The 72,089-nt window shown below is 37.5% G+C and overlaps 5 protein-coding genes and 1 long non-coding RNA gene across 9 annotated transcripts; 3 read left to right on the plus strand and 3 right to left on the minus strand.

Moving 5' to 3' along the window:
• The first annotated feature begins 9,014 nt into the window (after window positions 1-9,014).
• Window positions 9,015-11,549, plus strand: LOC113336305 (glutamate decarboxylase-like). The gene is made up of 7 exons (XM_026582253.1): window positions 9,015-9,183; window positions 9,271-9,475; window positions 9,559-9,759; window positions 9,865-10,079; window positions 10,225-10,478; window positions 10,670-10,722; window positions 10,803-11,549. The coding sequence occupies exons 1-7, from the start codon at window positions 9,089-9,091 to the stop codon at window positions 11,316-11,318; spliced, it is 1,539 nt and encodes a 512-aa protein (XP_026438038.1). The 5' UTR covers window positions 9,015-9,088; the 3' UTR covers window positions 11,319-11,549.
• On the minus strand, window positions 11,472-12,253 carry LOC113336306 (olee1-like protein). Its single transcript, XM_026582254.1, has 2 exons — window positions 11,974-12,253; window positions 11,472-11,879 (listed from the first exon to the last, which is right to left on the minus strand). Exons 1-2 carry the CDS (start codon window positions 12,122-12,124, stop codon window positions 11,542-11,544), a joined length of 489 nt encoding a protein of 162 aa, XP_026438039.1. The 5' UTR covers window positions 12,125-12,253; the 3' UTR covers window positions 11,472-11,541.
• Window positions 12,254-18,733: 6,480 nt separating this feature from the next.
• On the plus strand, window positions 18,734-24,046 carry LOC113336289. Its single transcript, XM_026582239.1, has 7 exons — window positions 18,734-19,257; window positions 19,396-19,573; window positions 19,622-19,918; window positions 20,068-21,071; window positions 21,298-21,512; window positions 21,683-22,828; window positions 22,929-24,046. The coding sequence occupies exons 1-7, from the start codon at window positions 18,734-18,736 to the stop codon at window positions 24,044-24,046; spliced, it is 4,482 nt and encodes a 1,493-aa protein (XP_026438024.1).
• A 592-nt stretch (window positions 24,047-24,638) lies between these two features.
• LOC113336310 lies at window positions 24,639-31,213 on the minus strand. Of its 4 annotated transcripts, XR_003353686.1 has the most exons (4): window positions 29,910-31,213; window positions 27,900-28,221; window positions 27,620-27,762; window positions 24,639-27,133 (listed from the first exon to the last, which is right to left on the minus strand). It is a non-coding gene; the product is annotated as an uncharacterized LOC113336310 (long non-coding RNA). The 4 variants fall into 4 exon arrangements; XR_003353687.1 differs by having other exon boundaries at window positions 24,639-25,289; window positions 27,620-28,221; XR_003353685.1 differs by having other exon boundaries at window positions 24,639-26,507; window positions 27,620-28,221.
• A 438-nt stretch (window positions 31,214-31,651) lies between these two features.
• On the plus strand, window positions 31,652-32,381 carry LOC113336286 (protein NDR1-like). Its single transcript, XM_026582237.1, has one exon. The coding sequence runs from the start codon at window positions 31,735-31,737 to the stop codon at window positions 32,257-32,259; it is 525 nt and encodes a 174-aa protein (XP_026438022.1). The 5' UTR covers window positions 31,652-31,734; the 3' UTR covers window positions 32,260-32,381.
• A 71-nt stretch (window positions 32,382-32,452) lies between these two features.
• On the minus strand, window positions 32,453-36,018 carry LOC113336285 (14-3-3-like protein B). The gene is made up of 7 exons (XM_026582236.1): window positions 35,845-36,018; window positions 35,453-35,759; window positions 35,255-35,342; window positions 33,857-33,966; window positions 33,598-33,746; window positions 32,929-32,984; window positions 32,453-32,828 (listed from the first exon to the last, which is right to left on the minus strand). The coding sequence occupies exons 1-7, from the start codon at window positions 35,915-35,917 to the stop codon at window positions 32,826-32,828; spliced, it is 786 nt and encodes a 261-aa protein (XP_026438021.1). The 5' UTR covers window positions 35,918-36,018; the 3' UTR covers window positions 32,453-32,825.
• Window positions 36,019-72,089: the final 36,071 nt, after the last annotated feature.

Raw genomic sequence — 72,089 nt, forward strand, 5'->3', positions numbered from 1 at the left:
ATATTAATCATACACTCAAAATATTATTTCAAAGATCAAAGTATGATTAAAAGAGTCAAAAATTATAAAACATTGTTTCTGAGACTCACAGAAGGCGTCCAGAGAAGAACGACAAAAGATAACTGCAGCTAACTGCGACACCACAGTGATGCTGTTGACGCTGCTAAAAATAAGTCTGCTCTGGAGAGTCTATTCTTCGTGTTCTTGAAGCTCTTTAATGGCAGCAGCAGCAGCAGGTGAACATTGCTGTTTTTCCTTCTTCTTCGCTCCTCCTGGCTCTGGCTCGACCCCAAACTCTTGATCCCCTTTTCTTTGACCTATCCCGAGTCTATTTATATGTAACCTCATGGTTAAATCTCAAGGAAATATCTCTTTCTTTCTCTGCAGGTCACGGTCTTTATCTGGTATTTCTTTTCCTGTCAAACTCTCTTCTACGCGGCTGTTGGTTGTAAAACTCCCTAAGATAGAGAAGCAATCCAATACAAGATATTCTGGCCACGTAACTTCTATAGCTAAAATCAAACAGAACCCGTAATGACTCACGGCTCTGTTTTGCTCCACACGATCAATTCTGGTCCTTCAAATCACCCCTGTTAGCTTCCTATAAGTCCATAGAATAAGCCCAAACATTTCCAGCCCTTTAATCTCCTTAAAACTACCCAAACAATTATATCGAAAATCTTCCAGGCGTGAGAACTAGTTTCCCGCCAAATTTTACGTTTCAAATGTTGAAGATGGGTTACCCCCTAACCAGTCCTGGTGTCCCTTTAGCAGCTGCCTGGAAATGGGTCACCCGTTAGTAATTAGGTTACCCCTTATCCAAAATCAAGGGTCCGTATAGCAAGTGTCCTCTGGGGCATTTTCCGCACTTTTTTCGGGGTTCCTCCGGGGTATTTCTGGGGTACTTCCGGTACACTTCTGGGGCGCTTCCGGCACTCTATCAACGGAGGTCCAAACGCCGCATTTTCAGCCAATTTCGCCGCAAATCCTTATTCTTCTAAAAACACCTACAAATAAATAAAATAACCAAATAAGTATAGAATCGAGCACTAACACTATATACAATTGAGATATACTAGACACATAAATGCGTCTATCACCTCTTTTGAAAGAGTTGTTGTCTCCTGACGACGAGCAAGTGCACTAAAGGCGTTAACACTACCGAAACCCGGGTGGAAACAAGATGCAAATATTCAGAAACGAAATAAAAATCTACACGTTTTAGTTGAACCAGCAAAGAGGAAACACCTACCTGAATATTGAGGAGTTGAAAGACGCGGAAGTCGTCGGGTCTGTCAAAACCGACCGGAATCCACCAGCGCGGTTCTTCGTCCTCCATTCCTTCACCTGGGTACTGTCCACATTTGCAGGCAATTTTTGCTTAGTTGCCGGAGGATTTCTCAACATTGGATGCTTTTCCAAAACCTCAGGAGTGGGTCTACAACGGGCATTCGCCACCATATGGTTCACAAAACCACGGATAGTAAGGAACTCATCTTTCCAGAACTCACTATACTTGAAAGTCGTCGAAGGAACTCTTTCTGAATGCAAGAAGAGTAGACGCGTACCCGGTTCAAGAACGTTGGCATTAAGAGCAACAAGCAAAGAATTCTTAGGAACAACCGGCTGACGAGCAAAAGGGACCCCTTGGTCGAAACCCATGTGACGAACAACACGATCAATATTATAATAAGCTACTTGGAACGATCCCCTAAAGATAGACGGCATGTAACTAGGCATGCAACTCCGCATAAACAAATCTTCACCAGCACTCAGGTTATCTTCGGAAAGCAAATCCATATTCGGAGCGGAAGCAATAGTGTTAACCTGAACTACGGACGCATGCACCGAGGCCCACGGGCGAAAACCGGCTTCATGCAACTTATCAAGGAACCCAACCAAGTTCAAGCCAACTCTTGGGCGCCTGTTCACCCATCGGAGTATTCTGGAGCCACCCAAGCTTGCGGGAATCGAAGGTAACGGTTTTGGAGCATACTTCTCGAAATGCTCCCATAACCACGCTTGAAGGGAAGCAACATGGACATACGAGTCCACTTTAATAAAACCGTTCGAAACGCGCATATCCGCAACCAAGTGATCCAGATGCGTATACATAGAACCAAGGAACAGGCTGCCAATGGGAAGAACTTCACCTCTCGCTAACCTTACGACAATCGCCAGAAGCTCTTGTCTTATCTCTTTCTTACCGGAACCGTCATTGAAAATGTCCCTAGACAACCAGAGAGCCAAGAATGCCGCAACATGAAGTGTACTACTCTTTTGACTCGGTTCCAGCTCATCCGGGAACCATTGGGACACCCACCAGCCGTAGAAACACTTTTTGTTCTCTTTCCGAACGAAATCTTTCGACTTCGCAACAAGATCAGCTCGCATCTTTTCTTCATCTTCTGACAATTAGATATTAAGGTTTCCTGTTACGGGAAGATTCAGCAGAAGGTCCACGCTTTCTAGGGAGAAGGTCATTTCAACCCACCTGCATACGACTGTGTGAGTATCCGGGCACCATCTGGAGATAAAAGAAACTAAACCAGGGATGTCCTTCCTAATTTGAAGATTTGCGGAAGCCCTAACAGCGTCAATGATCTGTGCTCGAGTCAAATTAGCACTTATATGTTCCTGGATCACCATAAACTCAATCCATTTATCAAAGGAGCGTAACGGGCTTTGACACATTCTGAAATCAATATGGGAAGCAGAGTACACCCCTTTGTGAAGACAAAACCCTATTATTCTCTCTGGTCGGACTGAACGGGTCCTCCTTTCATCCTCCGAACCGGTCAAGAGAATTGGCACGAATTTGGATGATTTTTCCGGGCTGCGGCAAGGGGCTTTGTGAAGAAGTCATCATCCGTGTTTGGTTTGTAGTTACCAACGTATTTTGGTGAAGCAAGACTTTGTTCAGGTGACATCTTGTCAGAGTTTCTTATGGTGCTTTGGTAACAAGATATCTGCGCCAAAAGGGGAAGACGAGAAGAAATTATCACCCACACATAGCCAAAGGAAACCCTAAACAACTAGGTTTTCATAAACATATTGTTGCAGTATTCATGACGAAAAGTCTATGGGTTCATAAGAATCACACTTATGACTCGATTATACGAAGACATGGAAGAACGGTGTTTTCTATGGGTTCATACGAAACGCATATACAGCTAAGAGTTTTCGTACTGGCATACAAAAATATATAAAGAGTTAAAGAAGAAGCGTCGGAAGACATACCTGGAATGTTGACTCTCCTTATCACTCTGCCGCTAACGCGAAGGTACCGAAGAACAAAGGTGCAAGATAAAAGGAGAACACCCTTCTTATATATATAGGCGTGATAATTGAGGGGACTTCGAATAGGGAAAGGATTCCCTTTTCAAAGTCGTACGTGGAGAAAATCAGCCGGGCCCGCAATAGCAAGCTTGGTCACTTCCAAAAAAGCACGCACCCTCCTTGCTAACACCGGTCCCACCAAGCACTCCATCCGCGCCAGCTTCCCAATCCGCGCCAGCTTCCCAAATCCGCGTCAGCTGCCAATCCGCGCCATCTTCCCAATCTGCGCCAGCTTCCCAACCCGCGCCAGCTGCCAATCCGCGCCACACCATGTTTTCCAACACCATGCTTTCCAACGCCATGATCTGCCAAACGGCCATCGCCCGTTCCAGGCTCATTAATACTGACAAGTCCCTTTCACACCCAGTCTATGCTAGCAACTCCGCCTCGCGCTCCAAAGCCTGACCATAAAGACATATAAACGACTGGGATTTATACAAAGCTACCATATGCAATGATTGCGAATTTTACTTACATCTAAAAAAAGGTCAAACAAGTCTTCTTAGCCCTTTTTCATGACTTACTGTCTCAGTTGTATCCTCGTCTGTCACCATCTTATGCTTACCTTGCAACAAGGCCCTTGTTCCAAGCTAAGCAGGGGACTTAATGTTGATGGTGGTTTTTAGATAAGGGGTAAAATCATAAAACCTTACGCATAGCATGACGTCACCGGTGACGCTAAACACATTTATTAGAACATTTAATGCACTTATGTAAAAAATTACGAGGGTATCTTTTTTTTCAAATGCTAAACTAGGGTTTCGAGACACAAAACCCTAAGCAGCACAATCGTTGCGCATCATGGCAACTATGCCAAAATCAAAGCCGCACAATCGTTGCGCATCATGGCAACTATGCCAAAACCAAAGCCGCACAATCGCTGCGCATCATGGCAACTATGCCAAAACCAAAGCCGCAATCGTTGCGCATCATGACAACTATGCCAAAGCAAAAGCCGCACAATCGCTGCGCATCATGGCAACTATGCCAAAACCAAAGTCGCACAATCGTTGTGCATCATGGCAACCATGCCAAAACCAAGCCGCACGATCGCTGCGCATCATGGAAACCATGCCAAAACCAAGCCGCACAAACATTGCGCTTCACGGCAACCATGCCAAATTCGAGCTACACAATCATTGCGCTTCATGGCAACCGTGCCAAATTCGAGCTGCACAATCATTGCGCCACACGCGCCATTGGCACATGCCAAGCGACGCTTGCGACCTAGCATGCCAAGCCGTGCAAACCTAGGGCCAAGCCGCCACACGCGCCATTGGCACATGCCAAGCGACGCTCGCGACCTAGCATGCCAAGCCGTGCAAACCTAGGTCCAAGCCACCACACGCGCCATTGGCACATGCCAAGCGATGCTTGCGACCTGGCATGCCAATTCGTGCAAACCTAGGGCCAAGCCGCCACACGCGCCATTGGCACATGCCAAGCGACACTTGCGACCTAGCATGCCAACCCGTGCAAACCTAGAGCCAAGCCGCCACACGCGCTATTGGCACATGCCAAGAAACGCTGGCGACCTAGCATGCCAAGCCATGCAAACCTAGGACCAAGCCTCCATACGCGCCATTGGCACATGCCAACCGACGCTTGCGACCTAGCGTGCCTAGCCGTGCAAACCTAGGGCCAAGCCGCCACACGCGCCATTGGCACATGCCAAGCGACCCTTGCAACCTAGCATGCCAAGCCGTGCAATCCTAGGGCCAAACGCGCTACGCGCGCCGTTGACACATGCCATGCAACACTTGCATCCCGATGCTCAACCTACAACCAAGGCATTCCACACAAGCCATTGGCACATGCCATGCAACCTTTGCACTTTGGCATGCCGCGCCTACATCAAAGGCCACGATTCCTCTGGAGATGCAAAATCTCGACCGTCGAAGGTCGCCACTGAGCCGACACATCTCTCAAGATCAACTTATCAAACACCAGCGACATGTTACACGTTTTCCACGAAAACACTCGAGACATCAATACATGTCACAAACTGGGGGATGCTCTTTAGGGTTTTGGTTTGGCGGTTTACATCGCGCGGCATACACAAATGCCCGTTTCAAGATAGTGTATTAAGAATAAAACGGTTAGTAAATACAGGAAGTAATGGTGAAACACTCTTTCATTATGGAACATTAATTCCATCAAATTCCATCAATACCAGGCGTTACCACCTCTTCCCATTTAACTCATCCGTTTCTTTTTCTTACGAGGCCAGAGTACGTGTCACTTAGACTTGTATAAATAGGTCTTACCTATTTCCACCAAGATAACAAGTTTTTGGTTAGGAGAAATACAATACTCAGAAAGGCAACTTTGCTAGTTTTCCCAAAAGCTTTCACCTTCTGATACAAGTCAAATACCACTCTTCCAGAACTGTTCTGGTGTCAACACTCTCTTCGCTTCCCTCCCTAAACCAACCCTTCTCCTCCTCTTTGTGACCGAAGCAAATCTGGAACGGCGATTTCTTGGTTTAGGCCGGAGTTGTACAGATTGATCTCTCGAATCTAAAGTACTCTCGTGCAGTACATTTGTTTAGGGTTTAGATCTGTTTCTCACTCACCTACTGGAATTACCAAAATCGACAGAAACGATTTTCACCCATAAACAGGTATATCCAGATTAATTGGGATATACCTAATGAGACAAAATCTGGGTCAGTTTGAAGTAAAACAAAATACGCCTTGACCAGTTATTTTCAAAATGCCTAATCGATGCTTGTTTAATTAACAATAATAATCTGTTTACGTTAATTAATTTAGTTAGTTAATTAGTTAACTTAAAATTCTGAAATTAGGTTTTATTTAGATTGAACTCATGAATTATGTGTTATAGTTTTTGAGGATTTTTTTTTTTTAAGATTTTTTTTTAACGGAAATGAAACCACACTAGCCAAACACTTCTACAAAGGGGATTGGAAAATTGCTGAGTGATTTCATACTCAAAATTACAAAAGGAATCAATACTTTCAGTTCTGAAAATATGAAAAGTCGGCAAGGTCGACAAATTTGGAAGATAATGACCATTAGTAGCCGGTATGCTGATAATAAATCATAATGCTGACTATTGAATTTTTGACATACAGAGAAAGGTGTTACAAATGCATGATTAGTCGGCAAGGAATTAATTTCATAACCCGCCGACTAAATTATAGTCGTCAAGGTCGATAATTACAAACATCAACGACTAAAAATCATATAAACAGGGTCGTCACGGTTACAGATAAAACAACCATGCCAACTAAAAGCAAAGATGTACACAGAGAAACTGTCTTATGCATGACAGTTATTGGTCGACAAGGTTCAAATTTTCAAAACATGACGACCTTAACTACTACAACACTGGTCAGTTAGGTATAAGATGAATACCGTGACGACCCTGTAAATGTTAATTTCAGAGATAAAAAGTTGTCATTATACTCAATGTAAGAAGATAACGACTAATATTATTCATCAAGGTAGACTAAGAGAAACTCTGACGACTTTTCATAGCAATTTAGAATTATACGTGATATGAGATTGGGTACAAAATCATACCCAATCTCATATCCCGTAAAACCAAATTTCAGCTTTCTTTTTCTTTCCTTTTTTTTATCTCACCACATAAAGTTCGAGTACAAAAATCATAGTCAGGAAATTTGGTCGGAATAGTTGTTTGGGATCTGTTGACTGACTGAAATCATAGTAGTGCAATTTGATCTTTTTACATTTTTTAGATACCCCTTAGCATACTACCTTGGATGGGTTTAAATTTTGTATACCCCAATTTGACCAGGATAATTATATGATTACCTTGAAGTATTAACACTGAATACATGAAGAAATTGCAAATATGAAGGGAAGTATTGATCTATCATATCAACTCTCATCTTTTTTGAAGTTTAATTTAAAATTTTTGTTGAAATATACTTTTATTAGCCTCAAATGTCATTTTTGTGTCTCAAAAACGCGTCGTGTCGGGTATCTGACGCGCGTCCCGTGTTCAACGCATATCTAACGCGGACGCTAATCCAATACTAACATGTCGGTGCTTTACAAGTTCGAGAACAAGAATTACATTCGTTATAAATAAATATTGTTCGTCTAACTTGAGCAGCCATTCATGCACATTGATCGTAGTCTCCATCTGCATTTTAGATTTTTCGCTTGTTGTTTTCGACTCCACGTTTCACCTTTGTTTCAATGTCATCAAACAAGTCAATGTGCTTGTCAACACCTTGATTTCAAGTTTAAACAAATTAAAACATGTTTGGTCCAAGGAATTGAATTCTTGGTAATTTAATCCCGGGGGAATGCGGCAAATTTCTTGAACCAAACAACACAAATCAATTCTATGTAATTGAGAATTTTTATTCCTAGGAATCGAATTCCTTCCAAAATGATAGATTTCCATTACATTGGTTCAGTCGTGCAATGGAATTGAATTCTATGGTAAAAACAAACATAATTGAATTATCTCGACCAGACCCTTATTTTTTTTGATTTGAATTCAATTCCAAGAATTGGATTATCCCATATCTAGGAACCAATTCTTCCAATCAAACGAGGTGTAAAGGTGTTCTCATTGCCTCCACATTTTATGTCTTCTCAAGCTGTTGTCAATAGTATCCACACAACTGTGTGTTGAGTCCGTGAGTACAGTACATGACTCCTAATGCGGATAACGATTTACCAGAAAGGGTACAAAAATCAATATAAAACAAATTAAAAAATTCTCTGTCTTATATGAGTTGTGGTAAAGTATGACAAAGTCCTCCTCACCAGCCATTAGTAATTGGGCTGAGCCATACTAGTGAGGACTCGGCTGTACTAAACTTGCCAACATCGCTATGCTGCCTATTGATCAGCTAGCACTTCTTTTCATTTTTTTTATTTTTTATTTTTTGAATATTGCTGATGTATTTAATCCAATGCAAGGACATTTTAAAGGATTTTTTAATAAAATTGTGTTTTATTGGTTTTATTTATTTATTTATTTGTACAAAATCAATAAAAATGAAGGATATTTATAACATTCTCAATTGTCCTGGCATAAAGGACTTCCTCATGCTTGGAAAAAAATAAAGGACTTCCTTGAGTGGTCACGTCAGGTGTCAACTTCACTTTCTAGTCCTTATTGGCTTGAAATTTTCATGGTTCAGCTAATAATTAATCAATCAATTAACTCAAAGAACTCAATGTGGATTGCAACTTGGATCTTCATGTCAGCCTTAACTGAATGTTTGAACAAACAACTTGTGATACACTAGTGGCCTAAACTGTAGTGTCTTGGGATATCATCAACTAATGTAATAAGCAGACCTTTTCTGAATTTAAATATCAAATGTGCTCCCATAGGAATCTCTTTATGCCTCCGGTTGTACAATTCAAGTTATCCCAAGATCATGGACATGCCGTCATTCTAAAGAATAAGTGTACTTGTGTGCAGGATAATCCAACAGCGCCCTCCCAATAATTTAAGAATATATGCTTTGCCTTTGTTTATCAGCGTAACTGGGAAAATACTTTGCCTAAACGGCTAAACCCCAAAGTAAATCTAAAATCAGAAGTAAAGAACAATAGTATTAATTCTTTAGAAAAACCATTTTTTTCATCTGATCACCTATGGCGATACTTATATATAAACACACAAATAGTATATCGTACTTACTCGTCATTATTTTTTGTATAATTTTAAATAATACAATTCCAGTCTATCACGCTTGCATTCCCAAGTTTAAATTATCATCCTGTACACTATGGTTCTCTCCACTGTTCAACCTCCAGAACTTAGATCTTCAAGTACTCTTGATTCGATTTTCGCTTCACGATATGTTCAAGATCCACTGCCAAGGTATGTATAACCCCATTGTACGTGGTATTAATATGATAAGTCATTTTTTGGGTGATGATTAATAAGAAGACACTATTCAACTTTCAGATATAAGATGGCGGAGAGATCGATTCCGAAAGAGGCAGCTTATCAAATAATACACGATGAGCTTTTGTTAGATGGTAACCCAAGGCTAAATTTAGCTTCATTTGTTACAACATGGATGGAACCTGAATGCGATCAACTGATTATGGAAGGCATGAACAAAAATTATGTCGACATGGATGAGTACCCGATTACCACTGAATTGCAGGTTAAGTTCCAGAGCTGCAAGCACGATGTGAAATCAAAATTTACTTTGATAATTAACATTGGAAACATTTCATGAATTTTCAGAACCGGTGTGTAAATATCATAGCCCACCTATTCAACGCTCCTGTCGATGAAAATGAAGCAGCAGTTGGGGTGGGCACCGTGGGTTCATCAGAGGCTATTATGTTGGCTGGCTTGGCATTCAAGAAAAAATGGCAGAACAAGAGAAAGGCGGAGGGAAAATCATGTGACAAACCAAATATTGTTACTGGTTCCAACGTTCAGGTATTTGTTCAGGTTTTTCTAGTCTGATCTAAGAGACGCAGCGCGCCATATCAAACTATTAATCAGTGTGTCCAAAAACTCTAAAAACGTATAATTATATTTCAGGTGTGTTGGGAAAAATTTGCAAGATATTTTGAGGTGGAACTGAAAGAAGTTAAAGTGGTAGAAGGGTATTATGTGATGGATCCCATAAAAGCAGTGGAAATGGTGGATGAAAACACAATATGTGTTGCTGCAATTCTAGGGTCGACCTATAACGGTGAATTCGAAGATGTTAAGCTTTTGAATAATCTTCTTGAACAAAAAAACAAGACAACTGGGTAAATATAGACTTCATGACTTCTTCTTTTTTTTGTGACCGGTAAAGAATTTGGTATTGGCGAGTTTCGAACTCAAGTAGCTGGTATTTCCGTGAATTTAAGATTGCGGTTTATTTCTGTACTGATTTCATTTGGGTCTGTCTAGATGGGATACGCCGATTCATGTGGATGCAGCAAGTGGTGGGTTTGTAGCACCATTTCTATACCCAGAGTTGGTATGGGATTTTAGATTACCATTAGTGAAGAGTATTAATGTGAGCGGTCACAAGTATGGTCTTGTGTATGCTGGTGTTGGTTGGGTCATTTGGAGGAGCAAAGAAGATTTACCTGAAGAACTCATCTTCCATATAAACTACTTGGGTGCTGACCAACCTACCTTCACTTTAAACTTCTCTAAAGGTTTGATAATTACATCATCTAAAGTTTTTATACTCTCTCCGTTTCAAGAAAAGTGATACTTTTACTTTTCAATTTAACCTATTTTTAAGCAACAATGAAAAAGTGAGTATCACTTTTCCTGAAACATAGGTAATTTTTTTTCCCTTTCTTTGGCCGACCAAATTCTATATAATCCGAGTTTTTTATTACAGGATCTAGTCAGATCATTGCACAATATTATCAGTTCCTGCGGATGGGCTTCGAGGTAATAATGTGGTAGTATGCAACCTTAATATCTCTATTTCTTAACTAGCCATAGCTAAATATGGACTGTCTCATTTATAGGGGTACAAAAACGTAATGCAAAATTGCATGGAGAGTGCGAGACAACTACGACAAGGACTAGAAAAAACAGGTTGTTTTGATATTGTCTCCAAAGAAAAAGGGTTACCTCTGGTTGCCTTTGCATTCAAGGACAAGGCTAAACAAGCGTTAGCATACAAATTATCAAAGGCTTTAAGACACTACGGATGGATCATACCGGCGTACAATATGCCACCAAATGCTGAACATGTCATCATCCTTCGAGTTGTAGTTCGAGAAGATTTCGGGCGACAACTTGTTGAAAAATTGCTCTCTCACTTGAAAATTGTATTGAATGAGCTTGATGATGATGGCCCGCCTGTTCCAAAGATAACGTTTACTATCGACTTGAAACCAAACGTTATGAAAGGAGAAAATGGTGATGGTGGCGGTGTTTTGCATGTTCCCGGTGCTTCTGTTTATTGGAAGCAAGAAAAACCTGAAACTGTGCACAAGGAAATATTGTTGGTCGATGAGAAGACACAAGGCATTTGTTGAGCTTTATCACTCTGCCTGTTTCTCGTCTCTTGTTGGGCAACTGTTTCTACAAAAGTATTACTATCATTTTTTTTTTTCATTTTAGCCCATTTACTAAGATGATAATATTAATAATTATGAAGGGGGAAATGGAAAATGTGATTATACATAAAATTAGAGACAGACATAAAATCTTTATTTATTCATATAATTTGATTATACAATTTGACAAATGTCAGTAAATTTAGACCATGATGTCTTCAGGGGTAAGTCCCAATTCAGCAATAACTTGAGGACAAACATCAAGTGGCTCATCCTTGAGGTAACCAAGAGAGTTGACAAATCTAACTGGTTCTTGGATTCCGTTGTTAGCGGTGATGGCAACACGACCAACTGACCTTCCTGGGATTTTCCTGGTACAATCAGATCTAGGGCTTTCAGTGAGCACCACTTGACAAACCTCTTCTTCATGATCTCCATCAACCAAGATGGTGTACCCACCGGTCTCATCAGTCACACCGTTTCCTGTGTATGTCAGATGACCTCCTTCTCTGTCTCTACATTCTAAGGTCACATTTGCGCCTGATACACCACAACACACATAATTTGCATTCAGCCAAAAACATAACTATATAGCTAAACAATATGAAATCTATGTTGATTTTGTTTTTGTTACCTGAAATGTATTCGCTGACTCTGGTCTCGAATCCGGCGAGGCATGTGTCACAGTAAACCATTCCATGGACTTTGAAGTCTTCGCAGCTTACAGCTGAAACGAAGCAGAGAGCAGCAGCAAGGAAGAGAACTGAATGAGAGAACTTTGCCATCTCTTAATTATTTGGTTTTTTTTATAGTTTTATTGGGTGTCTGTATTTTATTTGTAAGAGATGGCAGGGAGATTCTCCTCACAAGAAGGTATGTATATTTATTTATTGAAGTGGTGCTGATAGATGAAACTGTGTAAGGTGGTTTATATAGGGATGGGATTTGTGTATTTTTGGACTAAGTTTGTTTTGTTGGTTGTTTTTAGGAAATCTGGCTTGCATTTTTGACCAAGAAAAATGGTGCTAAAATTAGTAAACAAACAATAACCACAAATTATTAATTTGTCTGTTTGTTTGTTGTCATTCAAAGTTGTTTTTCTGTTGTTGTATTTGTTTGAAATCAAGGATGGAATGTGCATGCAGTATACGGTGATGACGGGTTATACGAGAGCAATACAAGTGTACATACGCTGTTATTATTATTACGCGGAATAGGTCATCAGGTCATCAAGGACATCCATAGTTTCTAACGTTTTTGTGAATCTTCTATAACAAGAACGGGCCATATATATAAAGAAAAAGTGATGGTAACACTTTTGCAGAAATAAAAAGACTATTATTTTTGTTACTAATACACTCGACCAAAACAAACATAAAATAAAACTAATTAACACTTTGGTCATGACTGACAGTGCATAAGATGAAACAACCTTTAGTGGATATTAACCCACTATGTAGCGCCTTCATCTGGGGATACTTATTAGATTCAGGTTCAGCATTCAGGGCCGTCTCTACCATTTTAAAGGCAATAAAAGATGAAGGATAAATAATGGATCAACTAAGACTCAGGACGAACTTTCAAAAGTGGGCCTTTTTTTTCTAAAAGAATATGCGCATAAATGATTAATGATTAATTAATGCTTAATAAAATTACTTGAACAATCACAACCGATACGGATGATTGAAATTTTGATAAGATACCAAATAGTAGAGGCGAAAAGTCATGCGATAAGTCAGGCGGAGCTGACTTAGTCAAAATCAAAAAAAATCTTCAATCTTGCTATTGAATCTGTTTCTAATCTAAACTCTTTGATACAAATTTATGTAGTCATGCGATAAGTCAGGCGGAGCTGACTTAGTCAAAATCAAAAAAAATCTTCAATCTTGTTATTGAATATGTTTCTAATCTAAACTCTTTGATACAAATTCATGTTCTCCTTGTGATTCTGTTCAATATTATATGTTTAATTTACTCTATAGTTAATGTTTTTTAGAAATCAAGTTTTGTTTTTCTGACCTAGTTTTTTAGGTTTTCGATTGTTCTTCGTCTGCTAGTAGTTTCATACTTTCAATCATGATTTCCGAAATTTTGTTTTGATTGTCATCTCTCTTAGCTATTTGATTCTGCTTCTCCTTTGGGTTTTCTCTAATTTCTTCTTTTCTCGTGTTTTTATGCTAGGTCATGAGCTAATGGAGGTGCGGCCTTAGAGTCATCGATTCATCATCATGAGTTATATAATCAACCGTGATTTTTGGTTGTCAGACTTGGCTGCTGTGTTGGACTTGGCTCAAGAATTCGGGTTCTCTCTCAATCTCTCTGGTTATGATTAGAGCTGGAAAACGGGCGGGCCGGGGCTGGCTTGTTACGGGTTACACGGGTACGGGTTAACACGGGCGAAAGCTTGCGGGTTGTTATTCTTCACGGATAGTCATTTCTTCGACCCGTGCCCGTAGCGAGTAAAACTTAAGGGCTCACGGGTTAGCCCGGTTTAATTAATTAAAAATAAAAATAAAATTTAATTAAGTTAATTTGTGGTCCTGAGGTCCATAGCCAGCCATTATCTTCATCAGAAGACAAAAATTATCAAACCCTAACATCTCAATTCTCCTAGTTCTTTGATCACGAGCCATATAACTTCAGTTTCTCCATTGTTCTTCTCTCTTTCTCGAAAATCTTCATAATCAGATCAGGTGATTAAACAAAAATATCAAAAAACTAACACAAACCCAGAATCAAATACCAAAAGATAAACATAACCGAGGTATTAAAACCTCAGAGCTATTGAGGAACAAAGAAATTAAAAACCGAGTAGCATTTCTATCACCAGAGCCTTCACGACCACAACAACACTTTCTTCAACTTCAATTCATCATCCAACTACATCACCTTTTTCTTATTTAGAGCATCATAATCACAGTTCAACCACGAGCTCAAAATGGAGCCATCATCGCCAGCAAAAACTCATCAGCAATGTAGCAAACTTCATCGATTACAGCAGCTAACATCACAGACTAGAGATCCATTCAAACTCGAGACTCCAACCTCAATGGCAGCCGCAAACCACTCCGTCATTCACCACTGCATACCCTGTTAACTTTAGACCCTATCAAGCTTGAAACAACAGTTTATGTTCCATCCTCGTTAATCTGCCCGCATCACCGCTACACCCATAGTTCAAGTCCAAATCTCCAAGCAAATCTGTAAATATCACAAAATCTAAATCAATTAAGAAAATTAAATTTCAACAAAAAACCCGATTTGTAGAACTGATTCAATTAAGAAAATCTCTATTCAATTTAAACAAATCAATACCTTTGCCAGCAAATCTCTATTCCTTTAAATTCAAACTAAAACACCATTTCAAACAAAACCCCCAAGTTTAATCGTTGTTGTTGAGAGAATTGAAGCAATTGGCTTGAATCTCAATCCGAAAACACCACAGATCCCCTTTCAATTCACGACTTCTTCATCTTCTTTTTACTTAATTAACTTCAATAACACCATTACTATTACTAACACCAAATGAACATTTTACCTCAACTCTTTGTCCCAATCTCACCATTATCATCTCTAATTCTCCACCAGCCGAAGAACGCAGAAGAAAAGAAGGAGTAGAAGAAAAAAAAGAGAGAAGAAAGAGAACGATGTCTATTCATTCAGTTTTAGGTTTAGCTTTTTATACCTTAAACGTAGGGATAGGATTAACCCTAGATAATCCAACGGTGAAATTAAATGTAGTTTATTAATTATTATTATTATACACGGGTTAACAGGATTATCCGCGGGTTTACGGGCCAGGCACGGGTTAATCCGTTTTCTCACAAGCCACCATTTATCTAACCCTAAACCGGCTTGTTTGTAACCCAGCCGATCCGGGTACGGGTTTTCACGGGCCGGGCACGAGTTAATCCGCGGGTTTCGGCTTGTTTTCCAGCTCTAGTTATGATATATGAATACTTGAGTCTGTTTATTTTAAGATTCTTGATAAGATGATTCTGATGAAGATGATTCTGATATTTTATGAGATCCTACTAAATGTAGGGATTAGATGTTATTAATGTAAAGTGTTCCTTTTGAGGGTCCGGTGATTGATTCTTCTTTCGGGGTTATGCTTTAGGCCTCGTATTAGTAGCTCAGGAACAAGATTAGTGTAGTGGTGACGAGTTTCTCTGCCAAGAAGTTGTTTTCAATACATTAAAAGTTGTGTTTTATTATTTAATGTTATTTTAATTATCATTAGTGGGAATCTTAATTTTAATTCTGGAAACAAGGGATTTATTTATTCTTATGAACTTGTTCTCTAGGGTGGCTTACTCAGAAGCTTTGTTACACTTGGCAAATCATTTCTCTTAAATCTGAGTCATTTGATCTTCTGTGCTTGAGGATAAAGAATATTGCTCAGTTACTATCCTGTCATTTATTGTTAGTCTCTTTGAAATTGTGTTGTCAATCCATTACTGCAGGCATGCTATCCAATTTCTCTCAGTCCTCAATTGTTTGTCAGGGAGATGTGATTGATTTCTTGAGTTTTCTCATTCTCTCTCCCTTAATTGTCTTGTCTGAGGATTTATTGCAATGTTGCATGCTCAAACTACCTTACTTAGGCTCTTTTTTTGCAGTTCTGTATCTATTTATACCACTTCATATTTCCCTTTCACTTTACTGCAATTGTCTTCAGCATTCCTGCAAGTTTTAGTGTAGCTAAGTGTTACATTCTAGTCAGTATTTCATTAATGGCTTTTCCAGCTGATCAAGTGAGAGTCATTGAGTGTGATGAGGATATAGAGGAATTCCCTTTTATATTTGCTGCTTTGTTGTGTGATGATACCCGTTAAGGGTGCACAGGAACCGAGCCGAAAACCCGAACCGACCCGGAACCGGCGGAACCGTACCTGTTTTTGTACCGAACCGAGGAAGGGGGTACAGGTACTGGTCCAAAAAATAGGAACCGAGGCTGATGAGGTACAGGTACACGGTCCTGCCTAAGTCCCGTACCGTCCCGGACCGAATATACCGAAGAATTATAGCCATCAGATTTAGAGGTAGTGAACTAATAATAGCCATTATATTTAGGGGGTATATATATAGAACATAACGCTAGGGTTTCTTATTTTCTTCTTTCTTTTTTCCGTCTCTCTCAGAGAAGGAGAAGAACTCCATTAGAGTTACAGGGAAGAGTTTTATTCTGAATCTTCTCTTCTCCATTAGACTTCAACTCCACGAACACCAGTTACACTTACACCACCTCTAGATCGAGAAGAAGAAGGAGAAATTGTTAACCAAGTGTAAGTTTTTTTTCTTTTTTTCTCTCCAATTTTACTGATTCTTTATTTATTGTGTTTTATTGTGATTCACAGAACTTGATTCGTTATTTTTATTGTGATTTTTGATGGCCAATTGCTTGGAATTGAATTAATTTAATTTAGGGTTTGATATAGGGTTATATCACGCCAAGGAGAAGACGAAGGGAAAGAATTCAAGGAACCATCCAGCTCAGAAATTGTTAATCAAGGGTAAGTTCATCAAAATCTCTCATTGATTCCTGTGAAATCTTCTTCTGTTTTTGTGAAATCTCTCATTTTTGTAGGGTATTTATGTTTGTTTGATCCTCGGATTTCTAATTCAGTGGACTTGAGATGCTAATTAAAAAATTTATGTGAAAATTCATTAAACCATATTGTAATGGAATTCGGAATATCTAAAAAAAAATTACATGTGTTGTGTAGGGTTTCTTTGGTTTGATTTAGGTTTGGTTGGGGAACTGTATATGACTTTATTTAGCTTCAGATTTGTAAATGAGTTTAACTTGTCTATTTTAAGGATATAAGTGGAGTGTGCTCTTTGTTTTCAAGTTGCATCATGTCCATTTTTGCTTTATTAGAATTGTGTCTGTAGTTAACACTTGTATTATCTAGTGTAGCTTTGTTATATTTGTAGTACAAAGTTGTCGCCACTAAATAATTCGTTGTTAGTAATAGCTTTAAGGTACTTACTTCCTTGTTTTGTAAATATATATATTTCTGTGAACTGTTTTTTTTTCTTGAGCTTATAAGGTGCTTGCGAATCTGCTGTACAAGCCAAGGAGGAAGAAAAAAAGAGATTAGTAATTGTTTCTACTCGCGGTTTAGTGCCGGCGGTAAGTTTCTTGAAACAATAATGTGAAATGATGCTTTTGTGATAGATTTTTACTATGGTTGCTTACTTAAACTTCTGCTTTGCTTTGTATCATTCACTCCCTGCAAATATGGTGTGTGAAAATTTGGAAACCATGACTCTCTCATTCCTTATCTAACTTGTGCATTTGGTTGATGTTCTAGTTGCTCTTACTGATTCATGAACATGTGTGTAGTTTGGCACTTTGGCTTGTAATCTTCTTATGTATTTTATATGCAAATGGCATCCTGAATTTGCAAAGTGATAATGGTTGTTGTTGTTGTGGATTGTGAATCGAAATCATGTTTGAATTGGTGCCTGTCTCAGTTTATTCCATTAGTGTTAGGCATTTTTGTTTGCAGTATCTTGTATTTTGTTGGTCTTTTATGTATTAAACTGTAAACTCTTCTTCGGATTTTCAAATTTGCATTTTATAGAAATGCTTGCTCATTTTTCTTTCATTTTGCTCATATATTTCTGAGTTGGGTGATTGGTATGTTCTTATATACTTAAAAATGTTGTTTTTAGTTCAAATTACTTACTAACTGCTATTAAAATTTTTTTTGCAGAGTTCCACTGGTTCTATCATAGCCACCGCCAGTGCTGCCATGGAGTTGGAATAGCCGAATAGTCATCTTTTATTTGCAATGTCCTTCTTTTCTTCATTCAAATTACTTAAGAGTCTTAAGACTATTGTTTGTAATTGTGTATGTCTATGTGTTGCAGCTACTGTCTACTTGCTATGTATTTAGCTTTGGATTGTTAATATTACATCTATCTTTTTAAAGAACAAGAATTTTTTTTACAAAAGTACCGACAGATACCGGAACCGTACCTGGTACCGTACGTGTACCGAATTGTACCGGAACCGAGGTACAAGGTACATGTACCGGTCCAAAATTTTGGAACCGAGGCTAGGGAGGTACAGGTACTCGGCCTCCGCAAGAACCGAGCCGAACCGTACCGTGTGCACCCTTAATACCCGTAGTTATCTCAAAAATTCTGTCAAACATCATCTCAATAGGGCTTGGCCAATTGAGTCAAATGATTTTCAACTGGCCAAAGCTTATGTTCAGGGTATGGGAATGCAAAATATGTTTGTGGTGATGTTCAGAAAGAGTCAGGATAGAGACATTGTCGTCAATGCCAGGCCAACCTTGGTGTTTGGCCAGCTTTTCGCTGTTTAACCTTTAGGGGATCTGGATTCGATTTTCGATCTTTTTTGGGAAGTCACTCTTATGCATGTGCAGATTCCTATTCACTCTGATCTTGTCAATGCTGGTAAGGTTCGTGAGGTTTTTGATCAGCTTGGAAAATTCGTGGCAGCAGTCTCCCCAGCTGGTAACTGGTTTGAAACCAAGATGATGGTCCCATTGAGAACACCTCTTACTAGGAAAGTGGTCTTTAATACTAAAAAGAGACCCTACTACATGACAACCTTTTACCCTAAGTTGTCGTTTAGAGCTTGTAAAAAATTCTTTGTTTTGTATCATAATGAGGAAAGATGCAGGGAATCTCAGTCAAGGATCTTTGTTAGAGCTTTGCCTTCGCCTTCTCGTCGTGCTTTTCATGTTGCTGTCACCAAAGTGATGTCTCAGACTGAGACCGGTGAAGGCTCCAAGTCTGGTGGTTCGTCATATGGATCAGCTTTCATGGACCACTCGAAGCCTTCTGGATTCTCGGTTTGTCTTCAGCCATCTGGGAGTATTGGTAACAAAGCTTCATCTTTCTCCCCTCTTGCTCTCTCAATGCATTTCCTGCTGTATATGCTTTGACTATTAGAGAGTCGTCGAACTCTCAGCCTCGTCCTGTGACCCGTTTGGCTTCTTCGACTCCTTTTGTGTCTGCTAAGACTACTTCAGCTTTTGTGTCCCCTTTTTGATAACTTTTCCATTGGAAGCAATGAGAATTTTCATGACAGGAAGGGGAAAAGACCTAGGACTGTTTTTGAATCAGTATACCTAGAGGCTAGTAATCACTCTCCTCCTTCAGATGGAATGCAGTCACCTTTCTGGCACTCGCTCTCTTCAGCTCCTCCATTCTCGCCACCTGCTTCTGCTGCTTTTAACTTAGGGAGTGTTGGTTTATCTGCTAGCCTAAGTTCCTCTGTGAGCAATGTTTTCTAGGCCACGTCTTCCTCATCAATCTCGCATTCTGTGGTGACGACTTCTAGCTTCTCCTGTAGCACTGTTGCTGAAGTGAACTTCACCGCTGGTGTATCTCTGCCTCATCCCTTTGAGCAAGAACTGAGTGCTCCTCCTCGTTTTGATGAAACCAAGGACTGCATTATTTTGGAACCATATCCCTTTGCCACTCTGCCACCGGAACCGGTAATCACTGATAAAGAGTTCGAAAACGAAGTTGACCTCATGATGATGGATGATGATTCTTTGGCTGATGATACATCCTTAGCTCATGACCTTGTAAGTCACTCTTGCTTTTCTTTAACTTTCTCCTCTTTTTAGTTGTCTGTTATTTTCCTACACGGCTTGTTCTCCGTCTTTCTAGATGTTGTTGCTTGCTTCTTTTTTATCTTGCTTCGATCTTGTTTAAGTTATTGTTGTGATAAAAGATGAAGTTTTTATGTTGGAATATGAATGGTTGCTGCTCTGACAAAAAATGGAGACACTTATTTAGTTTATTTAGAAAGTATAAACTAGATGTTGTTTGCCTGCTTGAAACTATGGTTGATACGGACACTGTTAAAAAATACACTCATCACCTGCGGTTTGATGCTTGGTCTTTCCTTCCGTCGGTTACTAAATCGGGGGGTCTTGCTTTTGGTTACTTTGTTAAGTCGAATATAGAAGTTCTAGGTTCCTCCCTTAATATGATTCGTATTCTGTATGACATCACTCCTGCAATCAAAAATTGTGTTGTTTCCTTTATTTATGGGTCCTTATCAGTGTGTGGTAAAAGGAATCAATGGAAATTTTTAAATGACATGCTAGCAAATAATAATAACCCCTGGTTGCTAGTTGGCGACTTTAATTTCATATTGCATAGTTCTGAAAAACAAGGTGGTAATGTTGATGCTTCATTTCCTCCGAATTTTGTTAGAGAAAGTTTACTTAAGATGAATATGAATGAATTTTTTTCATATGGCAACCCGTTTACTTGGTGCAATAGAAGATATAAGAACCCAGCTGAATTAATTTTTGAAAAGTTGGATCGTAGTTTTATGAATGATAAGTGGCTTTCGTTTCTTCCTCAAACTAGAGTCACAAATCTAGGTAGGATTTATTCTGATCACAGCCCCTTATTAGTGAAATGCTTCCACTATGAGAGGAATGTTATCCCATACAAATTTTTTAAATGTTGGCAACTTAACCCTGATTTTAAAGAAGTTCTGGCTGATTCTTGGTCTCATGGTGTCAAAGGCTCTCCTTCCTTTGTTGTTGCAAATAAGCTTAGTCATGTGAAAAATGTTTTAATCAAATGGAATGTTAACTCCTTTGGTCACATCAAAACTACAATAGGAAAGTTAAATGCTGAAATAGAAAAATTGCAAGCTTTGCCATATTCTCCTCAGATTGGTGGTTATATCTTGAACTATTCAAATCAGCTTGATTACTGGTATGAAATTGAACATTGCTTTTTATAAACAAAAGTCTAGAATTAATTACTTCATGCATTATGATAAGAATACTAGCTTCTTTCATAACACTGTTAGACTGAGGAACATGTACAATACCATTCATACAATTTGAGATGATCAAGGGAACTGGATTGATAATAAAGACCAGGTAGCGGACTTGCTTTATAGACATTTTAAGAACATTTATACTTCTTCCAACCCTAGTGTCCAGGACATTCATGATTCCTTAAGGTTTGTCACTCCTTTGATTAATGAGGATATGAATGAAAATTTGACTGCTATTCCTTCAGTTCAAGAAATTTGGGACACTGTTAACATGATGGATCCTTGGAGTTCTCCGGGACCGGATGGTTTTCCTCCTGGGTTCTTCAAGGATAATTGGGATACTGTTAAAGAGGATGTTGTCTCTCATGTGCAGAGTTATTTTAGGAACAAATTCCTTCTTAAACAACTGAATTTTTCCTACATTACTTTGATCCCCAAGATAAAAAACCCTGCCTCTCCACAGATTTTAGACCGATTAGTCTAGCAAATTGTGTGTATAAGATTATATCTAAGATTTTGACTAATATGTTGAAACCTCTTCTAGATTCTATGATCTCTCCCTTCCAATCTGCATTTGTTGCTAATAGGCAGATCCATGACAATATTGTAATCACTCATGAAATTCTGCATTCTTTTAAATCAAAAAAGAAGAAATCGAAGAATAATTATATGGCTATCAAGATTGACCTCTCTAAAGACTTTGATAGGCTTGAGTGGTCTTTTATCATTGATGTTTTTAAAAAGTTGGGTTTCTCTAATGATTGGTGCCAGTTAGTCTTTCAGTGTATCAGCACCGTATCTTATTCAGTTTTGGTCAATGGTTCACCAAGTGTGTCTTTTTTGCCTTCTCGGGAAATACGGCAAGGTGACTGTCTTTCTCCGTATTTTTTCATTCTTTGTATGGAGGTTTTATCTCAACTTCTCTCTAAAGCTGAGGATGAAAATCTGATTCAGGGTTTTAGATTTAGGCACAATAGTCCCTCTATTTCTCACCTTTTTTTTGCAGACGATTGCATGATGTTTTGTAAAGCTTCTGTCACTTATGCGAAGAATATCACAAAGGTTATTAATGTGTTTGGAAAGGCGTCAGGTCAGGCTATTAACTTTGATAAATTTGGGTTTATTACTAGTGGGAATATGCATCATAGACACATCAACATTTTATCTAAGGCCCTTAACATGAAGTTTCTCAGTAGTTTTGAAAAATACTTAGGCACGCCTTTGTTTATTGGTAAGGATAAAACTAAGTCTTTTAGTTTTCTCATTGATAATTTCTATGCCAGATTAAATTCTTCGAAAAAATCCAATTTGAATATAGCTGGTAGAACTGTGGTTACAAAGCATGTACTTTCTAGTTTGTCTGTTTATCATATGGCATGTTTTCCTCTTCCTAAAACAGTTACTAGTAAAATTGATTCGATTCAACACACTTTTTGGTGGGCTAAAAAGAATCCTAAGAATGCTGCATACTTTCGCACTTGGGGTGATATAGGGAAATCTAAACTTAATGGAGGTCTGGGTCTTAAGAATTCCTTTGCTACTAAGAGGGTTTTCATTTGCAAACGGGGCTGGAGAGTTTTGAAGAATCAGGGTAGTTTACTTACTAGATTTCTCAAGGATAAATACTTCCCTAACCAGAATCTTCTAGAGATTGATAAGGCTGTTGATTCCGCTTCGTGGATGTGGAAAGGCATTATTAAGGGGTTGAGCTTTATAAAGGCTAGCTAAAACAGTGGTTAAAATAAATAATGGGGTGCTTACTCCCATTTGGAATGCTTCATGGATTCCAGGGATTGTTCTTCCTCCCTCTCCCATGAATACTGCTTGTAATGAATTTGTTTATGTGTCTGAGCTTATTGATTATAATCATAACTGTTGGAATGTACCTCTTCTGAACCTCTTATTCTCCCCAAATGAGGTTATTAGAATTAAGTCTATTATATTGAATTTGTCGCAGTCGTACTCGCTTATGTGGGCTCATACTAGGAATGGTAAGTTCACCATCAAATCTGCTTATAGAATTTATATGAATGATATTCCTTCTCCTGAAGACTTCACTTTCTGGAGGAAAGTATGGGATATTGATTGTCTGCCGAAAGTTAAGTTTTTTATGTGGAAAATGTTTGCTCATATGCTCCCAGTTAATGCCATTATGCAGCTTTACAATCCTCATGTGAATGTTCTTTGTTCTTTCTGTAATGCTCATGATGAAACTGTGATGCATTTTTTTGTTAACTGCCCTGTAGTGTTGCGTATTTGGTTCAGTCTTTCCCTTCAATATTTGATATGTACTGATTTGGATTGGGTTGATGATATTTTCTTATATTGGCATGAATCAAGCCTGGGTGCTTCTCCTTTTAAAGTTGGTTGGCCTAGTGTAGGTGTTATTGTTATGTGGTCTATATGGAAGCTGCGGTGTGATGTAGTTTTCAAGAGTGCTTCTCTAGATATGAACAGGATCATTGTTGATATCAAGAGAATGTTAAATTTTTACATTGCTCCAAGGATTACTGTTATGAATCTTGTACACAATGTCAAAATTCCTCAGTCTGAAGTGGAGAACTTTATGTTTGTAGATGGCTCTTTCAAGGATTTTAATTTTGGAATTGGTGTTATTTGGTGTGATGCTGCAGGGAATGTAAGAAAGGTGCGCTCGGACTTTGGGTTGATTCAAGATGCAGTGGGAGCTGAAGCTGATGCTCTTAGTTTTTCCATCTCTTGGGCAGAAGAGATGAATCTTCCCAAAATGGTGTTTGTTAGTGATTGTCTCCAACTGGTGCATTTTGTGAATGGCTGCAACATCTCTGTGGGATGGAGAAGCCAAGACCTCTTGGAGCAATGTCGGAGTTCTATTTCTAGTTTTGTTTCCTTTAATGTTATGTATATAAAGCGGTTAAATAACCCCTAAGCGGACCGTCTTGCGCGACGGGATAGGAAAAACAATCTTAAGGATCTATGGTTTTCTCTTCCAAAAATTCTTGATGGTGTGTTCAAGAAGATAAACCTTAGTGTAATTTGTAACTCTCTTGTTTCTTAATGAAGGGTGGTGTTTCTTAGCAAAAAAAAAAAAAAATCACAACTGATACATGCATATAAAAGTTCAACAAAGAGTTCAAAAATAATCAAAATGTTATATATAAAAGACACAATGCCGGGTAACATTGTTGTAAACAAAAAATCGGCCGCCTACAACGTTTAGCATTTTAATCTTACTTTTTGCCAAAAAAAAAAAAAAATATCACCCAGATGCTACAAAAGCTACTAAATGTTTAAAAATAAATAGATAAAATTTAGTGATTTGCAATAATTTTGTAATCTTTTTAGTAAATACAATGGACGGTTAACAAAAGAAAGAGACTTTCAATAGATATAAGCGCGCCAAAGAATTTTAAGGAATGTTATTTTGAATGAAGTCGCTCATTTTCAAACTTTTAATTGTTCACCCTTGTTGACTTAAACGGCCATATCATCAAGGTTAGTGTCAATATAAATGGCACATATCATCCAAGTTATTAAGATATGTTCGTAAGTTCGTTCGTGCAATTTAACATGCAAAGAGAGTTTCAAACATCCAAACTGATCGGATGTTAATAACTCAGGCAATCAAATGGAAATGCTCTAAACTTTGGATTTGGGCCACTCAAAAGTTTGGGCCCAGGGCGGTCGACCATCTCGCCCTAGGCCTAAATAAGACGGCCCTGCGCGCATTGCTTTCCCATCTTATCCTCCACAGCTGCTGCTGCTCTTGGCGGATTCCGGAGATGTAAGCCGTGAGCTTGTCCTTCATGTGAGATGCAACACATTTTAGTTGGAGCGTCAGGGTTTGGGAAAGGATCATTTCAGTCTCTAGGTTCGCACATCCATGGCACTGGACAAACTTCTGGTTTGCTTGGCTGGTTTATAAAGGGCTTGACACGCATTGCTTTCTCATCTTTTCCTCCCTAGAATGCGTAAAGATGGTCCCTCAGTCTCGAAGTTCCGACATCCATGGCACTGGACAAACGTCTTAACGAAGTTTTCGAGCAAACCAACAAGCTTAGCAGTGCCATGGGCACCATTCACAAGAGCAACTCCAATTTTTTTTATCAAATTTAAACTGTCTTCCACAATCTTCCATCTTTGTTACCATCCTTGGTATCTTCAATGAATTGCTGTAAAAACTCATAAGGCAGTATATATAAATCAAACCATATATGCAAATAACAAACTTAAATTAGTCTTAAATCATAATTATTGAAAAGCTTGGATCTTCACATACAGACTGAAAAAATCTTTAATAAAGATGAGAATACAAGCTTAAAACAAATACAAAAACTAAATCTCCAAAACCCAGAACATCTAAAGATAAAAGAGGCTGTCCATTAAAATATTCCTCTCCCTATTGAAATCTTCTCTCTGAATCTGTCCATAATTGACGTTGACAACAATATCAGATGAAATCCAGACGGAAAATTAGTTAAGAAGCAATAGATGCCAATAATTTGTTTACCGAGATCGACACTCATGAAAGAAAAAAATCTAAGAAAATGGTAGGAGGTAAAGGAAACATTAAAATAATTTGTTGAGAGGAAAAATCATTGTGTAAGGAAGTTATTGATGGCCATGTATTTGATATTTCTACTTCCATTGATGGATCATGAACAAGAGAGTTGGATTTGCTGTTTTGGATTTTCTTTCTGTGCGCAGCTAGAAGATAGACGGAGGCGGAATAGAAACGAGCCAACTATTCTACTTGTAAGGATTTGAGAGACTGTTCAGATTAGGGTTAAATTGTAGTCGTTGATCTGTTGTCACTCTTAGATTGAACGGCTCACACCAATTTTATGACCGACCACAATTGCTGACCAAAGTTTGATCATAGACGGCTGTGATACATTCTTTACATAGACGCGTAGTAAAAACGGCATCATTGCTTGTAACCATATACTGTGTTGCCTTATTTTGCTCTTTCGTACTGAAAGTTGTAGGGATTCGCATCTATTTTTCCAGGTGCGCATAGACATCCAAGTTCGGCACGCACAAAGTTTAGAACTTTTTTCTCCTCAACTGCACTGCGACAATCAGGATTGTACCACTCCATCCTACTGCCAGCACTAAGTGGTAGTAGTCGGAATACCCAGTTTTGGGAACTAAACGATCTAGGTTCAGGCATATGTTAGTTTTTTGTCCCCAGTTTTTCGCTCTAGAGTTTTCGGAAATATACACTTGTTTTCGCAGTTTGTTTTACCGCTCTTTTCAATGCAGTTGGAGATGAGTAGATCCTAAATACGATGAACCCGACAACTGGCAAGCCTTCCTCGAACACCTGAAATCTTGTTCTCAGCGTCGCCCCTGTCAAGACCGCCACCGTTGGCATGGATTTGATGTCTCTGCCAACCCAGAGATGTATATGGAGGAGAAACGTAAGTTATAATCAGGCAAGACTTGCTCACTATTTAAATAGAGTAATAAAAAGAGATTGTTAGCTGGGTTCAATCCTAGAACAGCATATGCTTCTGAAAAACAATCTCTGACAGCAGAAGATTTATTAAAGTTAAAGAGAATGACTGGGAGAAAATGTGGTTCTGGCAAAGTGGGTGGTCATGCTAACAAAAAACAAAAACAACACAGGGTTATAAAGCTAAGTGACGTCAAATTAATCTACCCAAATTAATCTATCCCAATGTAGGAGCTGAAGAGACTAGTATTGGCACCCTTAAAGCTCATGCTAATGGGTTTCTGTATACTACTTAAATAAGGAGAATAGCAATTGGATTATTGGAGGATATAGATGTTCATAAATCTATGCAGATATGATGGCATCACCCTTCTTTTTTTCCGTTTACACGCCAAACCCCCCTGCAGTCTGTCTTCATTTTTCATTGCAAAGAAAGATGATTACATGTTAGCGTTTCAGCTTAGGCAAACATTTTTAGGTGCTCAATCAAATATGAATGAACGAAGCATCAGCGAAGAACCTCTGCATCTTCCCCAGTAGCAGTCTTAGCAGCGCTCTCTGACACATTTGCAGAAGCATATAATGATGCATATATTAAACTACTAGAGCATAAATTAAGATTTAAGAGGCAAAAAAGACTTGCATAAGCTGCAATTGATCCTATTCAGAATACAAGGACAGGATGGAACAGAAAACAGAGAGACAAGCCTATTCACAGAGACAGGGGAGGAAAACAGGTTGTCGTTGTAAACTAAACAACTTACTACAAAAGCGTATTGGGATTGTTCAAGATTTAGTGCTTACTATTAAATGGACCAGTGACACAGTTATATTTAATTTAATTTACTGCAAAATCTACTGGCAAATGGTTGAGAATAAACTGTAGGTCATACTTACTTACCTATGCCAAGGAGGGAGAAAAGTATCAACAAGAAGGAAGTGCCAGAATGACCAATCAGTAATCACTGCGCATCTATCATGTGAACAAGAACTACACGGATGTTCAACGAGTTAAGGAGTTCCACAAAACATAAACAAAATTACCTGTTATGTGATCCTCAAGTCGGGTCATGCTTGATATGTGGCAAAAGTCCTGCACACTTCACATGTAAACAAGATAGAAGGAAAGCCGAGAGAGAATCTGCTCAGAATACCTACATTCTTGGATTTTGGCCTCACGGACGTTCCTGATTCAAACCGAAACCACAAGTGCTAACATTTTAGTATCTGCAGCGATGATGCGCATCCCTAACAATAACATGAAATTGACTGGCTTGACCTAGTAGCAATTTAACAAGAACCAGTAAAAGAGGGAGAAACTAACAATACTATAAGTTCGCTGAATCTGTTTCACAAAGAGTAAACTTGCATAACAATCTGGAACTTCATAACAAAAACCAGCTAAGCTTCTCTAAAGACAGCCTTACGGTAACATATATCCGTCACTCACAAAGTTCACAACACATGCCAATTTCAAGTTCTCCAGTAATCCAAAAAGATGCATGAGAAATAATAAAGAAAACTTGGTTGTGTGGTGCAACATTGAACACTAATATTAAACCCTCGAGAATAGGATGTAAGGGATCAAATGAACATCCCTAAATCCCCAGTACTAGTCCAATTCGAACATTCTTCCCAGGAAACACCTGCAGGGACATCAAATACATTGTCAGATGTAGAAAAAGTATCTAAGCAGAGCCAAATAGAGGAATGATAGTTGCGAAGTTATTAATTTTTACAGTCAGCATACAACCCTGGAGCTTCAGAGTTCAAGTAAATGAATAATGAATAGACATAATAGAGAGGGTTTATAGTTGATGGGCGAAAATTCAACCGCTACCCTTCAAAATTTTGGGGCAAAGCCAGGTAGCAAAGTCGAAGTAGAAGTGAACCGATAACTTAATAGATTCTAATTGTCAAGCAAATCTGGCGGGAAATGGTATAACCAACTTGACAAATTTCTTGCAGTAATGCAACTCAAGAAAAACGAGCCCATAGATACTCCTCTCATAGTCTCTAACAGTATGCCCTAGCCCCCAAGTATAAACTGGTTATCTATCAATAAAATGGATCTTCTTACACATGGAGTGATAGAGATGAACAAGAGAGCTTCAATTCTGCAAAATATCTAAAAACCAAGATTTTTCTTTCCTTGACAAGCAAAACCGCTGTATAACCAAGAACTTGTTCAACAACCGAGTGTATACTGAGTCTGGGTCTCAGAAACTAAAGCAAACACTAAACAACCCTACATTTGTTCACAAGCAGAGAGAAAAACAACAACACAAGACAATGAATCAAACTTATTAAACCCTACAAATATAACACATCGATGCAAGCACTATCACCTGTGAAGACAAAAGGATCGATGCTGGATTCATAGAGATATTTTCCCTTCTTTTTTTGAAAAAGTTACTGACAATGATATAATACAGATAATGATAATCATACGGGTCGAAGGCTTGCGATATTGGTACTCCTACAGTTTGCTTAATTCAGGGTTTTCGCGTTAGATAGTAGTCCTGAATAAATGGAAACACTTATGGATCATTTCATAAGTACGTCATATTTTCATCTCATTTTTATCTCACCACTATTGTGTAATGCCAACTCTTATAAACCTAATGGGGAGGTAGATCCTAATAAAACCTGTCTTCATGTGCTATATTTTGACCTGGTGGCATGTTGCGACTGATATTCAACCAGGACAGTGTAATTATCTTGGGTTTGAAAGTATCTGGGGATATTATGCATCCATAAAACCTGAGATGCTTGAACAAAAATAACAAACACTTCTGTCAAGAACTAAGACGCATATGTTGCAAAAAATTACTCTTTCTCTCAATATTAAACCATAAAGACAGTTATACGAATTTTGGAGGATGAACGATCAACGATGAACTAGTAACGCCAGTCACTTTGTCCGAATACAGGGGTTGGATTCATTGGAACTTGGAATACCATACCTACTGACGTGAAGCTTATGATACTAGGATTACATCCAATTAAACACTAACATAGCATGCACTATACCAACTTCCAACATCAAAAGAGAGAGAAAATAGAATAACTTCAAACTGGGTCCCAACAAGTATATATCAACTAATACTAAGAAGTACAAACGAAACAGATTAACTCGCACTAATACAATACAGCGTAAGTGCATATACAAAAACTGGCATAAAGTTAAGATTGGTGATTTAAAGACATAATAACAGTTAGTCATATATAGCTATCAATAGCTTTATACTCATAATGAGGTCCCTTGTTATCCAACCTCAAAATGAAGATTTAAGCACATGAATATTACTTCAAAGAGCCAAATGAATATTACCTGTTTCCAGCAGTTTTGCTTCGTCCGCTAATCACTGTCAGATTCACCGCTATCTATCTCCTCAATTCCTCGTGGCTTCATTATTTTCGCATCTTCTTCTCCTAATTCTTTCAATGAAACTAAGGTGTGCTTGTGTGGAAATACTTGATCAGATATTGCACCAAAATTCACAACAGTTTCCCATGTTGAAGTTCTTGAATTAAATATTTTGCAATTGCCCGTTCGTAACTTAGGACGCTGCCACCCTCCATAAATGCAAACGGTTCTCTTTGTTCAAGACTATCAACTTTAATCCAACCCCATGACTGGTGTCCCTCCTGTTCATTACTGACATTCTTCTTCATGAACAGCCATACGTCATCAAATGTACTTTCTTCAATTGATTGACAAACAGCATAATATAAAATCCCACCACCAGAAACCCCCATCACAATAAACCCATCAATATCCTCATCATCATCAGTGTCCGTTAGCATAGGAGGTGGCGGAATATGCTCGCGAAAATTCTCATCGACCAAATCAAATACCACAACATTTCCACCTTCAGTATTCCTCCAATAGAGTGCTCCATTCAGGAACACACCATGTGTGCGAAATACAAAACCAAACTTCCCAACATGTCTCCATCTACCACTCCCAACAGTGTACACTTCGACCTCTACAAAATTAGGTTTTCCCACTACCATGTAAATCCTCACCACTTTATACTCATTCGTTTCAGCAACGTAACCGAACCCACACGCCAAATGACTATAGGAATCTCTTTCAAATTCTGGAATCTCTCGAATTCTGGAAGAACAATGTACTCTTTCGTGACAGGGTTAAAAACAATAGCAGGTCCATAAGTATCAGGTAAATCAGGTTGAGATCCATAAACACAAATCAAACCATTGAACGAGCCGATAAGGATATAAGCATCACAGGTGGTTTACAACATGATTTTTCTACGACTGGGTTTCACAAAATTCCAATCCTCATTATCACCATATTCAAAATAGTAAAGATTTTGGCTATCATCATCATCTGAATTCAAGATAACATAACTCAACTTACCGGAATCAGTTGAATCGGGGTTGTGATTGAGACGAGCTAAGTGCAATTGGGGAAATGATGGATGATGAATCAGATTCTTCCATGTTTTACAAACTAATTTGCATTCTAAGACTGATTCTGTGGATAAACGGGTCAAGATGTCTGAAACAATCTCTGTTGGAAAAACCATGTTCAAATTCTACTTCTTCATTTTGATACAGGAGAAGGAATTGATGAGAAATTGGTATTTTTAGGGTTCAAAGAAGTTTCAAGGGTTCTTCTCAGGGCTTTTGATCTCTCAGCCCGTTTTAAGACGAGAAATGTGTTTCAGGTCCGTAGCTTCTTACACTCTGCTTACACTCTTTAGTTGCCGCCGACAGCTTTGTGTCACACTTATACCGCGTTTGGATCCCGAAAGCACTTTTGCTTCTGCTTCCCCGAAAACGGAACTCTTCTGGAAATTAGGAGTAACATGTTTGGATACCAGAAGCAGAAGAACCGAAGCAAAACTATTTTATTTCACAAAAATAATCTTTTCGGCTTCTAGAAATCGTTTTGAAATTCTGTACATAAACTGCATTCCTGCTTTTTGATTTCTAAAATTCAAAAAGTTACTTCTACATGCGCAGCCAAACGTTGCTTTATTATATTATACTACACATTGAGTTCCCAGAGTCAGCAAGTTCCCAGAGGCATCAAGGAAGGATCAAAGAAATAACAAAAAATGTTGTGGTTGTGTGAATTATCCATCAAGTTCTTTGATCATCATTCTTAGCTAGTCGGAAACACTCAGATGGCGAACAGGGAGAGGGCGAATGGTACTTGCAGCCAGTGTACAGGAAGTATATTCAGTTTAGGTCTAACTGCTCTCTTCCTATGGCTTGGTTTTGGTACTTTTTCACCCAAGTTTTCAATAGAGATGTTTGAAGTTCCAGCCCTCAACACAACTTCTTCTTCGAAGGGAAACTCCAAGATCATCGATCCGACTTTCGATCTAAGATTGAAGAACGAAAATCTAAACGAGGGAGTTCTTTATGACACCATTAATGTGACACTTTATTATTACCAGCTCAATATCTCAACCTTTGTACCAATTGGAAATGTTTCGATTCCTGCGTTTTATCAAGGGTACGGCAAGAAAGCCCATCGTGTCGAGTCGATTCCGAGTTATGGGGTTCCTTGGGAGATTGCTAAAATGGAGATTTTAAACGGGAGCACAGCAATGTTTCGAGTTGATCTGGATACAAAGATTAGGTACAAGTATCCTTTATGGAAGAGCAAAAGACATACAATAATGGGATTACGAGTTAAATTTTAAGAATTTTCAGATTTTATATTTTTACACCATGTTTTTTAGTCCCTCCTAATGCCATCACCATGTGCCCATTGGAATACTCAGATTGCCAAGTAAATGAAAATCTAATATAACGACGAAATATGTCTGCTTAAAAGAATAACTTGACATGAAATTAGACAGACTGGATTGGGAAAAAAAACTAGACATCAAGACAAGATAACAAAAGCAACACTATATTAGCTCTACTTAAAGAGTCGTCCATCCGAACTTCATTGCATTTTCCATGAATAAAAAGAAGAAAACCTTGTAAAGCAACAATTCCATTTCTCCAAGACCAGAGACAATGGAACAAGATAGGCTATGCAATCAAGAGTTACAGGACCGACCGACCATGTATATATGTCCAAACATGAATGATGATTAATACTCTAAAATGACAAACACAAATAAGGAGGATAGCAATTAGAGGATAGATGTTCATAAATCTTTTATCTTCCAACTAAAGACCGAATATGTAGATATGATGACATCGCCCTTCTTTCTTTCTGTTTACATGCCAAACCCCCCGTGCGGTCCATCTCCATTTTTCACTGCAAAGAAAGATGATTACATGTTAACTTTTCTGCTTATTCAAATATTCTCAGGTGCTCAATCAAATAGATGAACAAAAAGAAGCATCAGTGAACAAACCTCTGCATCTTCCCCAGCAGCTGTCTTAGCAGCGGTTTCCATTCTCGGAGCTTCATCTGCAGAAGCATATAATGATGCATAATTAACGAGTAAAGCATAGAATAAAGTGGCAAAAATGACTCGCGTAAACCACAAATGATCCAACGGAGAATACAAGGACAAAATGGAACAGATACTAAAGAGATAAGCATACACAGAACGACGGGGGAGGTTATTCAAGAATTAGTGCTTCCTAAGAACGGGACGACACCATTATATTTAATTTACTGCAGAAGCTACTAGCAAATGGTTGCAATAAAACTGTAGGTCATAATTAGTTGCCTACTGCCAATCGAGTCAACTAACCAAGATGGCTGAAAGAGTAATTAAAAGCAGCAACAAGAAGGAAATACCAAAATGACCAATCAGTAATCACCTATGCTTCTAGACAAACAGAAAGGGATATGAGAAACAAAAGTGGGGTAACAATTCAAAGGGCAACAAACCAACGGACAGATTGACAAAGCTGCTATATTGTTCATTTTTAACATTCCAAGAGGGTTTCATCAGATAGATGAAGACAAGCAAGACCTATTAATGTGAATATATAATTGGAGGTGACCAAGAATATGACAACTGAGTGACTGCCAAACCATAACGTTCAACTTAAAAGTATATCTGTGCATTTACCTCCATCTTCAGGAATGTCAGAAGTCCACAAGGTAAGGTTATCCCTCAACAGTTGCATAATCAAAGTACTGTCTTTATACGATTCTTCACTCAGAGTATCCAGCTCTGTTATAGCTTCATCAAAAGCACTCTTTGCAAGGTGGCAGGCCCTGGATAAAAAAAATCCACAGGCTCAGTCACAAGGAAATTTTGGACATAACCTCAGAACAAATTCTATCGAATACTATTTGAACCAAACGAACAAGTGTTAGCTGCATACCTTTCAGGGGAGTTCATTATCTCATAATAGAAGACTGAGAAGTTCAATGCCAACCCCAATCGAATAGGGTGGGTGGAAGAAAGATCAGCCTCAGCAGCAGTGGAAGCCAACTGAATCAGACATTGCACAACCACACACACAAGTTAAGTACATCGAAGGAAGCATTCATAACATTAGAGGTTTTCACAGGGAAAATGTAGCCCAACCAATTATTGTCATAGTTAACTCTTTCAACAGAATGTTGTTAAGCATAATCTGGTTTTGGTATTCAGTAACTGACAAAACTAGAAGTCCTAGAAAATGGGGGGGAATACTTGCAAAACAGCCGTAAAACCGGTGGAGCACATCTAAAGACTAAAGGTAACCATTTCGTTAACTTAATGATGAATGATGAACCAGATGTATTGGTAAAGGGCTCCACTATCTTAGCCAACTGATATATAGAGAAACACACAATGAATAGAAACTAGAAATTCAACTTCTAAAACCTTCTCTTCAGTCATTTATCAGAATCATTAAGCATTGGACTGCATAGCTAATTGACACAACACAAGTGGTATGACTTCAGTGTATTATCTTGAACCCAGCACGGAAAAAACAAGACTGTCTCAGTTAGTGATTGGATAAAGATTAATCTGGAGTAAGATTTCAAGTGTCCATTAAAAAGTGAATTTGATACTTGATTGATCAAAACTCCTTCCAGAAAGAGTTCAACAAAATCTTAAACGGCTCCATTTTTGACAGGTACAGAACAGTTGTAACAGGAGCTTCGGGAAACATTGACCCAAGAAATAACAGAAAATGAAAATAATAAGCGTATTTATAGTATAAAGGCTAAAAAACATACGACTCAGCTGAAAGCAAACTACATCTTACAGTTACCATCTCAACCAAAGCTTCCCAAAAATCTAGCCATCTACATAAGAACAAATATCTTAGGCTCTTAGCCTTCACTTAAACATCATGGCAAGAAGGATAAATTTTAATCCAGTATACTATTCATCCAAATATATGAAATGTTCTAAATATTAGTTGATCTATTCCAAACCAAAGCTTCGTACAAGTCTAGCCATCTAGACATTTACAAATGCGTCTGAGTTTGAAGTACAAATATCTTACCCTTCATATAAACATCATTTCAAGAAGAATAATCTATGGTTCAGTATACTATGCATCCAAATATACAGATACATTGTGCACAAAGCATCAATTAAACACTAGTAAACTAAACGTACAATTAGTTACTCATGAAACAAACCATCAACAAATAGATCAAAATGTTGAGTATTTTCATTCAACCATACCCAATAGAATAGATTAACACTCAGATCTGAAATTCAAACGAACAAAGCAAATGCGGAATCGCAGTACTGCCAGTATGTAGAAAAATAAAATTACCTCATATGCCTTCAAGGACTGATCAGACGCCTCTTTCCTGTCATTACCAGTCTTAAACTCAGATAGATAGCGGTAGTAATCACCTTTCCTGCACCACCACAAACAAAGAAAAGAAGAAAAAAAAACACTTAAAACCCTAATAAAACTCAAAAAAAAAAACATCAAAATAATAAAATCATTCAAGACGGAGATTCTTACATCTTCAAGTAAAAAACGTTAGATTCACCAGGTGAAGATGAAGGAATGAGATGCTCATCGATAACAGCCATAATATCACTACAGATTTTGGATAGTTCCGATTCAACTTTCTGTCTGTACTCCTTGATCCTTTTGACATTCTGTTCATTACCTTTAGATTCTTCTTTTTGTTCAATCGAAGATAAGATTCTCCATGAAGCCCTACGAGCTCCAACCACATTCTTATAACCAACAGACAGAAGATTCCTCTCTTCAACAGTCAATTCAACACCAAGTTTCGCCACATTTTTCATCGAATCCACCATTTCTAATCATAAAAACACACACAAAAACAAATCAGAAAACCCTAAATCAAAAATCAAAATCAAAGATCTGGAAAACGAAACCCTAACCATCATAACGTTCAGCTTGTTCAGCGAGTTTTGCAACGTAGACGAAATTCTCACGTTCCTTAGTTGATGCCATGGCCGGATCTGTAATTAGGGTTTTCAAATTCTCAGTCTCTGGACACGGATTTCAGAAGAAGAAAGGGGAAAATAAAATGGAAATGACAATGACAATGAAAAATTGAATTTTATTTTTATAGACTCGGTCAAAGGTTAATTATGGGTCCCGGTTAGTAGGACATAATATCAGGTCAACCTATGCTACTGCCAATAAGAGATCGCCACGTTTTAACAAAAAAACTGGGCTTTTGTCTGGTTAGTAGGGATTTCCTGTTTAGTCCACTAAATCCGACCCGGGTTAGTGGCTAGTCCAGCGGGATTAAACATTTATCCTTTAGTTCAAAAAGGTTTAAACATATGTAAAGTTACCAGGCTATCCTCACTCACGCTTTAACCGTTTCCTCCCACTATTTCCTTCTTTATTCTTCTCTACAACTTCTTCGTTCTTTCTTCTCGATCAACAGTAATGAAAACTGCAAAATCAAAACAGCAAAAATAAACTAAAATATGATTAGGTTTAGAGCAAAAATAATCAAAATGAAAAATCAAATTTTCAAACCAACCAAACAAACTGAAATGTTAAAAAGGAAATCATCAAACAGACAAACAAAAAAATCAAACAAACTCATCAAACTGTACATATTGATCAATAATACATATTGAAAAAAGATTGAAGAAAACCCTATTTTACTAAAACCATGGAGAAATTTACATTTGGTGAATCCTGGTAAAAACAAGATCGAAAATACAAAGAATACACAAATACCACAGTAGAAGAAGAGAGTACAAAGAAAAATAAAGAGTAGAAGATCCAATTGTACATATTGATCAACAATACATATTGATATGTACCGAAGGAAAATATGTATTGAAGGAAAAAGTATGATTCAACAGTACATATTGATCTAATAGTACATGTTGATATGTACTCATGGAAACCAAGTACCGAGGGGAAAAGAGCACAAAAGAAAAAAAAGAGTAGATGATCCAACACTACATATTGATATGTACTAAAGAAAAATACGTACCCAAAGAAAAAGAGTGGATGATCCAACAATACATATCCAATAATACATATTGATATGTATTGAACAAAAACGTGTATCAATGGAAAAGTATATGATTCAATAGTACATATTGATACAACAATACATATTAATATTTACTCAAGGAAAATATGTACAGAAGAAAAAAAAAGTACAAAAGAAAAAAGAGTAGATGATCCAACAATACATGTTGATATGTACTGAAAGAAAATATGTATAAAAGGAAAATGTTGATGATTCAATATGTTCTGAATGAAAATATGTACAAAAAAAGAAAAACAATTGGGTTATTGTAGGATCGTACAAAATCTCCCAATCTTTTTTATACGAACCTAAAACCCAAAACAATTTGATCAAAGATAAATTAACAAAAAATTGAAATCAAAATTAACCGGAGACGAAAGGAGTATTAATCTTCACTTTAATAAACTAAATCATATCGTTTGAATGGACTACCTTCGTTTTCAATGTTGAATAACAGATCCAGACGAGGAAATAGATTAAAAAGTTAAGAATCTCAATATTGATTAAATCCATATCTCTTTATTTATTTTCTTCGCTGATCTATTAATGGAATGATATCTTGTTCTTCTTTGTTGTTCTTCTTCTTCAATTGAATTATATCTTCTTCTTCTTTGTTCTTCTTCTTCATGAATCTGCTCTCGGTCTTCTTCTTCTTAATCGATTCAGATCTGAAAAATAAAAATAATATGCTTGACGTGTTTTTATGTTAGGTATTGATTGGACGGAGGGACAATTACGACATTTATGAAATACACATAAAACACCTTGCACGTATGCTGGACGAGAGAATAAAAAATCTGGTCCAAAAGCATGTTTTTGGACCAGCGAGTAATTGTTTTCTGATGATGGACTACACAGTAACCGGTTCTTCCTATAGTGGATTAACTAGTAATTCCTAGTAGTGGTAATAGATATTGGGCTAGAACCTAACGAAAAAACGATTTTTTGGGATCATGGTTCTATTTTTAGTAAGACATTCAGAAATAAATCTAGATCATCCCTTATCTAGATATTTATATTAATACCTAAACTACCTTCTTGATTAATTTTGGGTAATGATTAGTGAAATCATTAGTGAAATGATTAAGTTAAAGAAGTAGAATTATTGAGAGACTAAAGTTATAGAAGATAATGATGAAAAACATGGAAAAAAAAACAATTCACTAAGCTTGAGTATTCAAGTGATGATAGATCATCTGATTCTTCATCTCCATCCTCTCCTAGAGTATTTGTTAATCGTCACAATGATCCAGATATGAGTTATTTCTTAGATGGTCAATGAGTTATTTCTTAGATGGTCAATGTATTCTTCCACAAACTCAATCTCAAGATGAAAATGATGGATTTTACCAACCACAACCGGAGGAAGAGTATTTGGGTACCCAAGTATGCTTCAAACTTAGATAATGGTGGTTGAATTGGTCCAAATATTCATAAAACTGTAAATTTTTATAAAAAAATCATGCTAGGTTCAGGTAGTTCAGTTACCAAGTGTGAAGAACAGGTAACCGAACACGGATTTCGGTTAATAAATGTTAAGAACATATAACCGAACACAAAGGTCGGTTTCTTTCTTCAAACACGCAGGTAGCCGACTTTAGTAATAAGATTTACAGAGGTATGTTCGGTTAGTTCGCAAACTTCAACGCAACCAAGTTGCCAACCGAACTACAGGTTAAAAGTAACTTAGTGTTAGAAGTTCGATTGGTTCGCAAACTTCAACATATTTTGCGAATCAACCGAATTGGGCTTACATATGCATATATGCATATATGCAATTAGGCAAACGTTCGGTTACTACGAAATTTATTTCTTGGCGAATTAGGTAGAGTTCGGTTACGAAATTTCAAAGGTAGAGTTCAGTTACAAAGAAAACTTAACATTTTTGCGATCGAACCGAACTTTTGGACTTCTCATTATTTTCGTAAACTAAAATTCGTTGATATTATTTTGCGAAGGAACCGAACTTATGGACTTGTGTTGTTCTAATACAAGGAGTTCGGTTAAAAGTATTTTTTGCGAATCAACCAAACTCTGAGTTCGGTTAAGAAAAAATTAATTCGTGATAACCGAACTTTTTGCGACGAAACCAAACGTTTTTCGACGTAACCGAACTTTTCTCTGAAAAAAACCTCCATTAAACCTCTCTGCAACTTCCATTTTCAACTCATTTTGGTGAATACTTCTCATTTATTCAACCAAAAACGAATGACAAGTAATGCGTTTGTGTGAATATCTTTGTTAATGTTCTAAATTAAGCTATATATATAGAGGTGGTGGTGGTTGGTGGTGGTGGTAGTCGGAGGTGGTGGTGATAATCGGTGGTTGGTGGTGGTGATAATCGGAGGTGGTGGTGGTGGTAATCGGGGGTGGTGGGCGGTGGTGGTGGGAGGAGGTGGTGGTGGTAATCGGTGGTTGGTGGTGGTGATAATCGGAGGTGGTGGTGGTGGTAATCGGTGGTGGTGGTGTGAGGAGGTGGTAATTATATATATATAGGTGGTTATTAGGTTGGTTTTAAATTAAATTAGGTTAAGGGTAGGTTAGTCATTTCAACGCTTTAGGACACCCCTTATAATTATAGGGAAGGTGGCCTAATAAAACCATGGTCCCCTCAAAAAAACCATGGTCCCTTAAAGATCATTCTGACGAAATGCCCTCCATGACACCGTAAGGGTGAGCATTTGGCCTGTAATCCGTGGGTTTAATCGGGACCAACCGTTCTTTTGTGGATGGATGCCCAGACCGTTCGTTGATGGGTTGGATGCGAATGGAATTTTTGAAATCCAACGGATGACGGATTGGTTCTGGATGCAACTTCGAAAATCCGCTGGACATCCATATCCGCTAAATTAAGGGCATTTATATAGTTCAAGAAAATATTATGGATAATTTAGGAATTTTTAAGGTGTTTGCTTGGGGGTGTTGTACGTGAAATTTTTATATTTGTATACATATATAAGATACGTAGGTTTTATAAGGAGTCATTTGTGTTGCCTTTATTTTCTTCACTATAAATTTTCATTAATACAAACCCATTGGATTATCCGCATCCAATTCGTCCATCCGTGGATCCATTAGATGCAAATCCGTTGGATATAGATTGGACGCGGATGCCAAATTTGAAATCCGTAGTGCATTGGATTGGATGCGGATGAGGTGAAAACCGGTCCATACCGGCCCATGCTCACCCCTAATTGGATGGGTGAGCGGACGATAGGTCGATGCACATTTGGTATCACCTGTGTCCAATCCATCCTGAATAGCGGATTAGAAAATTTATCCACATCCAATCCATTATCCGCTGGATGTGACATCCGTCGTGGAGCAAATGAACAGATTGGATACAGATGTATTTGTGGTTTCAAAAAAAAATGTACACAAAATGAATAAACATTGAACATGAGTAATATAATTTAGTTTAAAAATTTAGATTAACATCAATAAAAAGTAACACAATGTCTTTCCAGCAATCAAAATTATACTGTAATATTTATTGATATAGAGGCCTATAATCAATGTAAAATTGATACTTTTGGTATATCATTGAGGATCTTCAGTGCTTCCCAATAGCAACTATATATATCATCTACCGATTTTCTATAATAACCTTTATATATGCATATTACTATCATTATCCTTAGTATCGGTTGTCCAACGGATAAATGATGTTCCACCCGCACCCAACCCATGAAAACGACTGTTTTCAAAAATTCACTCGCGCCCTATGCAACCGAGAAACAGATTGGGTGTCCACACGCCAAAATGTGGTTTTGTTTGGGCAAAGTCGGCTGATTTAAGTGTTTCTACAATCACCCCAAGGTACGATTACAGAAATGAAATTCCTTGGCTTGTGTTGCTCGAACATTTTTTACATAGTGATATAAAAACCCAAGATTGCTAAAGGCAGGTACCGCTATTAGTGGGACGGGTACCAATCCATATAAGACAAAGTAATCCTGGTCATTTGATCCTAGTTTGGTACCCGCCTTTAGCAGATTTGGTACCATCCTTTGGCAATCATGTAAAACCAAATTTTCATTTAGTTCAGCATGTGCGTCACATTATCACGAATGATGGGCCAGGTACGGGGCTGTTACAACATCGGATTATTTCTTTAACTCTTAGGCATGGTGGTCTTGGCTTATTCTTCATGGAAAATGCAATTCACTATTGTTACTTGGCCTCGGTTATCCAGACACAGTCCCTTCAATCTATCATCTTGCATAACACTTCATTGATGGGTCCTGGTCTTGGTCTTAAGCAGTCTATGGAGTTATTTTCCAGTGTATGTCCTAATGTCAACGTCGATCTTACTGCCCTTCATCCCATGAAGCTTTTGGTGGTTAAGTATTTTGAGGTTGTCATGAAGGAGATGCCTAAGAAGTTTTCTATGTCTACTCGTGATCGTGCCCTCTGGCAATGTAAAAAGTCTATTCATACTCCAGACTTTCTCAAAGCATTGCCCATTGAGGAGCTCAACCAAAGGTTAGGGGCATGCCAATTTAGTGCAGTTCTTTGTTATCGCTTGGGTATCCCTTTATTTACTGCAAATAGTCAATGTGCTTTTTTTGATCGGGATATGGACTACTTTGGGGATCATGCTTTACATTGTGCTCATGAGGTGGACCTTAAGTTTCGGCATGACCTTGTTCGTGACACTATTGCTGACATGTGTTATCGGACTGGTGTGCCAGCTGGGAAGGAGGTGGCTTTGGGATTTTTGTCTAATGATGGTGGAGCTCTGAGACCGGCGGATATTCTAATTTACAACTAAGATAATGGTCAGGATGTCTCTTTATATGTGACTGGGGTTTCGCCTTTTACTGGTGAGGGGAGTCCGTACTTATCAACCAGGTTTAGCTTTGAGTAATGCCATTTCGCATAAACACAAAAAATACTTTGATAAATGCTTGGCTCAGGGTTTTGGTTTTGGTACATTAGCCTTTACGACTTTCGAGGAACTTGGTGAGGCCACAGTTGATCTTTTGAACAGGTTGCATAATCACCTGTCTAGGTTTGATGGTTACGCAAAGAAATGTAATTTCATTTTTCACTGATTAGGGATAGTTATTCAGAAGGTGGTTGGTGCCCATCCGGTTGCTAGGATTCCGGCCAGTTTTTTATAAACTTTTCGTATTCTCAATCTCTTTTTAGGAAAAAAAATCCTTATTATTAAAAGTGGTTAAGAAAAATAGTACTTTTTAGTAATAAAACTCTATTAATATGAAAACAAAACTTTTTTTTCTGACTCAAAAAAGGTTATTTATTTATTTTTACTAGATAGAAAAGCAAAAAAAAGCAAAAAAAAAAAAAAGGGGGGGGGGAAGCACCTCCAAAAGAGATTGAAAATACAAAAATGAGGAGTTTCGAGCCACTAGTCAAAGATCTGGTTGGAGAAAGAAAACTAGCAAGGTTGTGCGCCAAAAAATCCGCGTTTTTCTTCACAAAAGGAAAATTCCACGCTACTGCACTGCTTTTTCAAATTTCTGATCTGAAAGATCATGCTTCTTAATCTCCAAGGGATGGAAGAAGTTTCATTGTTGAGGATTCTAACAATTATATGAGATTCCACCCAACATAACAGCCCTAGTATCTGCTTCGAGAGGGATTGAGAGATGATGACCAATAGTACACCCTCCTTATTGATTTTTAATCTATCAGATGGAGGTGGATTCCATCTAAGAACATCTTTGCTTCTCTGCATCACGTCATTTTTCATGTGGACATCCTCCAAAGGTTACTGACTAAACTTGAACCAATATTCTGCATCCCTGATGATATTCTCAATATTCGGGTTTATACCTTGAAAGATCTTGTCATTTCTTGCAAGCAAATGGCCCACCACGCATAAATGCCCATTATAGATACTTCGTAGCCTTCCGCCAACCAAACAAATATATTATTCTTCTGACCAATTTGGTTCCCCCTATACCCAATTTGAGAGACAAATAAAACAGCAGTAGCGACAGGACATTGCAAAGAAGGTGTTCCACAGATTCTACATGGTTTCTGCATAATTTACAGTCTATGTCTATACGAGGTATATACTTTCCTAATGAATTCAGAATGGCAAGCCCATCATGTATAACTTTCCAAATGAGAATATGGGTTTTAGGAGCAAGATTCTTTACCTTACAAAAACTTTTCCAAGGGAAGAGATTGTTGTGGAGTGCAGAAGTAGAGGGATGCACTTATCCTAGCTGCTTCTGAAAAGATTTAGTGGTAACGGAACCATTCGGATGAGGAATCCAAATAATCCTGTCCTTGATATTTTTCTCCTAGTATGGAATATAGATCTGAAGTATCTGTTGAGTCGTATTACTATCAAAGGATTCTTGAATAATCTCCTCATTCTATCTTCTACGATTTTTAAGAATCAGATCAGTGACCCTCTTCATCTCTCCTCCGTGGTTGTTATTAATGACCACTTCCGAACTAGGTACATTTGAATCCAAAGATCTTTGACAATATTAATTGGTTCGCCATCTCTAACTGTCCAAAAAAAATTGTATTTTGTATCCTCTCTAACACTGATCATCGCCTTCCAAGTGGAGGAGCTTCTAGAATTAGTTTTTTCCTCCCAAAAGTTGGTCGTCCTCAGATACTTGGGATTCATGATTGGTCTCCACAGACATTTTGGGTCATCCAATAACTTTCATATGAGTTTGGAAATTTGTGTTTTATTAAAGTCCATCAGAGATCTAATTCCCTGTCTGCCCACTTCTTTTTCGTCTTCAAACTTGTCCTATATACTTTATGAAATGCCTCTTCTTTGTATCATGACACTTCTCCCACCCGAAGTTCATGATAATTCTTGTTAGTTTATATATGTTGGTCTTCAGAAGAAGACTAGTTGACATATAAAACGAATGGATTAACCCCAGAACATGTTTGATGAGGATCATCTAGCCCGCAGAAATAAGAAAATTACCATTCCATCCCGCCAGCTTGTTTAATATTTTTCGAATAGAAAATTGTAGAAATATATCCACCCTATGAGCTGGTTTTAGCAATTGAAAGCCTAAGTACTTGTCATTAATTTCCATTTCCTTCACCCCCAAAAGCTGAGTCATTTGATTTTGTCTTGAAAGAGGGTCTCCTAAACTAAAATAGACAACAGATTTATCGAGGTTAGCTTGTTGACCGTACCAAAGAGCGTAAGTAGTGAGCACGTCTTGGAGAGTTTGCACCTGCTTCTCGTCCAAATTCCCAAATAAAAGAAAGTCGTCTGAAAAAATCGATATTGCGGGTGCCCAACAATTAACTTTGTACCCATTATACAAGGAAGTATTCTCCATCTTCCTTATCATCCAAGTAAGCCCCTAGAAACAAAGAATAAATAGATATGGAGAGATGGAACAACCTTGTCTTATCCCTCTCTCCCTAGTGAAGAAACCTTTTGAAGCTCCATTAACTAGGATAGAAAAAGTAGAAGTACATACACAATTCATGACCAGCTGATGTGTATTACCAGTTATACCAAAAGCCTTTAGACACCGACTTAGGAAGCTCCAAGAGATCCTATCATAAGCCTTATATGTCTATCTTAAGAGCAAAAACCCTAATTACAGCTTTGGATAGATTCATGAAGTGCAATAATTTTTTGGCAGTTTGGACATCATTTAATATGTTTCCACCAGGGATAAAAGCCGATTGCACTTTGTCCACGAGGTTCTCTAGCAATGACTTTAACCTCCTAGGAATAACTTTAGAAATGACTTTATAAAAAATACTACATAGGAAAATTTTCATGTACTCTACTGGGATAGAAAATCTTTTAACTTTTGGGACATGCATAAGATGGGTATGATTCATACCCGGTGGGATAGAAGAAGAGGCGAAGATTTCCTTGATTAGCTGGTATACATCGACTCCAACTGTACTCCAACATCACTTATAAAACAACGCTGGCATTTCTTCAGGATTGGGGGATCTGAGAGACCCCATTTGGTTTATTACATTTAATATTTCCTCATTCATGGGGATAGATGAGATTGACATGTTCAGTTCCTCACTGTTAGTACTTGTGGGGTTGAAATTAATGTTGATACTCTGGTCCGCATAATATTTCTTGAACATAGAGCAAAATGATTGATTAGCTGACAAGTTATAACTTTTTGATCAGAGATCTAAGAACCATTCTTAAGTTTGAGGGTCTCAATCAAATCATTTTTTTCTCCTCTGCTTCACCCGATAAATTAACATCTGAGTATTTTTGTCTGCAGTTAAATCCCAGTGAGTCTTGTTTCTCTGAAGCCGAAATTTATGACCACTTCATTCAACTCAATCTTCAATGTCAACTTCTCTTCCTCCTTTCTAGTATCTCTTAAATGTTTTTTTTTTTGAACTTAAAGAAGCTCAGGTTTTGCTTTCTCAAATTTTCTGGTAACATGGCTAAAAGTTTGTGTACTCCATTTTTGCAACGAACACTTATGGATTTGGTATTATATAATATGGGACCAAAAAGGATTCCTATCAAGAAACTCAGGGAGACCATAGATATATAATAAGTCCCGTTTAGGATTTAGAAGCTCAGTTATTTGACAGTAGATAAGATTCTAGGTTATAGATATAACATGTAAATCGATGTTGTCTTGCCAGAGAAGAGAACCACCTACAGCTCTACTAATATCATGAAGGAAAACAAAATTGGAAAATCTAAGGACGTAAATAATTTATTAGACTTTTGATGGGATAATTTTGTTTCAGATAGTAATAGAAAATTACAAGATTTGAGGAAACTTCTGAAATGATGAACTGTCGAGTTGTTTCCTAACCCTCGACAGTTTCACAAATAGACTAACATTGATCATATGGTTGATTTGGGAAATCACTACACACTTGTTACCTGCTTTGGACGAAATTTCTCCAGCCTTTGATATTTGATGATCAACTTCATCAATATCCGGTGGCGATGGATGTATTTAATTCCCTGCCACAAAAACCTCATATTTATCCTGGTTACTCTAAGAGATTCTATCTCGAGCTTTTCTTTTTCACTTTGTGCTACTCACACCTACAATTTTGGAATCTTCAGATATATATAGGGAAGGATCCGGTGCTACCCTTTTCTCTGCTTCGACATTATCAGAGTTTTCCTTCAACTCAGAATTAAGTATTTTGACATGGTAAATCGAAATCTTATCTCCTTGTCTAATTGGACTTTCATTATTACTAAGGGAAGTCTTCTTTTGATGACCATTGGGGTTGATTTATTTACTGAAATGCTGGAATTCTATATCTCTTTCTTTTAGTGCATCGTTTATCTTTAAAGGAATTTTCTCTGCTATCACTTTGTTTACATGCGCCCTTTCAGTTATCACCACACCCAGACCGGCTAAATATATTCTGCAAAAGTGGGGGTCTAACAACCACACCCAATATTTTGTTTAGGCAATCTGTATGGACTAATTCAATATAATTTTGAGAGCACCAACTAATAAAGCGAGATCAATCAAGAAATATATCCAAGAGTTATATATTTGTTTCTTAATGTAATCATCAAATCAAACAGATAGAAATCCGTGAGCCTGATTAATATAAGAAACAACTAGTACGGTATCAAAAACCAATATCCAAGTATTAATCAATTCAATCAACAACCAAAGGTCGGACTCACAATTGATTGAACTTACACACAACATGTGATATTTCAATTATATAAAAAAATATAATGCGGAAAAGAAATAACACAGACACAAGAAGTTTTGTTAACGAAGAAACCGCAAATGCAGAAAAACCTCGGGACCTAGTCCAGATTTGAACACCACACTGTATTAATCCGCTACAAACACTAGCCTACTGCAAATTAACTTCAGACTGGAATGTAGTTGAGCGCTAACCAATCTCACACTGATCAAGGTACATTCGCGTTCATTACGCATCTGAATCCCAACAGGACTCTACGCACTTGATTCCCTTAGCTGATCTCACCCACAACTAAGAGTTGCTACGACCCAAAGTCGAAGACTTGATAAACAAATCTGTATCACACAAAAAAGTCTATTGAATAGATAAATTTGTCTCGCACAGAAATACCTATGAGTTTTGTTTCGTGTTTTGATAAATCAAGGTGAACATGAATAATTTGATACACAGGACTTATATTCCCGAAGAATAGCCTAGTAATGTCAATCACCTAACAATAATCTTAATCGTATGGTAGCGAAACAAGATATTGTGGAATCACAAATGATGAGACGAAGATGTTTGTGACTACTTTTTATCTTGCCTATTGTTAAATCTCGAGCAAATCTTAGAGAAGATAGTACTCAATATGATAGAACAAAGCAAGATCAGAACATGCAACTACATAGGAAATAGTTGGGTCTGGCTTCACACTTCCAGTGAAGTCTTTAAGTCGTTAACCTATAATGGTTTTAGGAAAAACCTAGGTTAAAGGAGAATCGACTCTAGTCGCAACTAGTATCACACATGAGGAGTGGGGTTAGGTTTCCCAGTTGCTAGAGTTCTCCTTTATATAGTCTTCAAATCATGGTTTGCAATCAATGCTACCTTGGTAACAAAGCATTCAATATTCACCGTTAGAAGAAAACCTTATTAGACCCAATCTAATATCTTTCAACCGTTAGATCGAACTTAGCTTGTGATCGACACATTTTTGTGTCCAATTTGTCTCGATTCTGTATATTGATAGTGCTCATTTTGGTACTTATTATGGTTTTTTATGTGTGTGTAGGTATTTTTGTCCAATAAACATTTTTGGAAAAATCGGCTCGAAAAGTTGCGCGGGCACCCCAGAGGACAATTGCTAAACGGACCCCAGGATTGGATAAGGAGCACCCAGGCTATGTATAGCCCAAACTTGTCCGCAGCACCCACTTTTGTCCATAGCACCCAAGTCAGGTGATAAAGGCACCCCTACTCTGGATTAGGGGCAACCATCTTCATTATTTGAATTCTGGTTTTTGGCGGGAAAGTTAACTATCATACATGCAGATTTAGGGTTGAGGTTTTAATCGCGTTTTGAGGAGATTCAATGGCTGAAACTTATGGCAAGCATCTGTTAGAGCAAAAAAAGGGATATTAGGAGTGATTTCGTTGATTGAAAGTGGCTAGAAATCGAGTTAGAAGGAAACAGAGGTGTGAACTTTTCACGGGTATTTCAGGCGAGAGCTGGTGAATTTGTTGTCGGATTCAATGGATGACGTGGATTGGATATGTCTTGCTAGGCCCAAACAGGGTTGGTAATCACTTCAGATTCGGCAAATCAGGGTTTAATTCGTGGGTCAAGCAAAACAGGAGAGTGAGTTTGCACGGGTCTCTGCATGATTTATTTTTGGAATTCTAGAGAGACTAAAGACGATATATTCTGTCCAAAGATACTTATATATCTATCTAAGGAAGAGTTTGGGACGGGTTGTACGATTCAGAAACGTGTAAATGAGTCGGCAGAGAGATTATTGCCGTGACTTGCACGGAAAGGAAGAGAAGAATTTTAGTCGGGATTTTTAGGTTTCCGGGGGATATAAAAGGCGTTGTCGAGTTCCAGGGGGAGGGATGAAATTTTCGGAGAAGTTAGGGGAAGTTTAGAACACCACAGAGATCAACAGGAGGAGTTGCAGGAAATCGAGTTCTGCTGGTGTAGAAGGAAGAACACGAAGAACATTAGACTCCTCACGACAGTATTTTATGCTACAACATACGCCTTCTATCGTTTCCTGTAACAGTTTATTGCAAAAGTTCTCTGTAACAGTCAGTTTGTAATGCCCATAAACCGTTGCAAACTGTCTGCTTAACTGGTTTTCTCTTGTTTTTCACCCTTTTGAGCTATGAACACCTATCTTGAGTATGTGAATAATATGAGGAGCTAAACCCCTTAGCCGAGGCGACGGAGGAAGCCATTGTTCCATGAAAAGTGGTATATTTCTATTTTAATTAATTCTTGCAATTTCTTTTATGATTATTTGCATGGAACTAATATTGGAAAATTGATTTTTATTGAATGATTGTGATCCGTTTTGATGGAGCATGCTTAGTTTAAGACTTTTGATGTTTCATGCTTGATGTATACAATTGTTACTTCAAAAATCTACTAGAGGCAATATATTAAAATCACTTTAAACGCAAAGAATTGCATGAATATTGATTAGATTAAATCACTTAATTGGTCAATGGTGGAATCCTGAGTCTCGGTGCTTTTTATAATCTTGATAACAACTTCATCTTGATTTTTTATTTTAATTTAAGTCTAAAACAAATCTTCAGAAGTCTGAGTGAACGACAACTTTACTACCACTTTCTACAACAACATAAAACCACATCAATTTTTGGCGCCACCAACGCGGATTTGTGTTTAGGTTAGGGTTTTAGATTTATTTTAGGTTTTGTTTTTGTTTTTAGTTTTATTCTTCTTATTATATTTTACGTTTTTGGGTATTTATCTATTTATTGCAGGTTTTGAATCAAAAAGAAATTGGAGACTAAAGACCTTGGGGATTGAAACAAGAGGCAAAGCGAAAAGAACTGAAAAGAAGACAATTTTATTTTATTTTTAATTTTTAGGATTTTTTTTATTTTTTCCTTTTTTAGAAAAAAAACTGTATTAGGGTTTATTTTTAATTTTTGTAATTTTTCTTTTCTTTTTAGACACTTTGGACTTTAAACTTTGGGACATTATTTTAAACCCTACGGAAGGGTAGTTTAAATATAAACTGTGTGCAGAGAAGGACGGCGATTACGATATCGCCTCGGCCCCTCGGGTTCGTACATGACATAGGAGTCGTGGCCCGAGTCGACTACAAACGATTCATCCCCCGTCTGGAACGGGAGGTAAGATTCTAAACACCCGCGAATCTCATGTCAGCGGATTTACTGTATTCCTTCGGTTGCATATATGCTGAGGACTTGAAAACGGCTGCTTAATTTCCTAGTAAAGGGCAAGGACTGGCCATACAAGATAAGGGTTCGGATTTCATCACCGTTCTCTTCTTTCCCGCCTTAGGAAAACGAAACCAAACGCGAACCTAAGCCTAAAATTTTGACTAGAACGAGACCTATAGGGTAACGAGCTTAATAGGAAAGTCGTTCGAAAAATATTGGTTACTCTTTTGAGCATACTTCGAAGTTCATGATTGTTTCTGTGAGTTGAATGCGTGACTGCGCCGCCTTGTAATACCGGTGAGGCCTTGGGTATCAAAGCTCCAACGAGCTTCCCTCGCCTCTATTCAACTTACTTTGACTCGGATTGATTCCAGAGGGGTTTTCTTAGATTGTAACGAGTTCTTTTTCGAAAGAATAGAAGTTGGTCTAGAAACAATCTAAGTGGAGCCATCATGCTTTTTGTTTGCTAGAAATTAATAGGTTTGATTTGGTTGAGTCAGCCTTGCTTTGTGATTGAATAGAATCCCCTTCCTTATTCTTTTGCATGCCTGAACGTAAAAGAGACGCCCTAGGTAGATTTGTTAAAGAGAAACCTAGTAGTTATAAGTGTCTCGATTACCTCAATTTAGAAAGTCCGATTCTTGAAGATTCTGTTTTTGAACGTCCGTTGAGGAGAAAATCTCTGATATTCCAATAGTGCCAGAAATGGCAACTTTGAAAGCTTTGTTGAACCCTACTAGGACTACTCGTCCCTCTTGTATCAGGTTAGCTGAAACTGAAGAAAATTATGAACTTAGGCCTGTGACCCTACAAATGCTCCCAATCTTTTTAGGGAAAGAAAATGAAAACCCATACTTCCATGTTAGGGACTTTGAGGAAATTTGTAGTACCCTAAAGATTAGAGACCTTGATGATGATGCTTTGAAACTTAGGTTATTCCCTTTTTCCCTAAAAGATAAAACCAAATCGTGGCTATATAGTTTGGCTTCCGGTTCAATCGAAACTTATGAACAACTTACATCTGCCTTTTTGAACAAGTTTTTCCCTAGGCACAAAACATCGTCTATTAGGACGCAAATCTGCACATTTTCTCAACAGGAGGGAGAATCTTTGTATAGGTATTTGGAAAGGTTCAATGATCTATTAGCCCAATGTCCTCATCATGGTTTAGAAAAGGTTAGGCTAGTCCAGATCCTCTTTGAGGGTTTTGATTATCCCACTGCAACCACAGTAGAATCCATGTGTACAGGTGGGTTTGAAATCCAAACTGTTGATGTGGTGATGGATTATTTGCATGAAATCGCCGAAAAGACCCAACAATGGGAATATAGTAGGGAACCCAAGAAAACAATTCTTCTAGGAAGAGGAAACGTTAATAGGGTAGAAGGAGGCTATGAATCAGATGCCAAAATTGCAGCAATAGCTAAAAGGTTAGAAGCTTTAGAATTGGGTCACACTAGTAGTAGAGTAGAGCTTTTTTGGGAAGGCCGGACTATTGAAGAGCAAGCCAATGCTATTTATAATAATAACACTAGATTTGATAACCGTCAAAAGTTTGACCCATATTCATAAACCTATAATCCTGGTTGGAGAAACCATCCGAACCTCTCATGGTCTAAGGACCAGAATCAAGGTCAGTTTAGTAATTCTAATGTTCCCCCAGGTTTTGGCTATACCAAGAATACTTCAGGATCATCTCAGTTTCAGAATCAGTCTGATAAGAAAATTTTAAGTCTAGAGGAAACTCTCACCTCTTTTATTCAAAATACTGAAAATATGCGTCAATTGCTTTCACAAAGCATGGAAGCTAGTAACAGGATAGGGCAAGAAAACGGTTAAGCTATTGCCGAGTTAAAAACCCAGGTTAGTTTGATAAATGAGTCTTTGAGAGAAAAAGGTAGGTTTCCAAGTCAAACACAACCCAACCCTAGAGGAGTTCATGAAGTAGGTACAAAATCATCACATCAGTTGAATGCTGTTAGAACCCTTAGGAGTGGTAGAGTAGTAGACAATCAGGTAACCATGCCCAATAGTGAGCATATTGTAGTTCACCCCTCAGGACCAACCATAGATGAAGAGACTGATAAAGTTTATGATGATGCCAATTCGGCTCCTGAGAGGCCCTATTTTATGCCTAGACCCCAATTTCCACAGCTATTAGTTCCAACAAAGAGTGAATCCAACTTTAATGACATAATGGAGGTTTTTTAGGAAAGTTACCATAAACCTTCAGTTACTAGAAGCAATTAGGCAACTTCCGGCTTATGCCAAGTTCCTTAAGGATATGTGTACGCGAAAGCGAAAGCTTAGTGTCCCTAAAAAAGCCTTTTTAGCTAGTCATGTAAGTTTGATCATTCAGAACCCCCACAACTCCTAAGTATAAAGACCCAGGTGCACCTACCATTGCTTGTACGATAGGAAAACACAGGGTAGACAAAGCTTTACTTGACTTAGGAGCCAGTGTGAACTTACTCCCATACCATGTGTACTTAAAGCTAGGGCTCGGTGAATTGAAACCTACCAAGATAACATTGCAGTTAGCTGATAGGTCTGTCAAAATTCCTCGTGGTGTGATATAAGATGTTCTTATCGAGGTCGACAAGTTTATTTATCCTGTGGATTTCGTGGTCTTAGATACCCAACCTGTCCCTGACCCATAGAACCAAATACCTGTGATTTTAGGTCGCCCATTTTTAGCTACGTCTAATGCGATCATAAATTGTCGAAATGGTATTATCAATCTATCTTTTGGTAATATGACTATTGAGTTGAATATTTTTATGCCAAGTTCCGGCTTATGCCAAGTTCCTTAAGGATATGTGTACGCGAAAGCGAAAGCTTAGTGTCCCTAAAAAAGCCTTTTTAGCTAGTCATGTAAGTTTGATCATTCAGAACCCCCACAACTCCTAAGTATAAAGACCCAGGTGCACCTACCATTGCTTGTACGATAGGAAAACACAGGGTAGACAAAGCTTTACTTGACTTAGGAGCCAGTGTGAACTTACTCCCATACCATGTGTACTTAAAGCTAGGGCTCGGTGAATTGAAACCTACCAAGATAACATTGCAGTTAGCTGATAGGTCTGTCAAAATTCCTCGTGGTGTGATATAAGATGTTCTTATCGAGGTCGACAAGTTTATTTATCCTGTGGATTTCGTGGTCTTAGATACCCAACCTGTCCCTGACCCATAGAACCAAATACCTGTGATTTTAGGTCGCCCATTTTTAGCTACGTCTAATGCGATCATAAATTGTCGAAATGGTATTATCAATCTATCTTTTGGTAATATGACTATTGAGTTGAATATTTTTAATGTCAATAAGCTACATTCTGAGCTAGATGACACGTGCATTGAAGAGGTGAACATGATAGGAACCTTAATTCAGGAGTCATTACCAAACCTCATATCGGAAGATCCATTAGAGAGTTGTCTAGCCCACTTTAACATGGATTTCGACGAATATAGCAACATTGAACAAGTGAATGCTATGTTGGATTCTATTTCTATGTTAGATACTGATAAATGGAAAGCTAGGTTAGAACCATTACTAGCTTTTGAGTCTACCTTAATACCTTGTTTAGAAGAGCCTCCTAAGTTGGACCCTAAATCTGCATTCTTAGGGCCATCTAAGACTTTGCCTGTGATTATAGCATCCGATCAGGACAGCAGGCCAGAAATCGTGCTTCAAGACACTAAGGAAACTCTAGGGTTGACCATACATGATATGAAACATATAAGTCCTACAGCTAGTATACCTCAAAAGAATTTAGAGGATGAACCACCTGATTATAACTCAGAGAAAGCAATTGACCTTTTTCAGAAACCTGATGGTCTAGAAATTAGGAATACTGTGACTAGTCTATCTAGAGACACCCAAAATTCTAAGTTTGGGGGTAGTGATCGTCAATTGTCCCTAGTAGAAGTCTATAACTTGGGACTTGATCATAGTGCATATGAGGTATCACTTGAGTCTATTCAGACTCCACAGCCTGATCCTCCTGATACTGTTCAGGAGGAAATCCAGATATTAAAGTCCCATTGTTCGGATGAATCTGTTTTTCAAGACACTCATATGAAGCCCAATTGGGTGCCCTAAATAAATCCAGTTGTCTTGCAAGAAACTTTCAATGAGGTTGTGCTCCTTATGTTATTTTTTCTGATCATGTGCAGTTGTTTCATATTAGTGGCAGTTTTATTTGGTTTTGATGACCCACAGTTATTTCGACTACTGATATATGATTTGAAAGGTAACTAGCCATTTTATGAAACTTGATGTCTGGCTGAAGACTTTAAACTTGGCGCTTCTTGGGAGGTAACCCAATCTCATGCAACACGGTAATATCTTTCCTTAACTATTTTGCTTCAAATGGTAACAATTTCTCCTTGTTCATGTTTTTAATTTCATCTTTAGAACATTGAGGACAATGTTAGATTTAAGTTTGGGGGTGTGGGAGAAACTTTTTAGTTGCATTAATAAACTCTAGAGCCTAGAAATTTATGTTTATTAAAGATCGCACTAACTAATCTAAGTGGATGGAAGCATTTTGGTTGTAGGACTTGAGGAACCAATCTGATTAGATGGCAACATCTAAAGAGTCTATTCATAAAAGCACATAGCTCAGTTGTTAGAAATAACATGATAGTTTCACCATATCTCGTTGAGTCCTTTTCACTTCTATTTGATGTTGTTTTGTTTTTAAACTATGTTTCTCTAAGTGATTAGGTGGGGCTCACGATTCAAGTTGTTACTAATGCTAGGGTGAATTAGAGTGATTGAGATACCATGAAAAAAAAAAGTTGAAAAAGAAAAAGAAAAAGAAAAAAAAATGAAAAAAAAAAGAAAAGAAAAAAAAGAGAGAAAAAGAAACTGAGACCAGACCATTTGATCAATCGGAATAAATTCAATAAAGTCGACCACTGGTACCCTTGTATGTGCCAGCTGTGTTGACCTAGAGTTAGGAATATCAATCACTGGTTCCCTTGTATATGCCAGTTGTGTTGATATTAGTCAGACTAGTATCTCAATCCATTAGGATAGGTTCATTTTGGCGGAGGCCTTCAGACAGATATGGGAAACGCCGTTCACTTAGTAAACATCAAAACCATCTATGTTTTTCTCTATATCCATCTTCTTGATCTATCCATGTGATTAGTTTTGACTCCGGATATTGATGTCCATATTGCGACTATCTGAGTAGAGCTCTGTCACTTATATATGAATTCTAGTATGCTTGAGTGCAAACTCGTGTACAACAATTGGAATTTCGCATCAGGGTACTTCCTCTTGTAGTCAATAAGTATGTCAACCAAGGAGATTCTTTAGTGCCTTCCAAGGTTTACCGTAGATAGCTAGGGTCTGGAGTAAAGATTTTGTGGGTATATCTCTGGTAAGCCCTCCCGAGACTATAACTCGGGCACTAGGGCCACCTAGGGGTTTAAAGGCTTATTGCATACGCTAAATGCAATCCACGATGCCTGCGACAGTGAGTTAGGATTTTATTTATTTCCGTTTTGCTTGAGGACTAGCAAATAATAAGTTTGGGGGTATTTGATCGACACATTTTTGTGTCCAATTTTTCTCAATTCTATATATTGATAGTGCTCATTTTTGTACTTATTATGGTGTTTTATGTGTGTGTAGGTATTTTTGTCCAATAAACATTTTTGGAAAAATCGGCTCGAAAAGTTGCGCGGGCACCCCGGAGGACAATTGCTAAACGGACCCCAGGATTGGATAAGGAGCACCCAGGCTATGTATAGCCCAAACTTGTCCGCAGCACCCACTTGTGTCCATAGCACCCAAGTCAGATGATAAAGGCACCCCTACTCCTGATTAGGGGCAACCATCTTCATTATTTGAATTCTGGTTTTTGGCGGGAAAGTTAACTATCATACATGCAGATTTAGGGTTGAGGTTTTAATCGCGTTTTGAGGAGATTCAATGGCTGAAACTTATGGCAAGCATCTGTTAGAGCAAAAAAGGGATATTAGGAGTGATTTCGTCGATCGAAAGTGGTTAGAAATCGAGTTAGAAGGAAACAGAGGTGTGAACTTTTCACGGGTATTTCTGGAGAGAGCTGGTGAATTTGTTGCCGGATTCAATGGATGCGTGAATTGGATATGTCTTGCTAGGCCCAAACAGGGTTGGTAATCACTTCAGATTCGGCAAATCAGGGTTTAATTCGTGGGTCAAGCAAAACAGGGGAGTGAGTTTGCACGGGTCTCTGCATGATTTATTTTTGGAATTCCAGAGAGACTAAAGGCGAGATATTATGTCCAAAGATACTTATATATCTATCTAAGGAAGAGTTTGGGATGGGTTGTACGGTTCAGAAACGTGTAAATGAGTCGGCAGAGAGATTATTGCCGTGACTTGCACGGAAAGGAAGAGAAGAATTTTAGTCGGGATTTTTAGGTTTCCGAGGGATATAAAAGGCGTTGTCGAGTTCCAGGGGGAGGGATGAAAGTTTCGGAGAAGTTAGGGGAAGTTTAGAACACCACAGAGATCAACAAGAGGAGTTGCAGGAAATCGAGTTCTGTTGGTGTAGAAGGAAGAACACGAAGAATATTAGACTCCTCACGACAGTTTTTTATTCTACAACATATGCCTTCTATCGTTTCCTGTAACAGTTTATTGCAAAAGTTCTCTGTAACAGTCAGTTTGTAATGCCCATAAACCGTTGCAAACTATCTACTTAATTGGTTTTCTATTGTTTTTCACCCTTTTGAGCTATGAACACCTATTTTGAGTATGTGAATAATATGAGGAGCTAAACCCCTTAGCCGAGGCGACGGAGGAAGCCATTGTTCCATGAAAAGTGGTATATTTCTATTTTAATTAATTCTTGCAATTTCTTTTATGATTATTTGTATGGAACTAATATTGGAAAATTGATTTTTATTGAATGATTGTGATCCGTTTTGATGGAGCATGCTTAGTTTAAGACTTTTGATGTTTCATGCTTGATGTATACAATTGTTACTTCAAAAATCTACTAGAGGCAATATATTAGAATCACTTTAAATGCAAAGAATTGCATGAATACTGATTAGATTAAATCACTTAATTGGTCAATGGTGGAATCCTGAGTCTGGGTGCTTTTTATAATCTTGATAACAACTTCATCTTGAGTTTTTATTTTAATTGAAGTCTAAAACAAACTTCACAAGTCTGAGTGAACAACAACTTTACTACCACTTTCTACAACAACATAAAAACCACATCAATTTTTGGCGCCGCCGACGCGGATTTGTGTTTAGATTAGGGTTTTAGATTTATTTTAGATTTTGTTTTTGTTTTTAGTTTTATTCTTCTTGTTCTATTTTACGCTTTTGGGTATTTGTCTATTTATTGCAGGTTTTGAATCAAAAAGAAATTGGAGACTAAAGACCTTGGGGATTGAAACAAGAGACAAAGCGAAAAGAACTGAAAAGAAGACAATTTTTTTTTATTTTTTAGGATTTTTTTTATTTTTTTATTTTTTAGAAAAAAAAACTGTATTAGGGTTTATTTTTAATTTTTGTAATTTTTCTTTTCTTTTTGGACACTTTGGACTTTAAACTTTGGGACATTATTTTAAACCCTACGGAAGGGTAGTTTAAATATAAAATGTGTGCAGAGAAGGACGGAGATTACGATATCGCCTCGGCCCCTCGGGTTCTTACATGACATAGGAGTCGTGGCCCGAGTCGACTACAACCGATTCATCCCCCGTCTGGAACGGGAGGTAAGATTCTAAACACCCGCGAATCTCATGTCAGCAGGTTTACTGTATTCCTTCGGTTGCATATATGCTGAGGACTTGAAAACGGATGCTTTAATTTCCTAGTAAAGGGCAAGGACTTGCCATACAAGATAAGGGTTCGGATTTCATCACTGTTCTCTTCTTGCCCGCCTTAAGAAAACGAAACCAAACGCGAACCAAGTATGCGAACTTAAGAAGGTTATACTGAAGATGATTTATGAACTTAAACTTAAAAAGACTAAGGAATGCAGTTTGCAAACCGTGGCTATAAAAGTTCATGAACCGATTCGAGTGAATCAAATCATCTTTGCTTCAATTGTGTGTTGTGTAGTTACATAAGAATTCTTTGCAATTGAACAACTATGTAACTAGTTCATTTGAGTCATGTGAACTAGTTATGGTGAAGAAGAACATGGTTGATATGAAATGCTCATATGGCTAACCTTTTGGTTAACAATTATTGAACCAACAAGTGCATACGTTTGGGCATGGTTAACAAACCTAGAAGCGTGCATTTCAATTGTGTGTAACAAGCGAAGTTTTCGATCTAACGGTTGAGAAACATTAGCTTGAATCTAAATCAGGTTTTCATCTAACAGTGGACATTGATTGTTTTGTTACCAAGGTAACTTAAAGGCAAACCCTGATTTGAAAGACTATATAAGGGGACATCTAGCATCAATGCAAAACTAATCCCCACACCGTACGTGTGATACTAGTTTGCGTGTTAGAGTCGGTTCTCCTTTAACCTTTGGTTTTATTCTTTTAAAACCAGGTTAACAACTTAAAGACTTCATTGGGATTGTGAAGCCAGACCGATACTACTTTATCGTAGTTGTGTGATCGGATCTTGCATCTTCTATCGTACGAGTACAATCATATTGATTGGCTTGAGATTGATATCTCCGATAGGCAAGATATAAAAAGTAATCACAAACATCTTCATCTCATCGTTTGTGATTCCGCAACATCTTGTTTCGCTACCGTACGATTAAGATTTTTGTGAGGTGATTGATAACTCTAGGCTGTTCTTCGGGAATATAAGACCGGATTATCAATTGATTCATGTTCACCTTGATTATTATCAAAAGACGGAACAAAACCTTTTAGGGTTTATCTGTGTGAGACAGATTAATCCTTCGATAGACTTGTCTGTGTGAGACATATTTGTTTGTCATCAAGTCTTCGACTTTGGGTCGTAGCAACTCTTAGTTGTGGGTGAGATCTGCTAAGGGAATCAAGTGCGCAGTATCCTGCTGGGATCAGAGGCGTATGGAGTACAACTGTACCTTGGATCAGTGGGAAACTGATTGGGGTTCAACTACAGTCCAGTGCGAAGTTAGATTGGAGTAGGCTAGTGTCCGTAGTGGCTTAATACAATGTGTGTTCAATCTGGACTAGGTTTTGGGGATTTTATGCATTTGCGGTTTCCTCGTTAACAAAATTTCTGGTGTCTGTGTTATTTTAGTTTCCGCATTATATTGTTTTATCTTTATAATTGAAATAATACAGGTTGTGCGTTGGATCATCAATTAGAGTAATCCAACCTTTGGTTGTTGATTGTCATTGATTGATCCTCGGATATTGGTCTTTGGTACCATCCGAGTTATTCCTTGTAATTGATTAGAACTCGCAGTTCCTGCTTGAGTAAATCAAATCAAGAGAGAGATATAAACTCGTTGATATACTTTTAATCGATTGAGTCTTGTTGATTCTCTTAAAAGTATATTCGAGTTTGTCCATACATATTGCTAAGTGAAATATTGGGTGGTGTTGTTAGACCCCTACTTTTTCAATTGGTATCAGAGCAGTCAAATACGTTTAAGACCTCATAAGTCTGTGTTTGTAGCGATCTGATTATGAACGAGTCTATCTCTAATAACGTACATGTTCATAAATTACCAGATTATTTTCAAAGCTTGGATTCCCCCGAGAGGACTGTCACATCTAGGTCAGTATCTAAATATTCTCTTAATATAAAACCTGTTGAAGTCTGGGAAACACGCCTCGAAGAACAGTTGGATGAACTTTCTGATGAAGGTGATTCATATATTGATAGAGATGTTGATGAGGAAGTATCTGAGTATGTGAAGGTTTTGAATTCATTAGAAAAGAAGAAGATGACAACTTCTCATGTCACTCCTCTTCTGACTCTTCTCTGTCGAGAAAACAAGAAATTGAGAAGATGTTACGCAAGTGTTTATGTTTCTAATCGTTCCAACGAATCGATCTTCAAGGATTCTGAGGAAACCTACGTATGAAGTCACTTGAATGTGATAATCTTTATCAAAAGTACTTTTTGTTGGAAAAGAAACTTGCAGAATCTGAAGCAAGGTTTAACTCTCAATAAATTAGTTTTGATGACAAAGAAAGTGCTTGTCTCGCTCGAGAAAAACGCTTTGAGGCTGATTTAGCTGTTGCTCTTGATAAAATCAAGATGTTGGAAGATGACTTGAAAAAGTTCAATACTGGTTCAACCAAATTAACCACTATGCTAGGAGAAAGTAAAAATCATCGTGATACACGAGGATTGGGATATAAGGGAATAGATGCTCCAAGTATTAGCAAAGAGGTAAAATTTGTCAAGGCTAGTGATTCTTCTCAACAAAAGGTTTCCACTGATGGAAAAAGTGAAATACCTTCACCGGCAGTTAAGGTTCGAAAGAGCAAAGTATATCAACCTTCAAAGTCAGCACATACAGATCGAGGTAAGAACATTCCTTATGTTTTCCACTATTGCGGAAATAAAGGTCACCTGGAAAGGAGATGTCGTTTATGTATAAGGAATGAGAAACTTCATGATGTTATTGTTTGGGCATCACAAGAAGTTGTGAAACCAAGATCATACGTTAAGACTAATCCTCTTAACGTTACAGGTTGTAACTGTCCAACCCTTAGGAAAAGGAATCAGTGCTGTGACAAGCCTAGATTTGCTTATAAACATCATACGAATCCTTTTCACAATCGTAATGGTTATCAAAAGGATAACTTCGTAAATACGAAGACAAGATCTGATGCTCCCAATTGGAGAAAGACTAACTTGCAAAAGAATAGTCAATCCAATTCTCTTCCGGAAAATCTTGAAGAGAGTAATGGGAAGAAGGTTTCGGTCGTTCCTAAACGCACTCAAAAGTGGATACCAAAGAAAGTCAATGATGTTTTGAGTGTGAAAAGGAATGATCTCCCAGAAAGTTCCATGACTATGGAGAAAGCAGTATCCATGATGCTGGAACTTAAAGAGTTCTTTGGGAAGATGGATTTGGATGTGAAAGGTTCTAAAAACGATCTCTTTCATGATAATAAAAGTCACTTGTGATGAGAAAGACATTGTTCACCTCAACACAACTTGATTGTGTTGTAAGTGTATCCTCACCAAGGAATGCCCTGTTATGTATACGGTGAGGGAAGCACGAAAACTGGGGCGCACAGATTATGTTTGGTAAGGCTGTAGAATTCAACTGGATTCATCTAAAAAAGTATGTCTATAAACTTGAGAAAGATTTGTGCTTTTATTTGCTTAGAGAACTTATAATGATTCACATACCTTTCTTATCGTTCTTTTCTACCTAACTTGATCTGTGTTTAAGGTTCTTAAATGTTTAGGTTTGAAAATAATAGTTCGGGATGTTTGGACTTCATGGTACACATACCAAGTATGCATACCATCATTTAAAATCGGAATCTAGGGGTTTTAGTTCGCATACCCAGTTTGCAAACGGCTCCAAGTCATGAAAATTCGTTTGCAAACCCGTATGCATACTTGACTTCGATATTCGGTAAACTTGTTTTGGCCGTAACTTCTTCGTCCGAACTCGGATTGACCTCATTATTTTTGCACTCTCTTTCTCTTTGGATTCTCCTCAAAATGGTGATGATAAACCTTAGATTTGGATGAGTTAAGATTGGTATTTGTCTTGTCTCTTGTTTTTGAGTATTTTGCTCCGTTTTGTTGCACTTGTTCCACTTCTATTGGACTTGGGCACTTGGATTCATGGAGTAATACTCTTCTAAGATCATTGTAGCTTTTACAAGAATGTTGTTGGTGAATCACAAAGAAGGAATTTCAAGAATAGCTTTTACTATGGGATTCTTGAATGTTCACAATCATTTTATGTGAACTATGGTGCATGGTCGTTAATGACTTTGTATGTTCTTCTTTGTTAAGAAAATATTTTTATACGCCTTTGGTAGTTATTCTTCGTGTAAATCCTGGCGGAAAAGATTGATTATACCCTCTAAGGACAAATCATCTTATATGTGCATTACGAGTTTGTCTTGTTGCATAGGAAACTTCTTATGAGAATTTACTCTTATTTTTGAAGGATTACTAGAGTTTGGAATAGCCATTATTGTGATTTCACATTGCTATGTCCAACGGTTTCATCTTCATGTTTTTAGATTTATTGGTTTAAATTCTAAACTTGTTTGGAAGATGGTTTTTGCATAATTTAATCTTTATGATTTGTTATATTGCAACTTGTTATAGGATATTGGTGTTTACGTCCGTGAACTATGTTTGTCCCATACCTTGTCAAAAGTAAAGTCGTTTCTGATTGATATTCATGTATTGGTTAAAGAATGAATGGACTTTTGACAAATACAAAATTTAAGCCTATATTGTCAATCTTTGATGGAAGATAGGTTAAAATATTTTGTTTGCAAGGATTATGTCTATTGAATGTCGTTATGCGAATAGTGATGGAAGACAGAATGAATCCTTGTGTATTCCACAATATTGATCTTTACTGATCCATATTTTATGTAATACTGTGAGGCTCCGTAACGTGTCTTATGTTGAGCACTAAACAACCAAGTTCATTATTTTTGATTGGCTTTGTTGTTGCTCCGTAAGGTACTATATGTCGAGCATTATGAACTAAATTAATCATCTTGTTTGGTTATTTAGTTATTACTCCATAAGTTTTTATTGTGTTGAGTATATGAACGGTTAAGCTAATCATTACTTATGGTTAAACTTAGTCGTAGCTCCGTAAGTTTACTTATGTGGAGCATAATCAATTAAATTGATCACTTTTTGTGTTTTATTTGGTTGCGTATTCCGATTAAATTAATCATAGGTTTACTTGTGATTAATTTGATTGAGTTTTTTGGATATAAAAATCATTCTTATGGTTTTGCTGTCCAATATAAATCCTTCTTTTCTCTTGAAATTAAGGTCGCTCGTTGTTGTTCTCTCGGGAATGACATCAAATCGGGGAGAGTTCTTTTGAACTTGTGCTTAATGGTCATATCTTGAGGGGTGTGCGGCTGTGGAATTTTAGAGGGGTTATCTTGTATCTTTAAACTCCTTGATGGATGCATTTAGCTTCGGCTTTATGATTGCATCTAAATTAGTTAGTATGTATTTTTTCATTTAGTCATGAAATGTCTCTTACGAAAATTTCATTATGATCTCGTTCTTGTACCTTTGCCAATTTTATTGACAAAAAGGGGGAGAATTAATATGTAGTTCACATTACAAATACATATGGTTTTCGGATCATTGTGTAAGGGGGAGTGGTTTCCATGTGAGATGGAGTATTGACTAAGGGGAAGTGATACATATCACCATAGTATTATTGTTGAAGTTGTGATACAATTGAACTTTGACACTGTGTAATAATACTATGACACTGTATAATAATGGTCGAGAATTATGTTTTCTCATTGTTATAGCTACGGATCTTCAACAACGATGATGCTAAACTTACAACCTTTGGGATCATTGGAGTACTTGGAAATGACGAAGATTTCGAGGAACGTTGAAGATTAGACATGTGGAATAGGAGCTACTAAAGTTTCATTATCTTTTTTGTATTCCATATGTGTTGATAGTTCTGTCACTAAAATTGACAAAGGGGGAGATTGTTAGATCATTGCTCGGTCGAACTCGCATGCGTTGCTATCTCAAGCATGTTTGTCAATGTTAGTGATCAAAACTATAAGTGTTGATTTCTAGTCTACTATAGCTAAGTCTCGGACTAGGATAGAAAGTGCAGTTGAGCTCAAGGACTTCATGGCGATTCATCATACAAGAAGAAGAACTACTCAAGGAACCGGTGGAACTTCTCGAAAAAAAAGTATGTGAAGACTTGAACTTATCTATCACTCAAAAGTCTATCTATTCTATCTCCTACTTCTTGAGACAAAAAGTCGTATGCTATATTAAGAATTTTATTATACACAGTTGATATTTCGAGCCGAGTATACCTCACCTATCTATATCTCGAAATATGTGTTGGTAAGCTTTTCGCTTCGACCAAGTTTATCTTTACCTAGTGAGGAAAGTCATGATATGTTTCAATCACTTTGAAAATTGCTTTGACGAAGAATGTTTCAATGATTGGAATGGGAGTTTAGATTACATAACCAATGGTGGACATAAGCATTGTTGTGGAAACACATTTATGTATAAGTCTTATTCCTTGAACCAAAGTTTGCGAACTTTGTTGATCAAGAGAACTGGAAGAATGACGTGACCCAAGTCCGCGAACTGCCGAAGTTCTCAAACCCGAGAATTTCTGCTGGAGTTGATAAACTAGTGCGTGAAGCTAAGTCAGCGAACTCAGTCTGTGAAACTAGTCCGCGAACCGGCGAAGTTCTCATCCCGAGAATTTCTAGTGGAGTTTGTAAACTCTGCCCGGTAACTTAAGTCCGCGAACCAAGTATGCGAACTTAAGAAGGTTATATATCTGAAGATGATTTCTGAACTTAAACTTAAAAAGACTAAGGAATGCAGTTTGCAAACCGTGGCTATAAAAGTTCATGAACCTATTCGAGTGAATCAAATCATCTTTTGGTTAATTATTATTGAACCAACAAGTGCATACGTTTGGGTACGGTTAACAAACCTAGAAGCGTGCATTTCAATTGTGTGTAACAATCTAATTTTTCGATCTAATGGTTGAGAAATATTAGCGTGAATCTAAATCAGGTTTTCATCTAACGTGGATATTGATTGCTTTGTTACCAAGGTAACTTAATGGCAAACCCTGATTTGAAAGACTATATAAAGGGACATCTAGCATCAATGCAAAACTAATCCCCACACCTTACGTGTGATACTAGTTTGCGTGCTAGAGTCGGTTCTCCTTTAACCTTTTGTTTTCTTCTTCTAAAACCAGGTTAACGACTTAAAGACTTCATTGGGATTGTGAAGCCAGACCGATACTACTTTATCGTAGTTGTATGATCAGATCTTGCATCTTCTATCGTACGAGTATAATCATATTGATTGTCTTGAGATTGATATCTTCGATAGACAATATATAAAAAGAAATCACAAACATCTTCGTCTCATCGTTTGTGATTACGCAACATCTTGTTTCGCTACCATACGATTAAGATTGTTGTGAGGTGAATGATAACTCTAGGTTATTCTTCGGGAATATAAGACCGGATTATAAATTGGTTCCTGTTCACCTTGATTATTATCAAAAAACGGAACAAAACATTTTAGGGTTTATCTGTGGGAGACAGAATAATCCTTCGATAGACTTGTCTGTGTGAGACAAATTTGTTTGTCATCAAGTCTTCGACTTCGGGTCGTAGCAACTCTTAGTTGTGGGTGAGATCAACTAAGGGAATCAAGTGTGCAGTATCCTGCTGGGATCAAAGGCGGAGGGAGTACAACTGTACCCTGGATCAGTGGGAGACTGATTGGGGTTCAACTACAATCCAGTCCGAAGTTAGCTTGGAGTCGGCTAGTGTCTGTAGCGGCTTAATACAGTGTGTGTTCAATCTAGACTAGGTCCCAGGGTTTTTCTGCATTTGCGATTTCCTCGTTAATAAAATTTCTGGTGTCTGTGTTATTTCAGTTTCCGCACTATATTGTTTTATCTTTATAGTTGAAATAATACAGGTTGTGCGTTAGATCATCAATTAGAGTAATCCAACCTTTGGTTGTTGATTTTCATTGATTGATCCTCGGATATTGGTCTTTGGTACCATCCGAATTATTCCTTGTATTTGATTAGAACTCGCAGTTCCTGCTTGAGTAAATCAAATCAAGAGAGAGAGATAAACTCGTTGATATACTTTTAATCGATTAAGTCTTGTTGATTCTCTTAAAAGTATATTCGAGTTTGTCCATACAGATTGCTAAGTGAAATATTGGGTGGTGTTGTTAGACCCCCGCTTTTTCAACCTTGTTCATCTTAATACAACTAGATCAAATGAAACTAGTTATAGAGTTGTTCAATTTTTTATATTCTCATAGAAGTATACAAGACACAATTGAAGCAAAATCGTTTTTGATTCACTCGAATCAATTCATGAACATTATAGCCACGGTATGCAAAATATTTGCATTCCTCTTATAAATGTATTAGTTCATGAACAAACCGATTCTAGAACATAACCTACTCAATTATGCAAACGGGCACGCATACCTAAGTGACCGGACTTGGTATGGGTTCGCCCTATGCGAACGGGTGCGCATACTGTCGTACACCACCAAACTTAATTGAATTCCTGGACTTTTAACTTAGGCCGGTATGCATACGGGCATGTATACTAAGTTCCCAGACTTCAACTAACCAACCAGTACGCACACGGGTATGCGTACTAAGTTCCCGTACTTCAACTAACCAACCAGTACACACACGGGTATGCATACTACGGTTCCCAAACTTGTGAAAAATCGGGGGTCTAACAACCACATCCAAAATTTCTCTTAGCAATCTGTATGGACTAACTCCAATATACTTTCAGGAGAATTAACTAGACACTCAGAATCAATCTTAAGAAAAGTATATCAAAGAGTTATATCTCAATCTCTCAATTCAATCCGCAATCAAACAAATAATAATTTGCGAGCCCGATTGAATATAAGAGAGAAAACTTGAACGGTACCAAAAACCAATGTTCAAGGATCAATCAATTTCAATCAACAACCAAAGTTTGGATTTACCAATTGATCTATCCAACGCACAACCTGTGATATTTCAATTATATAAAAAAATATATGCGGAAAAGAAACAACACAGACACCAGAAGTTTTGTTAACGAGGAAACCGCAAATGCAGAAAAACCTCGGGACCTAGTCCAGATTGAACACCACACTTATTAAACCGCTACAGACACTAGCCTACTACAACCTAACTTCGGTCTGGACTGCAGTTGAACCCCAATAAATCTCACACTGATTCAAGGTACAGTGGCAATCCTTATGTCTCTGATCCCAGCAGGATACTATGCACTTGATTCCCTTAGCTGATCTCACCCACAACTAAGAGTTGCTACGACCCAAAGTCGAAGACTTTATTAAACAAATATGTCTCACACAGAAAAGTCTACAGGAATAGATAAATCTATCTCCCACTGAATTACCTACGAGTTTTGTTCTGTTTTTTGATAAATCAAGGGGAACATGAACCAATTGATATACCTGACTTATATTCCCGAAGAACATCCTAGAAATATCCATCACCTCACAATAATCTTAATCGACTAGCGAAACAAGATATTGTGGAATCACAAACGATGAGACGAAGGTGTTTGTGACTACTTTTCTATCTTTCCTATCAGAGAAATTAATCTCAAGCGCATCTTACGGTTGTACTCAAATAGGATAGAAACAGCAAGATCAGATCACACAACTACAGAGAAAATAGTTGGGTCTGGCTTCACAATCCCAAGGAAGTCTTTAAGTCGTTAACCTACAGGGTCTCGAGAGAAACCTAAGGTTATACACAAATGAAATGTAACTTCATTTAAGTTTGAGTAACCGTACCTAAACGTGTGCACTTAGTTGGTTCAACAATAGTTAAACAATGGTTATCCATATGAGCACTTTCATATCAACCTTATTCATCTTCACCATAACTAGTTCAAATGACTCAAATGAACTAGTTAGAGAGTTTTTTAATTGCTTAGATCTCATAGAAGTATACAAGACACAATCGAAGCAAAATCGGTTTTGATTCACTCGAATCGATTCATGAATATTATAGCCACGATTTGCAAAGATTGCATTCCTTATTATATGAATGTTTTAATTCATGAACAAACCGATTTTAGAAAGTAACCGACCTAAGTATGCGATAGGTACGCGTGCTTAAGTAACCGGATTGAGTTTGTTTTTACTTTCAAACTCCAGCAAAAATTCACGGACTTGAACTTTCCGCCATTACGCGTACAGGTAGGCATATTCTCCCGGATTTCCAACAGCCGCCAGTATGCGTACGGGTACGCATACTTTGGGTTCCAGGTCTTGGAATTTTCAACAAATGTAAGAACACACTATGTTTATATCCAAATATGGTTACATGTCCTAAACTCTCATTTCAATCATTGAAACTTTCTTAGAGGATGTTATATAGTTGTTATTCACAAACTATTTTTCATCAAAGAGATTTTCAAGTTATTGAAATAATCAACATGACTTTCGTCACGAGTAAAGATGAACTTGGCCAAAGCGAAAGCTTAACCAACACATATTTCTAGAATTAGATAAGCCAGATAAACTCGACTCGAAATAGCAAATGTGTATAATCGAAGTATATATAGCAATACGACTTTTATCTCAAGATAGGAGATAGAATAGATAGACTTTTCAGTGATAGATAAGTTCAAGTCTCCACATACCTTTTTGTCGATAAAGTTCCACCAGTTCCTTGAGTAGTTCTTCGTCTTTGCATGATGAACGCCATGGAGTCTAGAGCTCAACTACACTTACTATCCTAGTCCGAGACTTAGCTATAAGTAGACTAGAAATCAAGACTTATAGTTTTGACAACTAAACTTGAAAAACAAGCTTGAGATAGCAACGCTTGCGATTTCGACCGAGCAGTGCTCTAACAATCTCCCCCTTTGTCAATTTTATTGACAAAACTATCAATGCATATGGAATACAAAACAAATAAACTTTGCAGCTTCTCATCCACATGCTTGATCTCTTTGGTTCTTCAACATTACTCGAAATCTTCGTCACTTCCAAGTACTCCAACGATTCCAAAGGTATTCAATTCAGCATCATCGTTGTTGAAGATCCGTAGCCACAACAATGAGAAAACAATAACTCTCAATCATTGTTATACACTGTCATAGCATTATTACACAGCATCAAAGTTCAATTGTATCACAACTTCGACAACAATAATATGGTGATATGTATCACTCTCCCTTAGTCAATACTTCATCTCACATGAAAACCACTCCCCCTTACAAAATGATCCGAAAACCATATGTATTTGTAGTGTGAACTACACATTAATTCTCCCCCTTTTTATCAATAAAATTGGCAAAGGTACGAAAACTGGTGGGATCCTAATGAAATTTCCATAGAGATACTTCATGACCAAAAGAAAGCACATATCAACTATTTTAGATGCAATCATATAGCCGAAACTAAATGCATTCATCAAGGAGTTTATAAAGATACAAGATAACCCATATAATATTCCACAGCCGCACTCCCCACAAAGATATGGCAATTAAGCATAAGTTTAATTAAGAACTCTCCCCCGTAAAATGTCATTCCCGAAAGAACACAAGAACGACCTTACTTTCACAAGAAAAGAAGGATTTCTTTGGACATTAAAAAATCACATGAAACATTTGTATCCAAAAATCTCAATTAAATTAACCACAAGAGAACCCATGATTAATTTAATCGGAAATGTTGACATAAGAAAACTTACGGAGCCGCACAGTATATACATAAGATATGGATCATGGAAGATCAATACTGCGGATTCATTCTATTCTTTATCACTATTTGCACAATAACATACAATAGACTTAATCTTTGTAAACAAAAGCTCATCCTATCTTCCATCAATATTTTCATAATGACATAATAGGCTTATCTTTTGTTTGTCAAAAGTTCATTCAATCTTTTATTAATTCTTGAATACCGACATATGGAAGACTTAACTTTTGACCACGTATGGGAGAATCATAGTTCACGGTCGCAAACAAACATATCCCATAACAAGTTGAAATATATGAAATCATAAAGATTAATACTGCAAAATCATCTTCCAAATAATCTTTAGAATTTAAATAAATAAATCTAAAAACATTGCAAGATGAAAACGTTGGACATAGCTATGTGTACTCACAATAATGGCTATTCCAAACCCTAGTTATCCTTCTTAAAAACATAAGAATAAATTCTCATAAGAAGTTTCCTAGATATTGAGACCTCTGAAAAATTCTTTATCGTCCCCGAACTCCTTGTCGTCAACATCCATGGGAACATACGGTTCGTGAAGAAAGGAGTCAATTCCAACAAACCTTCTAGGCTGATGGTGTCGAACCAGGGCCTTATGAATTTCAAGATTTCTCATAACAAAAGCCTTTATTTGTTGAATCTCCTTCCTTGTTTCCTTCAACTCTTCAAGAACACCAGAAAACTTCTGAGAGTTTGAAGGAACAACTCTTGGCTCCCTCACATTCCTTCTTTTTATTTTCAAAATTGGAGGTAACAGAGATCTTTATTTTTCCTTCATGATTGATGGCTTAACAATCATATTGACATCTTTTCCATCATAAGACATGATGCTTGGAGTATCCATATGCGTACGGTTATGTGAGAGGAATTCACAATTTAATACTCAACAAGCGATCTTAAGATAAAAAGATTTTCAGAGAAGGAAAAAGAGAATGTAGGGTTACGAAACCTTTAAACATAGGTTCATGCACGCACAACTCTCAACCCTAAGAATGGTAGAATTGTCGAGAATAACCATTTTTTATTGATTGACCAGGGAAGTCCTTTCCAATATCAATTAGATATGAAAAGTGGCATGAATTCCAGAGTTTACAACGCTCTCAGAGAAAAAAACATAAAAAGAAAATCAAAACAATCTAAATACTTTTCTTTTTCTAAAGCTTGAGGTGTGTAAAATCTTGTCTCTTTTGATCAGGCACATGAGACAATATGTACTAACCAACACAATTTAAGTTGTGCTGGGGTGAACAATAATCTGTCCACCATATCTTTTTCGATCGGAATTCATAAAGCCATGTTTCTCATAGTGTTTAGACCATAAATTTCTTTCTAATGATCTAAACTTTTCTTTGGAAACTAACTTCTTTGAAGAAGAGATGCGATAACATACCTCTGATGATTTTTGAATAAATTTTAGCTTGTTTGCTAATCGATTCGCTCTTCGTTGAAGTTTGTTGACATATCTTATCTTATGTTTGTACTTGAAACATTTTGATAACTCATGACCTCTGAGAGAACAACAAGGACATGTCAACCTGTTAAATGATTCAGACGCCCGAGATGTGTACGCGGTTAGACACATAGTGGAACCTGAAAAATCAGAAGAAGAGTTTCCAGTAGAAACAAGTAGATCAATTTTTTCTTCCATATTGGTTGAGATTTCTTCTGAAAGAATATCAAGATTGATGTATGTATTGCTACAATTATCAAAATCAATATTTTCACAAAGAAGTGCAACACTTGAATTTTCGTCTTCATTAGAATCATAGTTGTCGGACATTTCATCACGAGTTGAAGCTAGACCTTTGTTCCCAGTGTACTTCTTTCGGTTTGGACACTCATTTGCAATATGGACAAAACCTTTACACTTAAAGCACTGAGGCATATCCGCATCATCAGTTTCATCATTATCCCTGTTTTTGGGAGGAACACAATTATGGGGCTTATCTGATGACCTGGGTATATCTCTGGAAAACCGTTTACTTCTCTTCAAAAGAAGATCCCTAAACTGTCTTGTGATCAACGAGACTGACTTATCAAGATCTTCATCTGATGAATCAGCCTCAGAAAGATCATCTTCAGAGATGCAAAAACTTTTACTTTTATCAAGTAATTTAGTGCTCTTTTGTGCTTTGAAAGCAACATCCTTTCCAGATTTGGATGTATGCTCATGACCAAAGATCTTTAACTTCCCAACCAGGGTATTTCTGGAAAGCGTTGCGAGATTATTTCCTTCAACGATAGCATGCTTCTTAGAATCGTATCTGGATGGCAGAGATCTGAGAATCTTCATCACAATGTCCTTTTCAGGAATAGTCTTACCCAATGCAAATGATGCATTAACAATTTCAGACACTTTGTGATTAAACTCATCAAATGATTCTTCATCTGCCATACGATGGTTTTCTCAGTCAGAATTTAGGCTTTAAAAGCCTAGCTTCTTTTTCACAGGTATTCCTTCAAATACGATTTTTAAGATATCTCGGGCTTCTTTAGACTTCGTGAAAGTAGTCACATGATGCTGAAGATCTTGGGTAATGGCATGTATGATAGCATTTAAGCCGTCAGAATTTTTCTTTGCAGCAAGGATTTCTTTTGGACTATATCTACCAATATCCTTAGGTATAGATACATCGCCTTCTGTATTAACCGAAGGATCATATCCATTAACAACACGTACCCATGTTTGAAAATCACGAGCTTAAAGAAAAGCACGCATAACGATTTTCCACCACAAGTAGTTTGAGCCATCGAAGACTGGTGGTACGTTTATGGAGATAAAATTTCTGTCCATAGATTCAGATCGCTACAAACACAGACTTATGAGGTCTTTAAACGTTTTTGCTTGCTCTG

Source organism: Papaver somniferum, unplaced genomic scaffold (genome assembly GCF_003573695.1).
Source record: "Papaver somniferum cultivar HN1 unplaced genomic scaffold, ASM357369v1 unplaced-scaffold_152, whole genome shotgun sequence".
NCBI classification, from domain to species: domain Eukaryota; kingdom Viridiplantae; phylum Streptophyta; class Magnoliopsida; order Ranunculales; family Papaveraceae; genus Papaver; species Papaver somniferum.

Coding starts and splice junctions, on each gene's coding strand:
- LOC113336305 (XM_026582253.1), top strand. CDS start 9,089: ATGGTTCTCTCCACTGTTCAACCTCCAGAACTTAGATCTTCAAGTACT. Junction 9,184..9,270: donor GTTCAAGATCCACTGCCAAG/GTATGTATAACC, acceptor TTCAACTTTCAG/ATATAAGATGGCGGAGAGAT. Junction 10,080..10,224: donor CAAAAAAACAAGACAACTGG/GTAAATATAGAC, acceptor GGGTCTGTCTAG/ATGGGATACGCCGATTCATG.
- LOC113336306 (XM_026582254.1), bottom strand. CDS start 12,124: ATGGCAAAGTTCTCTCATTCAGTTCTCTTCCTTGCTGCTGCTCTCTGC. Junction 11,880..11,973: donor AGTCAGCGAATACATTTCAG/GTAACAAAAACA, acceptor GTGGTGTATCAG/GCGCAAATGTGACCTTAGAA.
- LOC113336289 (XM_026582239.1), top strand. CDS start 18,734: ATGCATGTGCAGATTCCTATTCACTCTGATCTTGTCAATGCTGGTAAG. Junction 19,919..20,067: donor CATCCTTAGCTCATGACCTT/GTAAGTCACTCT, acceptor TTGTGATAAAAG/ATGAAGTTTTTATGTTGGAA. Junction 21,072..21,297: donor TCAAATCAGCTTGATTACTG/GTATGAAATTGA, acceptor TTCCAACCCTAG/TGTCCAGGACATTCATGATT.
- LOC113336286 (XM_026582237.1), top strand. CDS start 31,735: ATGGCGAACAGGGAGAGGGCGAATGGTACTTGCAGCCAGTGTACAGGA.
- LOC113336285 (XM_026582236.1), bottom strand. CDS start 35,917: ATGGCATCAACTAAGGAACGTGAGAATTTCGTCTACGTTGCAAAACTC. Junction 33,967..35,254: donor AGTCCTTGAAGGCATATGAG/GTAATTTTATTT, acceptor TGTCTGATTCAG/TTGGCTTCCACTGCTGCTGA. Junction 32,985..33,597: donor TGACATTCCTGAAGATGGAG/GTAAATGCACAG, acceptor ATGCTTCTGCAG/ATGAAGCTCCGAGAATGGAA.